At 45.6% G+C, this 72,089-nt stretch overlaps 1 protein-coding gene and 2 non-coding genes across 3 annotated transcripts; 2 read left to right on the top strand and 1 right to left on the bottom strand.

The window, feature by feature from the left end:
• The first annotated feature begins 7,768 nt into the window (after positions 1-7,768).
• LOC136530151 (small nucleolar RNA Z247) lies at positions 7,769-7,905 on the top strand. The gene has a single exon (XR_010777645.1). It is a non-coding gene; the product is annotated as a small nucleolar RNA Z247 (small nucleolar RNA).
• A 9,579-nt stretch (positions 7,906-17,484) lies between these two features.
• LOC136530152 (small nucleolar RNA Z247) lies at positions 17,485-17,621 on the top strand. Its single transcript, XR_010777646.1, has one exon. It is a non-coding gene; the product is annotated as a small nucleolar RNA Z247 (small nucleolar RNA).
• Positions 17,622-30,145: 12,524 nt separating this feature from the next.
• On the bottom strand, positions 30,146-39,436 carry LOC136526900 (cold-responsive protein kinase 1-like). The gene is made up of 7 exons (XM_066519472.1): positions 39,066-39,436; positions 32,180-32,323; positions 31,949-32,064; positions 31,656-31,866; positions 31,313-31,550; positions 30,851-31,001; positions 30,146-30,746 (listed from the first exon to the last, which is right to left on the bottom strand). The coding sequence occupies exons 2-7, from the start codon at positions 32,247-32,249 to the stop codon at positions 30,402-30,404; spliced, it is 1,131 nt and encodes a 376-aa protein (XP_066375569.1). The 5' UTR covers positions 32,250-32,323; positions 39,066-39,436; the 3' UTR covers positions 30,146-30,401.
• Positions 39,437-72,089: the final 32,653 nt, after the last annotated feature.

Below are 72,089 nucleotides of genomic sequence, written 5' to 3' on the forward strand. Positions count from 1 at the left end.
ACTTTTTGAGATCTACAACTTTTGTTTTGGGCGTTTCTCCATCCGAGGTCGTTTGAAAATTTCAAATTTTTAATTTTAGAAATCAAACGTAATTTTCGCTAGGTAGATGATTTCAAATGAAAATATTTGGATATCCAAACGATCTTCAGTTAAAAAGTTTAAACTACAAAGTTGTAGATCTCGTCGAGTACTACAACTTTGATATAAAGTTCGTCTTAATCGGACATCATATGAGAAACTTATGAAGTTTTCTTGCAACATATCACCGTCGGTTCAAGCCACGAACCGACAGTGATAGTATCCGTGCCGGTTCTTGGCTAAAACCGATAGTGATGACCCAATATCACTGTCGGTTCTTGGCTAAAACTGACAGTGGTATGAACCGACAGTGAAGACCCGAATATCAGTGTTTGTTGATCCTATTACTGTCGGTTTTAGCCAAAAACCGACAGTGATGGACTATCACTGTGCGGGTTTTTAAAATCCGGCAGTGATGAGACCGGCAGTGATGTCCAATTCTGTAGTAGTGTAGCAGTCCATGGCTGATGGCTTCGGCTCTATTCGGGTATGATTTATTGCTGCTGCGGCTGATATGTAGGGCTGATTTACTGTGAAAGAAAAACACTGTTTTATGACTAAAAAAGTAGAGCTGATTCTAGCTTATAAGCTCGAGCGAACGTAGCCTTCATCCAACCTTGGCATACCAAGAGAGGGGAATATTTCAGTGATGAGGTCTTTGGTAGCACTACACATACGTTTCATTTCTTTTGACATTGGTGGAAGTGGGTGGTGCAAGCATTGCACTAACCATTTCTATACTAATAGCAATAGTAATTTGTAGCAAAGTGCAGTTTGTGCCACCCCAGGATCCTAGATTACTTCCAAGTAAAAAGTAGGAATATAATACTTCATGACTCATAAATGTTTTATTTGCATGTACTCTTTGGCTTTGTATCATCTCAATGTATTGTTTTTTAGGTTTTAATAAAAGCTTTCTTTATAGAAATATATATATACACACATCTAAAATATTTCTCACACCTGCCTTTATGGTATATAATAAATAAGTAAAAAAATACACAGATAACCGTTGGGTAGTAGGAGGAGTAAGTGGTAGTGACAACAAAAGGAGAGAGCAGGCACGCCGTCCCCTTCTCCCCTCTATAAAATCCAGCTTCTCCCTCTTGCTTCTACCTCACTCTTCCACTGTTCTCCCCTACCTTAGCCGCCCACACGCCTTTAGCAGCTTCTCCAGGCCGCGCTCCTCTTCCTTCTTCTCTTGGTGCGTGCCCACCTCATGCACCTGATTCGTCTCTGCTGTCTCGGCCGTTTCCTGACGCTAGCTGATCGATCTCCATCATCGAGCTTGCTCCTATGGATTCTTCATCGTGGGACGCCATGGAGGCGACAAGACAGGTCTGGTCGATCGGCTCGTGTGTGCCTGGCTCCCTGTATGCCACACATGTAGCCCAACCCGTGGTGTGATTGGATGCTGTGGGTGGCGTGCAAGGAGCCAAGCATGCATAACATGCCATGATCACGCTCCTCTCTATCCTCTGATCTGTTGAATTTCTTTTCTGTTCGTTTTTTCGAGATGATGATCCACTTATTCCATGCTAGCTGTTGTATCTGTATGCTTCTCTTTGTGGCTGCTTGCGTTCGAATTGTTTTTGCAGGGGTAGAATTTAGGAGTAACTCGGAGAAGGCATGTGTGTTCCTCTTTCAAAGCTTGATCGATTGAGATCACAAAATTAATAGAGAGTTTACAGCTCGCCCATTTTTCATCCTAAAAACCATCTGCTTTCCTTTTGCTTACATGGTCTAGAGCCTCTTGCTGAATCTGTGTCTTAATTTGTTTGGTTTCCGTTGTATTCATAGAAAACCACCAGTTGCCTGCTAGATGTAGTCCATTTCATCACCGATCTGAGCTAGCTAGAGTTGTTCACCTTTTGTTTGTTTTGGTTTTTGTCTCAACAACCTCTTGTGGCCACGGGAATCTGTAGCGTGCAAGTCTTTTTGTAATTTAGTTCGCAGTTTTCGTCTGGACTAGTGTGCATCTGAAACGGACTTAGCTGTATTTCGTTTGCAAAACTGACACGTACTTCAAATTTCGGCTGCAAATGGCCAGGTGTAATGGCAGCAAGCTTCAGTTACTACTTTAGTAGTACCTGACGGTAGTAGTCTCTGTTTGACTGAGAAATTTGAAGACATGTAATTAAGCTAGGCCTTCGTCGGTTCACCTTTTTTTTTTGTCTTCAAGCGAGTGCATTTCCACAGTTCATAAGCATATAAGATTTTTTTTCTTGTTCTTATCATATGCTTTACAAATTAAAGTTTCTTTCTTCCGCAAAAGTATAGGCCATGTTTGGATTGAATGTATATGTGTGTACTGTGTCCTCTCCCAATTTCTGAATGGTAACACAAACACACAAACAATATGAACTGTAATGTATTGCAAGCTAGGGTATATATAACTCTGATCCGTTTGACAATCGGCCGTAGCTGTAAGGCCTTGTTTGGACCTCCATCGTTGAGGTGGGTTGGTGTGGAAAAGTTTAAATTTCACACCAACCCACCCCAACACACATGGATTGAGGTGAATATGTGCATCCAAAACAAGCCCTAAGTTGGGTCTCGATCTCTTTACAAGTAGTAGTAGTTATGTTGAGGCATAGAAATATATCTAAAGTTTCATATCACAAATAATGTATAGGATTTTCGATTTTATATCTGATACTAAGATATGATGCTACGTGGTTTCTCCTGTGATGACTCATGATTATATACTTTCATACAACCGACTAAAAACCGCTGGTCCTTTTCGTGTACCGATTAAGTTCTTTGAGTTTTGTCTTGCCCTCCATTAGAACATTACATATTTCTCTGTGCACGAAAAGTTTTGAGTCATATATACATATGCATGAGTACCAAGTATAGTACCATCAGATTCTATACATGCATTGAATGTACTACGCTCTAGACAATCTCTCTCTCTCTCTCTCTATATATATATATAACATGAAGCAAAGTTTGTCTGGCATACAGCCCTAACATGTATCCGTCCAATGGTACTCCCCAGTAGCGGAAGCTGTGAACATACAGCCCTAATTGTTTTGTCTCTCTTAGACGGTTCATGTCTCTGACGCATATTTTCGTCTAATGTGCTGTGTGACAGTAATATGACCTGCTTAATGCCCCTTTAGAACACAGGTGATTTGCATCCTGCGTTTTACCGATGAAATTGAACGGTTTGATGTCCTCTGAAATTTCTGCAATATGAATGTATGATTCGTGTGAAATTCATGTGTTGCAAAGAGTGCTTAAGTGTGTTAAATCTCCAATGGAACAAAAGCGTTTGCACTTTCCTGGAGGAGGGGGTGCTCTTGGAACTTAGAAAGTGCGTGCGTACTGTACATCTTGTGTTGTGCAAATATAATGTGCCTCTGGTACAAGCTGTTCAAAGCAGTGAAGCACGGATACGGAGTACGTCATGCAGCGGTATCATTATTGCAAAGTTCAGACAAAAACAAATCTCAGCTCTACTACCTGTGCACGGTTGGCAAAGTACGTACGTGCGCGTGCGCATCCATGATCACTCTCAAGCTAAACATCAATATAACCAAGAATCCCGAACGATTTACGTTTCCTTTTGGCTGGTTCTTGGAACTTAACCAAGATTCTCCGAGTGTTGCACGAAGTTATATAGGAGTATACTACGCAGATAGCAATGTTCCGTCCAAAAAAGATCTCGCTCCCGAGAAGTCCAACAATTTTGAGTTTGACCTTTGACAAAATATATACGGAAAGTACCACTTTTTCTGTTACAAATTGTAAGTCACTTTTGTTTTTCTATATATACATAGCTTTTACTACGTATGTAGACCTAGTGTATAGCTAGGTGCATAGAAAAAAAACTATGCATCTAAAAAAGTCTGAACTAACAATTTGGAACAGAGAGTTAATAAGTATTATGAAATTAATTATAGAATATATTTTTATAATAAACTTATTTAAAGATAGAAATACTATGCTCTTGGGCCAGTTCGATTGGTATTTATAGCCACTGTTGCTGCAGCCTGTGGATGTTCTTGCTGTGTGCTTTCTTTGCTTTTCCAGTACTTTCTCTATCTCAAATTATTAGACCTTTTGACATTTGTAGATCTATAGCTTTTACTATGTATGTCTAATATATATCTAGGTGTATATTAAAAGTTATGAATCTAGAAAAGCCCAAACATCTTAATTATAATTTGGAACGGAGGGAGTAAGTTACGAGTAGTGTCGGTGGCCGTAAATGCCAGCTGATTATGCCTAATTTATATGAACCTAGTTAAATTTAAAATTATTTGATTTATTGGGAAACGAGATTTTTATATTTTTGTTTTGCATAGAGGGACTAGTAGTACTACAAGTTGGGACCTGCAGGGAAGTGGCGGCTTCATCCTCTGAAAAAATATATATGCGTCTGTTGATCATGCATATATACATATTATCATATATACGGAGTAAGTATTATGATGACTGTGTAAATATAATGCGAATTAGTATGATCATATATATTCATATACAAGTATTCTCCCTATGCTTTATGCCTTTATAGACACAGGCGAGAAGGAGGCTGGAACCGGAATAAGGTAGCGCATGCCCTAGCTAGCTAGCCCGGTAGTCAGCTCCATGCTCTCTTTGGCGTCTCGGCGATGCTGGTGGCCGAGCCAGGCCAAACAGAAGGCTCTTGTCTCGCAGGGTTGTGGCAGTGCAGGCAGCTGGCAGTGCAGGCAGCTGGCCCTCTCCCGTCGTCGTCTATCCTTCCACCTGAGCTGAAAACGCATGTGGTGGTCCCCGTGCCCGTCCCAGTCGGCCAGTCCCAGGTCAAGTCGAGATGTGCTTGTTCTTTTCTCAGTTCAAGTTCTCACGCTTGGAGCGAGAGACTACTTCAGAGTGTGCATGTGGGGTGTGTGTGTGAGAGAGAGAGAGAGAGCGCATTGGCTGGCTATTTTGGCTGTGGCATCGTCCTCTCGCCCATCAGCTACTGGCCGGGCAGCCATGCATGCACTCGCACACAGGCACAGCGGCGAGGAGCGAGCGCATGCAGGCCATGGCCAGCAGCAGCAGCTTTCTCGCCTTCCAAGAGAAGGGCCTGCGAGATGTCCTCCAAAAGCCGTCGAAAAGGAAATTCCCTCGATCATCTCGTGCCTCCCCATCCTGTACCTGCTGCTGTGTCTGTCTCGCTGCAGCAGCTCCCAAAAAAGTCTCTGTCCTCTCTCTCGGTCTCTGATACCGTGATGCGTCCGTGTCTGTGTGTGTTAGTGTGTGCAGTGGTGTAGTACTAGGTGTCTGTTTACTTTCCAAAATTTTGTAAAATTTTTCAAGATTTTTCATCACATTGAATCTTTAAACGCATATATGAAGCATTAAATATAAATAAAAAATAAAACTAATTACACAGTTTAGACGAAATTCACAATACGAATCTTTTAAGCCTAATTAAACTATGATTGGACACTAATTATCAAAAACGACGAAAATGCTACAGTACCATTTTTCAAAAAAAAATCGTCTAAGCAAGGCCTAGAGCTGGAGCAGTAGGCCGATAGACACGCGCTCCAGTGTTATCGACGACGAGGATGACGGGCGAGCAGAGATGTCGTAGGATCCATATGGAGGCATGGACGATTGGCCGGGAGGAGGAAGCAAGAGGACCACCGAAGCAACAGCCGCCCCAGCCAGCGCACTGTTGTCTATGTCTATTCCGTTGCGCCCCTACCAGCAGCCCGCAGGGCGTACGACATACACATGCATCCAATATCCACGCACTGCTGCTGCTCATGCACGCCATGTACCGGTACGGTGCTACACCTCTCTTCAAGGCTCCAAAGCTGCATCTGCATGGTAGGCCGCGGCAGCATAATCCCTAGAAAATCGCTGCCGCCGATCATCATGCATGTGTTCCATAGAGCCTAGCCTACGACTCTCCCTGCCGCCACGTCGCTTTCGTGGAGGGCGCCTCGCCCACCGCCGGGCACCCACCTCCCCAGCCCCACACCCTCACCGTTGCCGGAGCGGGCTGCCGGAGCCCCGTGTAGCCGCAATCCTCTCCCCTCCAAGTCCGGATGCGGTCACGACATTGTGATGGCCATTGTAGGATGGTTCCGACACCTTGCCGTCAGATTCGATGTTTCCTTTGCTGGATTAGGCCGCCACTTGGTGCCGGATCAAAGGGCACCCAACAACCGGAGTTTCATGAGCTCTGGGAGTTCCCTCGGGGGATTTGGTCGTGTGGCGGCAGAGGATGTGCCACCGGCATGCCGAGGCTGGGACGCTGGGTATGCCAGGTTGGTTCTGGTCGTGCACGGGTGGCGACAGGGGGCGGACCTAGGATTCATCAAAGACTAGGACCATTACATTACACATCAGTGCTAATTATGCTTGGCTATAGAAAAAACGATGATTTTCCTATTGTAATTAAGGGCTAGGGCCATGGCCCTAGTGCCCCTAGTGCAGGTCCGGCACTGGGTGACAACACGGGTCCACAGTTGTTGGGCTCGATTGTTCAGCTCGGGCGTTGGCCAGGCTTACGCGTGTGGCATGGCAAGGACAATCATGGGTCGCTGAGGTGTGGCCGTGTTTGGAAGTTGCTGTGTATTTCGTGGTGAAGTCCATGGTTGCAACGTAGCGTCTTGCAGTGTGGCAGCGGAAGCGGTGTGGTGGCTAGGTTCTAGGTATGCTTGGGCGACTCATGGTGGACAGCGATGACAGCAAGTCTTGCCTAGAAATGGCTTGGTAGCGATGTCCTGTTGGAGGCGGCTCACTGCCGGTTGTGTGGTCATGGCGTCTGGTCCTGCTTGGCGATGACCGATATGGTGTGGCTATGGTAACCCTTTTGGTTTGTGGGGGTTGCCTTTGGATTGTTGGAAAGGTTTGGACGGAAGCTTTGCTCAACTCTTTCTATTAAGAATATCCAATAGGATCACATGACCGTAATATCTGGTTGATAGATAGTTGATTGATATCTCCTAATGATTGGTTGTGCGCTCAGGCTTGGATTGCGGGTGAAGGCAAGTATCACAACTTCGATTAGATATGATATGTATCTCCTAACTGATGTAATCTTGTGATGTAATCTAGAGTTATCAAAGTAGTTAGATTCTTCTTGTTGTACAAGTTATACCGCCACGCCAGGGGCTCTTCCTGGCTATATTAACACGAAGCCGTGAGCCTGAAAGGGCATCACGTTCCAACCATTTTCACATGGTAATCAGAGCTAGGTTAGTCCACAATATTCTCAATAGCTTTCTCTTCCGCGCTTCAACAATTGTTCTCTCTGATCGGTTGTCCTGTCACCGAGAAGCTGGGCAAAGGGAATTTTCCCCTATGGAGCGCCCGTGTGTTGTCTGCTCTTCGCGGTGCGCAGATAGCGCACTATCTCGAGTCCGACATTGTGGTGCTGGAGAAGCAGATCCCCAAGGCGATCGACAAGCTGACTGAGCTCATCCTCAACCTTGAGTATGAAACTTGGGTTGCGAAGGACCAGTAGATCGTTAACTATCTGCTCTCCAATATCTCCAAGGAGATCCAGGTGCAAGTCTCCAATTGCGCCACATCGGCCGAAATATGGAAAGTGATCTCAGAGATGACGGCTTCCCAGTCTCGGGGCCATATCATCAACACGCGCATGGCGTTGGCCACAGCGCAGAAGGGCTCATCTACAATCACCGACTACTTCAACAAGATGAAATTTCTTGCTGACGACATGGCGGCCGCCGGCAAACGTCTTGAAGATGAAGAGATCATCTCCTATGTACTAGCTGGACTTGACTTGGATTTTAATCCGATTGTCTCGGTTGTCGCGGCGCGCATGGAGTCGCTATCTTTGGGCAAGCTCTACACCCAGCTAGTGAGCTAGGAACAGTGGATGGATCTCCTGCACGGTGGATCCGGTTCATCTGCTAACACGGCTACACGTGGAGGCCGTGGTGGTTTCAACCATGGCGGTGGTGGCCGAGGACGCGGGCGCGGCCACAACCATGGCAACAACAACAACAGCGGGCGCCTCTGGCAGAACTACAACGGCGATAAACCCATCTGCCAGCTCTGCGGCAAGGAGGGCCACACCGGACTCCGCTGCTCAAGTGTTTTGACGCTTCCTTCACCAGCCCACCAGAGCAATCCCGATCTGCCTCCTCTGTGTCATATGGGATCGACACCAACTGGTACACCGACACTGGTGCTACCGACCACATCACGGGAGAGCTGGAGAAGCTCACCATGAGGGACAAGTACCATGGAAACGACAAGGTTCATGTTGCTAATGGCGCAGGTATGAGAATCAATCAAATTGGTCGAAGTTTTGTTCGTACCCCAAATCAAAATCTCGTCCTAAACAATGTTCTTTATGTTCCTGAAGCTAACAAAAGCCTTGCATCTGTTCATCGTCTTACATCCGATAACCATGATTTTATTGAATATCATCCCAACTATTTTTTTTATTAAGGACCAAGCGACGAAAAAACCATCCTTAGAGGGGAATGTGAAGGCGGCCTCTACCCGTTGAAGTCTAGGCCGTCATCGAATAAAGGGGCGTTTGGTGCTGTCAAGTCTCCTTTGTCCAGGTGGCATAGTTGTCTCGGCCACCCTTCTTTTGCAGTCGTTCAATAAGTCCTTAGCAAAAATAGTATTCCCTTTGTTGCCGATTTGAATAAAGAAACTATTTGCGATGCTTGCCAAAAGGGCAAAAGTCATCAGCTACCCTATCCTAGATCCACGAGTATCTCATTGAGTCCCTTAGAACTTGTGTTCTCTGATGTATGGGTTTTTGCGCCCACTTCTGTTGGCAAAAACAGTTATTACGTTAGCTTCATTGATGATTTCAGCAAGTTTACATGGATTTATTTGCTTCGTCATAAATCTGAAGTTTTTCAAAAATTTCATGAATTCCAAGCTATGGTTGAACGCCAATTTGATAGAAAAATTCTCGCTATGCAAACTGACTGGGGAGGGGAATATCAAAAGCTGAATGTCTTCTTTCAGCGTATTGGCATCTTGCATCATGTCTCATGCCCTTATGCACACTAACAAAATGGCTCCGTTGAACGCAAACATCGCCATATTGTTGAAGTAGGTCTCTCGCTTTTAGCCCATGCTTCTATGCCCTTAAAATTTTGGGATGAAGCTTTCATCACTGCCACCTATCTTATTAATCGCCTCCTTAGTAAAATTATTAATAACCAAACTCCTCTTGAACGCCCGTTTCATCAAACACCAGACTACTCCTCTCTTCGTACTTTTGGCTACGCATGCTGGCCGAATCTACGGCCTTATAACGCTCGCAAGTTGCAATTTCGCTCCAAACACTGTGTCTTCCTAGGATATAGTAACATACACAAGGGGTTCAAGTGTCTGGATGTCAATGAAGGGCGTGTCTATATTACCCGAGACGTGGTCTTCGATGAACACGTCTTCCCCTTCGCCGAACTCCACCTAAACGCCGGTGCTCGATTACGATATGAAATTCTCCTCCTTCCTCCAACTCTGACAAATCCTTCACATGATTTTGGGGACGACAATTCTTCAGATCATTTTGATAATGATTCCCTGCATACTAACCCTACGTCTAAGCGTGTAGCACATGAAAAAAATTCGACGTCAAACGAACTAAATCTGGCTAGAAACGGGCGTCATTTCATGCTCCCCGAGCAATTTCCCGTTTTGGCAGGAACAGGCGGCGATCCCTAGGTTGATTCACCTGCACCTTCCACTGCGGGAGCCAACATGATCGGTCTTGCCCGTTTTGGCAGAAACAGGCGGCGATCCCCAGGTTGATTCACCTGCACCTTCCACTGCGGGAGCCGACATGATCGGTCTTGGATCCAGCGACGTCAGCTCCTGCGCTCGTGATGAACGCGTCTGCTCCACCAGCATCCTCTCCGTGTGCGCCACCTGTCTCGAACTCGCCTCGCCTGGCTCCGTGGATGGGGGGACTGGATATTTCGACCGGTGGTGGAGAATCTCCCTTGGAACCCACTGGATCTTCGCTCGCCGGATCTTCTATGCCAGCCACAGATCAACCCACCAGATCTTCTACATCGCTTGCAGCACCGGCTCTCCAGCGACCCACCACACGTGTACAACAAGGTATACGCAAACCAAAAATTTACACTGATGGACCTATTCGATATGGTCAGTTAGCAGCCACCACTGAAGGTCCTATTGATTTGCAACATGCCTTAGTCGATAATAATTGGAAGCGTGCTATGGATGTTGAATTTGATGCATTGATCAGGAATAAAACTTGGCATCTAGTTCCACCTCAAAAAGGTAAAAATGTGATAGATTGCAAGTGGGTCTATAAAATCAAAAGAAGATCAGATGAGAAAATTGACAGATATAAGGCACACCTATAGCAAAGGGGTTGAAACAACGATATGGCATTGATTATGAGGATACTTTTAGTCCTGTTGTGAAAGCAGCCACAATTCATCTTGTGCTCTCTCTAGCTATGTCTAAGGATTGGTGTTTGAGGCAGCTCGATGTTCAGAACGCTTTCTTGCATGGTTTCCTTGAAGAAGAGGTATACATGAAACAGCCACCAGGTTATGAAGATAAGACCAAACCACATCACTTATGCAAACTTGATAGATCCCTGTATGGTTTAAAACAAGCACCACGGGCCTAGTATTCTAGGTTGTGTGGTAAACTTTAGAGTCTAGGCTTTGTTCCCTCCAAAGCTGACACATCATTATTCTTTTATCGGAAAGGAAATCATGTCATCTTTATGCTTGTATATGTTGATGACATAATTGTGGCCAGTTCATCACAGAAAGCAGTGGATGCTCTTCTCTGAGATTTAGAGAAGGACTTTGCAATCAAAGATCTTGGGAACCTTCACTATTTTCTTAGCATATAGGTTCAAAGAAAGAAAGGTGAATTGCTTTTGACACAGGAACGGTATGCTCCTGACATCCTCAAGAGAGTTAATATGCAGCTATGTAAACCCGTCAAAACACCCCTTAATACTACCAAAAAGCTTTCAGTCACTAGTGGCACTCGGTTAGGAGTGGAGGACTCAACCAGATATAGGAGCATTGTTGGAGCTCTCCAGTATCTCACCCTCACACGACCAGATCTGTCTTTTTCGATCAACAAAGTTTGTCAATTCCTTCACTCGCCGATGACCGTTCATTGGGAAGCCGTGAAGAGAATATTGAGATATGTACAAGGAACAATCGGCCTAGGGTTAAAAATTAGAAAATCTAACTCTATGCTTATAAGTGCTTTTTCAGATGTTGATTGGCCCGGTTGCCCTGATGACAGATGATCTACAGGCGGCTTTGCTGTATTCCTAGGTTGCAACCTTGTGTCATGGTGCGCAAGAAAATAGCCTACGGTTTCAAGATCAAGTACAGAAGCCGAATACAAGTCTTTGACCAACGCTACTGCAAAGGTAATGTGGGTACAAAAATTACTTGATGAGTTAGGTATTCCATATCGTTTGACAGCATGTTTATGGTGTGATAATCTTGGCGCAAAGTACCTATCGGCTAACCCTGTATTTCATGCACGCACCAAGCATATAGAGATCGATTTTCATTTTGTACGCGAACAAGTTGCAGCAAAGTGTCTAGACATCAGATTCATCAGCACTACGGATCAGATCGCCGATGGCTTCACTAAGCCTCTTCTAGAGAAGCAAATGGTCATGTTCAGAGACAATCTCAACCTCGTTGATAAGTTGTGATTGAGGGGGATGTTAAGAATATCCAATAGGATCACATGACTGCAATATCTGGTTGATTGATATCTCCTAAAGATTGGTTGTGCGCTCAGGCTTGGATTCCGGGTGAAGGCAAGTATCACGGCTTCGGTTAGATAGGATAGGTATCTCTTGATTGATGTAATCTAGAGTTACCAAAGTAGTTAGCTTCTTCTTGTTGTACAAGTTATACCGCCACGCCAGAGGCTCTTCCTGGCTATATTAACACGAAGTCATGAGCCTGAGAGGGCATCACGTTCCAACCATACTATCAATGTAAAAAACGGCAACATCATTGAAAACCTATTGCAATGGTCCGGCTAGCGATGGTGATGACTGCAGTTGTTGTGCCCTTCTTGGAGGCATCATAGTGGAGAATTTCCCTCTTCCTCCAAATTTGTGCTTGTTGCCTTGGTTGGCAATGCGACCTCTGAGAAACGCTCGAGGAGTGCCATGATGGCTACATCACATTGGTTGGCTTGATGACGGCAATGATGGGATGGCATGAATAGTGGGGACTACGTCTGCCCTAGATGTGGTGACCTAGGGTTCCGGCACCATCTAAGTTGGAGGTGGCCTATAAGCCAGCACCATGGTGTTTGGTGACTGTTGTGTGGTGGCTAGGCAATGGCATGGTGTTGCAGCTATCTATGTTGTGCAGCCTCCTAGAGTTAGCTGTCTATGTTGGATTTGAAGTGGGCCTAGTCCAACCTTAATGCTAGGTGTAATGAAGGATTGATCCTAGATGGGAAATTTTATGGGAATTGACTTGGCTTAAATGGTTGGTTATCATCCACACCACCTGTTGTGAGGTTGAAAATTAAAGGTGGAACACAAGCTAGACGCTCAGGTGTGCGCTGAGCCATACCAAGTCGTGACACGGGCTCAGGCTTGGTTGGCCAGGCCATGATATGAGTTGTGTGGCACCAGTGAAGATTTTACGGCTCCATATAGTAACCGATACCATGTTGAAAGAGGATATAGTCTCTCCGTGCCATTAGTGAAAGCGAATAAGGTGGGAGTGAGAGACAACGGACCAAGGGGACCAAGAAGAGGAATGAGAGTAAATAACAACGGACTGAGAGTGACAAAAGAAGATAAGAGTGAGGGAGGATGGACCAAACAAATTATCATACTTTAATATTAGATATAGATTGCATGTAGGCCTTCTATTATTACTTTGTACCTATGTCCACTCTAGAATACCATTTCTATTCAAAATTTAGCTTGCCTAATCTACCTATATATAGGCCTGGTTGACCATATCTTGTTAGCTCTAAGCTAGCGTGTGTGTGACTTTGTCCATTCCTCTGACTCCTCTAGATGTATATAGGACCACGGAGCACTCTAGCTGGAGTCTCTAGTGATCGATCACTCTAGACTTAGACTACACAAATACATGACCATGATGCTGCAGGTACGTACCCTTGTTACAAATACAATCCACGAGCACTAGTAGGTGAAGCCAGAAGTTCATGGCCTCTAAAACCTTAATACATTATGCACTGCAAATCTACAATTAGAGTCTGCTTTGAATGAAGTACGTATGAACGGACTAGCTGAGACTGATTTTTTTACTTTTTTTGCCCTTTTTCGAAAGTTTCTCTCAAATAGACCCCTGGCGGAAAGAATTCCAGAAATGGACCCTTGGCTCGGCGCCAGAGTGAGTGGCGCCGAGCTCGGCGCCACGGTGACTGGCGCCGAGCTCCTGGCCACGGGCAAACGGCCTGCAAGGGGCTCGGCGCCAGAGCGGATGGCGCCGAGCTCGGCGCCACTCACTCTGGCGCCGAGCTCGGCCTAAATATCTACCCGGCCGGCCTTCTTCCTCATCTAGTTGCCCTAGCCAGCCCCCGCCGCCGCCGCCGCGCCCACGCCCGCCCGCGCCCGTCTGCGCGCACCACGCCGCGGCACCCGCCCGCCCGCGCCCGCCGCGCCGCGTGCCCGCCTCGCCGCGCCGAGCGCCCGCCTCGCCGTGCCACGCGCCCGCTGCGGCCCGCGCCCCCCGCGCCGCGCGCGCGTGCCGCGAGGCCGCGCCGCGCGCGCCTGCCCGCGCCGCGTGCCGCGCCCGCCGCGCCGCTTCCAGTACTTTCTCTATCTCAAATTATTAGACCTTTTGACATTTGTAGATCTATAGCTTTTACTATGTATGTCTAATATATATCTAGGTGTATATTAAAAGTTATGAATCTAGAAAAGCCCAAACATCTTAATTATAATTTGGAACGGAGGGAGTAAGTTACGAGTAGTGTCGGTGGCCGTAAATGCCAGCTGATTATGCCTAATTTATATGAACCTAGTTAAATTTAAAATTATTTGATTTATTGGGAAACGAGATTTTTATATTTTTGTTTTGCATAGAGGGACTAGTAGTACTACAAGTTGGGACCTGCAGGGAAGTGGCGGCTTCATCCTCTGAAAAAATATATATGCGTCTGTTGATCATGCATATATACATATTATCATATATACGGAGTAAGTATTATGATGACTGTGTAAATATAATGCGAATTAGTATGATCATATATATTCATATACAAGTATTCTCCCTATGCTTTATGCCTTTATAGACACAGGCGAGAAGGAGGCTGGAACCGGAATAAGGTAGCGCATGCCCTAGCTAGCTAGCCCGGTAGTCAGCTCCATGCTCTCTTTGGCGTCTCGGCGATGCTGGTGGCCGAGCCAGGCCAAACAGAAGGCTCTTGTCTCGCAGGGTTGTGGCAGTGCAGGCAGCTGGCAGTGCAGGCAGCTGGCCCTCTCCCGTCGTCGTCTATCCTTCCACCTGAGCTGAAAACGCATGTGGTGGTCCCCGTGCCCGTCCCAGTCGGCCAGTCCCAGGTCAAGTCGAGATGTGCTTGTTCTTTTCTCAGTTCAAGTTCTCACGCTTGGAGCGAGAGACTACTTCAGAGTGTGCATGTGGGGTGTGTGTGTGAGAGAGAGAGAGAGAGCGCATTGGCTGGCTATTTTGGCTGTGGCATCGTCCTCTCGCCCATCAGCTACTGGCCGGGCAGCCATGCATGCACTCGCACACAGGCACAGCGGCGAGGAGCGAGCGCATGCAGGCCATGGCCAGCAGCAGCAGCTTTCTCGCCTTCCAAGAGAAGGGCCTGCGAGATGTCCTCCAAAAGCCGTCGAAAAGGAAATTCCCTCGATCATCTCGTGCCTCCCCATCCTGTACCTGCTGCTGTGTCTGTCTCGCTGCAGCAGCTCCCAAAAAAGTCTCTGTCCTCTCTCTCGGTCTCTGATACCGTGATGCGTCCGTGTCTGTGTGTGTTAGTGTGTGCAGTGGTGTAGTACTAGGTGTCTGTTTACTTTCCAAAATTTTGTAAAATTTTTCAAGATTTTTCATCACATTGAATCTTTAAACGCATATATGAAGCATTAAATATAAATAAAAAATAAAACTAATTACACAGTTTAGACGAAATTCACAATACGAATCTTTTAAGCCTAATTAAACTATGATTGGACACTAATTATCAAAAACGACGAAAATGCTACAGTACCATTTTTCAAAAAAAAATCGTCTAAGCAAGGCCTAGAGCTGGAGCAGTAGGCCGATAGACACGCGCTCCAGTGTTATCGACGACGAGGATGACGGGCGAGCAGAGATGTCGTAGGATCCATATGGAGGCATGGACGATTGGCCGGGAGGAGGAAGCAAGAGGACCACCGAAGCAACAGCCGCCCCAGCCAGCGCACTGTTGTCTATGTCTATTCCGTTGCGCCCCTACCAGCAGCCCGCAGGGCGTACGACATACACATGCATCCAATATCCACGCACTGCTGCTGCTCATGCACGCCATGTACCGGTACGGTGCTACACCTCTCTTCAAGGCTCCAAAGCTGCATCTGCATGGTAGGCCGCGGCAGCATAATCCCTAGAAAATCGCTGCCGCCGATCATCATGCATGTGTTCCATAGAGCCTAGCCTACGACTCTCCCTGCCGCCACGTCGCTTTCGTGGAGGGCGCCTCGCCCACCGCCGGGCACCCACCTCCCCAGCCCCACACCCTCACCGTTGCCGGAGCGGGCTGCCGGAGCCCCGTGTAGCCGCAATCCTCTCCCCTCCAAGTCCGGATGCGGTCACGACATTGTGATGGCCATTGTAGGATGGTTCCGACACCTTGCCGTCAGATTCGATGTTTCCTTTGCTGGATTAGGCCGCCACTTGGTGCCGGATCAAAGGGCACCCAACAACCGGAGTTTCATGAGCTCTGGGAGTTCCCTCGGGGGATTTGGTCGTGTGGCGGCAGAGGATGTGCCACCGGCATGCCGAGGCTGGGACGCTGGGTATGCCAGGTTGGTTCTGGTCGTGCACGGGTGGCGACAGGGGGCGGACCTAGGATTCATCAAAGACTAGGACCATTACATTACACATCAGTGCTAATTATGCTTGGCTATAGAAAAAACGATGATTTTCCTATTGTAATTAAGGGCTAGGGCCATGGCCCTAGTGCCCCTAGTGCAGGTCCGGCACTGGGTGACAACACGGGTCCACAGTTGTTGGGCTCGATTGTTCAGCTCGGGCGTTGGCCAGGCTTACGCGTGTGGCATGGCAAGGACAATCATGGGTCGCTGAGGTGTGGCCGTGTTTGGAAGTTGCTGTGTATTTCGTGGTGAAGTCCATGGTTGCAACGTAGCGTCTTGCAGTGTGGCAGCGGAAGCGGTGTGGTGGCTAGGTTCTAGGTATGCTTGGGCGACTCATGGTGGACAGCGATGACAGCAAGTCTTGCCTAGAAATGGCTTGGTAGCGATGTCCTGTTGGAGGCGGCTCACTGCCGGTTGTGTGGTCATGGCGTCTGGTCCTGCTTGGCGATGACCGATATGGTGTGGCTATGGTAACCCTTTTGGTTTGTGGGGGTTGCCTTTGGATTGTTGGAAAGGTTTGGACGGAAGCTTTGCTCAACTCTTTCTATTAAGAATATCCAATAGGATCACATGACCGTAATATCTGGTTGATAGATAGTTGATTGATATCTCCTAATGATTGGTTGTGCGCTCAGGCTTGGATTGCGGGTGAAGGCAAGTATCACAACTTCGATTAGATATGATATGTATCTCCTAACTGATGTAATCTTGTGATGTAATCTAGAGTTATCAAAGTAGTTAGATTCTTCTTGTTGTACAAGTTATACCGCCACGCCAGGGGCTCTTCCTGGCTATATTAACACGAAGCCGTGAGCCTGAAAGGGCATCACGTTCCAACCATTTTCACATGGTAATCAGAGCTAGGTTAGTCCACAATATTCTCAATAGCTTTCTCTTCCGCGCTTCAACAATTGTTCTCTCTGATCGGTTGTCCTGTCACCGAGAAGCTGGGCAAAGGGAATTTTCCCCTATGGAGCGCCCGTGTGTTGTCTGCTCTTCGCGGTGCGCAGATAGCGCACTATCTCGAGTCCGACATTGTGGTGCTGGAGAAGCAGATCCCCAAGGCGATCGACAAGCTGACTGAGCTCATCCTCAACCTTGAGTATGAAACTTGGGTTGCGAAGGACCAGTAGATCGTTAACTATCTGCTCTCCAATATCTCCAAGGAGATCCAGGTGCAAGTCTCCAATTGCGCCACATCGGCCGAAATATGGAAAGTGATCTCAGAGATGACGGCTTCCCAGTCTCGGGGCCATATCATCAACACGCGCATGGCGTTGGCCACAGCGCAGAAGGGCTCATCTACAATCACCGACTACTTCAACAAGATGAAATTTCTTGCTGACGACATGGCGGCCGCCGGCAAACGTCTTGAAGATGAAGAGATCATCTCCTATGTACTAGCTGGACTTGACTTGGATTTTAATCCGATTGTCTCGGTTGTCGCGGCGCGCATGGAGTCGCTATCTTTGGGCAAGCTCTACACCCAGCTAGTGAGCTAGGAACAGTGGATGGATCTCCTGCACGGTGGATCCGGTTCATCTGCTAACACGGCTACACGTGGAGGCCGTGGTGGTTTCAACCATGGCGGTGGTGGCCGAGGACGCGGGCGCGGCCACAACCATGGCAACAACAACAACAGCGGGCGCCTCTGGCAGAACTACAACGGCGATAAACCCATCTGCCAGCTCTGCGGCAAGGAGGGCCACACCGGACTCCGCTGCTCAAGTGTTTTGACGCTTCCTTCACCAGCCCACCAGAGCAATCCCGATCTGCCTCCTCTGTGTCATATGGGATCGACACCAACTGGTACACCGACACTGGTGCTACCGACCACATCACGGGAGAGCTGGAGAAGCTCACCATGAGGGACAAGTACCATGGAAACGACAAGGTTCATGTTGCTAATGGCGCAGGTATGAGAATCAATCAAATTGGTCGAAGTTTTGTTCGTACCCCAAATCAAAATCTCGTCCTAAACAATGTTCTTTATGTTCCTGAAGCTAACAAAAGCCTTGCATCTGTTCATCGTCTTACATCCGATAACCATGATTTTATTGAATATCATCCCAACTATTTTTTTTATTAAGGACCAAGCGACGAAAAAACCATCCTTAGAGGGGAATGTGAAGGCGGCCTCTACCCGTTGAAGTCTAGGCCGTCATCGAATAAAGGGGCGTTTGGTGCTGTCAAGTCTCCTTTGTCCAGGTGGCATAGTTGTCTCGGCCACCCTTCTTTTGCAGTCGTTCAATAAGTCCTTAGCAAAAATAGTATTCCCTTTGTTGCCGATTTGAATAAAGAAACTATTTGCGATGCTTGCCAAAAGGGCAAAAGTCATCAGCTACCCTATCCTAGATCCACGAGTATCTCATTGAGTCCCTTAGAACTTGTGTTCTCTGATGTATGGGTTTTTGCGCCCACTTCTGTTGGCAAAAACAGTTATTACGTTAGCTTCATTGATGATTTCAGCAAGTTTACATGGATTTATTTGCTTCGTCATAAATCTGAAGTTTTTCAAAAATTTCATGAATTCCAAGCTATGGTTGAACGCCAATTTGATAGAAAAATTCTCGCTATGCAAACTGACTGGGGAGGGGAATATCAAAAGCTGAATGTCTTCTTTCAGCGTATTGGCATCTTGCATCATGTCTCATGCCCTTATGCACACTAACAAAATGGCTCCGTTGAACGCAAACATCGCCATATTGTTGAAGTAGGTCTCTCGCTTTTAGCCCATGCTTCTATGCCCTTAAAATTTTGGGATGAAGCTTTCATCACTGCCACCTATCTTATTAATCGCCTCCTTAGTAAAATTATTAATAACCAAACTCCTCTTGAACGCCCGTTTCATCAAACACCAGACTACTCCTCTCTTCGTACTTTTGGCTACGCATGCTGGCCGAATCTACGGCCTTATAACGCTCGCAAGTTGCAATTTCGCTCCAAACACTGTGTCTTCCTAGGATATAGTAACATACACAAGGGGTTCAAGTGTCTGGATGTCAATGAAGGGCGTGTCTATATTACCCGAGACGTGGTCTTCGATGAACACGTCTTCCCCTTCGCCGAACTCCACCTAAACGCCGGTGCTCGATTACGATATGAAATTCTCCTCCTTCCTCCAACTCTGACAAATCCTTCACATGATTTTGGGGACGACAATTCTTCAGATCATTTTGATAATGATTCCCTGCATACTAACCCTACGTCTAAGCGTGTAGCACATGAAAAAAATTCGACGTCAAACGAACTAAATCTGGCTAGAAACGGGCGTCATTTCATGCTCCCCGAGCAATTTCCCGTTTTGGCAGGAACAGGCGGCGATCCCTAGGTTGATTCACCTGCACCTTCCACTGCGGGAGCCAACATGATCGGTCTTGCCCGTTTTGGCAGAAACAGGCGGCGATCCCCAGGTTGATTCACCTGCACCTTCCACTGCGGGAGCCGACATGATCGGTCTTGGATCCAGCGACGTCAGCTCCTGCGCTCGTGATGAACGCGTCTGCTCCACCAGCATCCTCTCCGTGTGCGCCACCTGTCTCGAACTCGCCTCGCCTGGCTCCGTGGATGGGGGGACTGGATATTTCGACCGGTGGTGGAGAATCTCCCTTGGAACCCACTGGATCTTCGCTCGCCGGATCTTCTATGCCAGCCACAGATCAACCCACCAGATCTTCTACATCGCTTGCAGCACCGGCTCTCCAGCGACCCACCACACGTGTACAACAAGGTATACGCAAACCAAAAATTTACACTGATGGACCTATTCGATATGGTCAGTTAGCAGCCACCACTGAAGGTCCTATTGATTTGCAACATGCCTTAGTCGATAATAATTGGAAGCGTGCTATGGATGTTGAATTTGATGCATTGATCAGGAATAAAACTTGGCATCTAGTTCCACCTCAAAAAGGTAAAAATGTGATAGATTGCAAGTGGGTCTATAAAATCAAAAGAAGATCAGATGAGAAAATTGACAGATATAAGGCACACCTATAGCAAAGGGGTTGAAACAACGATATGGCATTGATTATGAGGATACTTTTAGTCCTGTTGTGAAAGCAGCCACAATTCATCTTGTGCTCTCTCTAGCTATGTCTAAGGATTGGTGTTTGAGGCAGCTCGATGTTCAGAACGCTTTCTTGCATGGTTTCCTTGAAGAAGAGGTATACATGAAACAGCCACCAGGTTATGAAGATAAGACCAAACCACATCACTTATGCAAACTTGATAGATCCCTGTATGGTTTAAAACAAGCACCACGGGCCTAGTATTCTAGGTTGTGTGGTAAACTTTAGAGTCTAGGCTTTGTTCCCTCCAAAGCTGACACATCATTATTCTTTTATCGGAAAGGAAATCATGTCATCTTTATGCTTGTATATGTTGATGACATAATTGTGGCCAGTTCATCACAGAAAGCAGTGGATGCTCTTCTCTGAGATTTAGAGAAGGACTTTGCAATCAAAGATCTTGGGAACCTTCACTATTTTCTTAGCATATAGGTTCAAAGAAAGAAAGGTGAATTGCTTTTGACACAGGAACGGTATGCTCCTGACATCCTCAAGAGAGTTAATATGCAGCTATGTAAACCCGTCAAAACACCCCTTAATACTACCAAAAAGCTTTCAGTCACTAGTGGCACTCGGTTAGGAGTGGAGGACTCAACCAGATATAGGAGCATTGTTGGAGCTCTCCAGTATCTCACCCTCACACGACCAGATCTGTCTTTTTCGATCAACAAAGTTTGTCAATTCCTTCACTCGCCGATGACCGTTCATTGGGAAGCCGTGAAGAGAATATTGAGATATGTACAAGGAACAATCGGCCTAGGGTTAAAAATTAGAAAATCTAACTCTATGCTTATAAGTGCTTTTTCAGATGTTGATTGGCCCGGTTGCCCTGATGACAGATGATCTACAGGCGGCTTTGCTGTATTCCTAGGTTGCAACCTTGTGTCATGGTGCGCAAGAAAATAGCCTACGGTTTCAAGATCAAGTACAGAAGCCGAATACAAGTCTTTGACCAACGCTACTGCAAAGGTAATGTGGGTACAAAAATTACTTGATGAGTTAGGTATTCCATATCGTTTGACAGCATGTTTATGGTGTGATAATCTTGGCGCAAAGTACCTATCGGCTAACCCTGTATTTCATGCACGCACCAAGCATATAGAGATCGATTTTCATTTTGTACGCGAACAAGTTGCAGCAAAGTGTCTAGACATCAGATTCATCAGCACTACGGATCAGATCGCCGATGGCTTCACTAAGCCTCTTCTAGAGAAGCAAATGGTCATGTTCAGAGACAATCTCAACCTCGTTGATAAGTTGTGATTGAGGGGGATGTTAAGAATATCCAATAGGATCACATGACTGCAATATCTGGTTGATTGATATCTCCTAAAGATTGGTTGTGCGCTCAGGCTTGGATTCCGGGTGAAGGCAAGTATCACGGCTTCGGTTAGATAGGATAGGTATCTCTTGATTGATGTAATCTAGAGTTACCAAAGTAGTTAGCTTCTTCTTGTTGTACAAGTTATACCGCCACGCCAGAGGCTCTTCCTGGCTATATTAACACGAAGTCATGAGCCTGAGAGGGCATCACGTTCCAACCATACTATCAATGTAAAAAACGGCAACATCATTGAAAACCTATTGCAATGGTCCGGCTAGCGATGGTGATGACTGCAGTTGTTGTGCCCTTCTTGGAGGCATCATAGTGGAGAATTTCCCTCTTCCTCCAAATTTGTGCTTGTTGCCTTGGTTGGCAATGCGACCTCTGAGAAACGCTCGAGGAGTGCCATGATGGCTACATCACATTGGTTGGCTTGATGACGGCAATGATGGGATGGCATGAATAGTGGGGACTACGTCTGCCCTAGATGTGGTGACCTAGGGTTCCGGCACCATCTAAGTTGGAGGTGGCCTATAAGCCAGCACCATGGTGTTTGGTGACTGTTGTGTGGTGGCTAGGCAATGGCATGGTGTTGCAGCTATCTATGTTGTGCAGCCTCCTAGAGTTAGCTGTCTATGTTGGATTTGAAGTGGGCCTAGTCCAACCTTAATGCTAGGTGTAATGAAGGATTGATCCTAGATGGGAAATTTTATGGGAATTGACTTGGCTTAAATGGTTGGTTATCATCCACACCACCTGTTGTGAGGTTGAAAATTAAAGGTGGAACACAAGCTAGACGCTCAGGTGTGCGCTGAGCCATACCAAGTCGTGACACGGGCTCAGGCTTGGTTGGCCAGGCCATGATATGAGTTGTGTGGCACCAGTGAAGATTTTACGGCTCCATATAGTAACCGATACCATGTTGAAAGAGGATATAGTCTCTCCGTGCCATTAGTGAAAGCGAATAAGGTGGGAGTGAGAGACAACGGACCAAGGGGACCAAGAAGAGGAATGAGAGTAAATAACAACGGACTGAGAGTGACAAAAGAAGATAAGAGTGAGGGAGGATGGACCAAACAAATTATCATACTTTAATATTAGATATAGATTGCATGTAGGCCTTCTATTATTACTTTGTACCTATGTCCACTCTAGAATACCATTTCTATTCAAAATTTAGCTTGCCTAATCTACCTATATATAGGCCTGGTTGACCATATCTTGTTAGCTCTAAGCTAGCGTGTGTGTGACTTTGTCCATTCCTCTGACTCCTCTAGATGTATATAGGACCACGGAGCACTCTAGCTGGAGTCTCTAGTGATCGATCACTCTAGACTTAGACTACACAAATACATGACCATGATGCTGCAGGTACGTACCCTTGTTACAAATACAATCCACGAGCACTAGTAGGTGAAGCCAGAAGTTCATGGCCTCTAAAACCTTAATACATTATGCACTGCAAATCTACAATTAGAGTCTGCTTTGAATGAAGTACGTATGAACGGACTAGCTGAGACTGATTTTTTTACTTTTTTTGCCCTTTTTCGAAAGTTTCTCTCAAATAGACCCCTGGCGGAAAGAATTCCAGAAATGGACCCTTGGCTCGGCGCCAGAGTGAGTGGCGCCGAGCTCGGCGCCACGGTGACTGGCGCCGAGCTCCTGGCCACGGGCAAACGGCCTGCAAGGGGCTCGGCGCCAGAGCGGATGGCGCCGAGCTCGGCGCCACTCACTCTGGCGCCGAGCTCGGCCTAAATATCTACCCGGCCGGCCTTCTTCCTCATCTAGTTGCCCTAGCCAGCCCCCGCCGCCGCCGCCGCGCCCACGCCCGCCCGCGCCCGTCTGCGCGCACCACGCCGCGGCACCCGCCCGCCCGCGCCCGCCGCGCCGCGTGCCCGCCTCGCCGCGCCGAGCGCCCGCCTCGCCGTGCCACGCGCCCGCTGCGGCCCGCGCCCCCCGCGCCGCGCGCGCGTGCCGCGAGGCCGCGCCGCGCGCGCCTGCCCGCGCCGCGTGCCGCGCCCGCCGCGCCGCGCGCCCACCTGATATAGACCTCTCACATCATCGAATTATCACATCACTGATATAGACCTCTCAGCTGATATAGACCTCACTTTTCAGATACACGGACATCATCGAATTATCACATCACTGATATAGACCTCTCAGCTGCAAGGACAACATGCAAGGAAGCACAACTAAACTCTATCTCCACCATCCATCTTATGACTGTTTGATCCAAGGGCTGAGGTAAAGCGGCACACGGATCGCTGACATGGCACATTGACAGGCCTCCATTCCTCCTCTTGACCTATAAATAACCACTCACTTCCTCTCATTCACACAAATAATAAGGAAGAAGAACACTCCTCAGCATTTGCTTTCATTGTAGTACCAATATCTGGAGGGTCGTCCAGAGGGAGAGGAAAGGGGAAGAAAACTACCTGGGGGTGGGAGGGTCCTCTTGGTCCCGATTTCTTTGAGGAAGCTCTTTATGAGAGGTTCCCAGTTGAGAGCAAAAGTGATTTCACCAAAGAGGCACCACTGACAGGATACGATGAAAGGAAAGAAGAGTGGCCAAAATGCATGCATGGTGAGGACTACCTAGTGCAGATGTTCACCGAGGGAATAGATGGAGGTCGTCGTTTCTTCAAATGCCCGCGAGCATGGGTAATTTTTTTACTATTTGTTTCTTCAATATGTTTGTCTTGTATATCACTTACACGACATACTTTTTGTAGTCTTCCTTGACAGAAGAAAACTATGGGTTCAGTAGGTGGGTCGATCCTCGACCTATTTATCCGCATGCGGAGTACATCTACTACCTACAAGACCGTATCTTCGATCTAGAAAGGGAAGTTAGCAGCGGTTACAAGGACGACGAACAGGACGACAACAACAATGGTGCCGATTCACAGGAGGCACTCTGTAATGATCCATATTGCATCTACCCTAACCACAAGAAAAAGGGGTCTCCCCCATCACCCCCGCCACCACCACCACCAACAACGGGAGGCTACTATGGAGAAGGTGCAACACAATTTGCTATGTGGCCACACTACTAGGATGAGTTTATGTTTTTCTTGTGGAGAATCCTAGGTTTAATTATCTAAGGCATGTTAGGTTTAATTACCGAAGGCATGGTTTAATTACCTAAGGCATGTTAGGTTTAGTCAAAGAAAACTATGTACCCAGGTTCGGTACCTGTAGTCACATGCCATTTAATGTGTTTCGTGTGTTGATTTCTATAATATCGTATGTCGTTAACTGTTTTTTGCAGCACGTGTTCAAATAGAAATAAGTCTGTATCATTAAGCGGAATATTAAGACCATTGATAATGAAAACAACCACATAATGAAAAGTTAGATACTATGTCATATTACACAACATATTAATAGTATAACTAAGTGCTGACAGTAGACAAAGGGGCAAATGCACTTCCAAATCCTCAATCTGAAACGTACTGAGTAAGCAACTCATCATCCGAGTACCAGTCCTCTACTACAACCCTGTTGCTGCGGCTAGGCTCAACTGCGTTGCTCTCACCTGTCTGTCGTTTGTAGTAAGCGGCCTCCGCTTTGTCTGCGGCCGCTGCGGCCTGAGTGAAGAACGCGTCGTCATCCTCCTCTGCCTATAAGCCTGCCTCTGCTAGGGCGATGAGCTCGCTCAGTCTGCCAGTGTCGTCGTCAGCCTCCTGCGCCTGAATGCTCACCTCTGCTAGAGAGATGAGCTCGCTCAGTCTGCCTGTGTCGTCGTCAGCCTCCTGCGCCTGTATGCCCGCCTCTGCTAAAGCAATGAGCTCACTCAGTCTACCAGTGTCGTCCTCATCCTCGTCTCCATCATCACACAGCACAATCGATGATTGAACGGTGCGACCAGCTCGTGATCTATGGGCATCTAACTTCTTCTCCTCATATCTTGCACGAGCCACCTCTGCAGCATGTTCTCCGCCGCAACCAATTCCTTGATGTATAAAATGCAATCAGTTAGCAACTCGATAATATTACATTTAAAACCAGGCAACGAAAAAAGGTTTTCAAGCACTCACTGGCACATAATGTAGCAACATGCTCATCCAAGACCTGCATCTGTACTCTTGTCTCCTCCCTTGCCTCATTCCTTGCCCTCTCCTCCTCTAACGTCGTTCGCCTCTCCAATCCCCATTTGTTAAGCCCAACATCGACCGGGTTACAAATACCGCGCTGTCTAGCAAACTCACACATCTTTTCTTTGTGATGTTTAACGAATAGGTTGACGTAGTCAGGTCCATATCCCCTCTTCCGTGCAATTACTTGCCTCTTTTTCAGTTCATCCAAAAACTTAGCTTGACCATCATAACATTCCCAACTGCATTTCCTAGTACTTTGTTCAAAACAAATATTATATCATATATGTATTAGGAAAACAAACAAAATACGATTTCATGTTTACCAGAATTATAACAAACCTCATCATACTCAATCATATGGCCGCAATAATGACCTATTCCAAGCTCCGAAGGGACTAGGCCATAGTTGGATTTTACACCACATTCGCACATGACAGGAGGTGCTTTGTAGATTACACGTTCTTTCTTCTTTTCCTTAACCCTCCGCGGTTTTTCCGGCCATTGGTTCTTAGGACCATACAACCACTCCTTGAAACGACACTTCGCCATTGAATACACCTAAATAATGAGACATTAGTACATAAACACATATAGCTCAAGATTTTAACACATACACTTTGCACTTACTTCATGCTTGTTTGGACACACAAACTCCAACGTATTCTTAGGGCTTATCACAGCTCGATCTCCGCAATCGCACAGAGGAGGTTCCTCGAGTCGTCTAACGGTGGCTAGGTGCTTCTCCTTAGCCGTCATTGCCAGAGGGTTAGGAGGGGTGGAACCCACCGCTTAAAGTGCTCACGTGGATGTCTCCCTCTAAATCAATCGTCGAAAAAGAGGTACCTAGGATCAAACTTTTCTGCACCATCGATCCACTGAAAGAAAAAGCACCTCTCATGGTCCTACACAACGAGATTCCAATAATATATTAGTACCATACTTAAACAAATAAAGAAAAAGGATAGTACAAATAATTTCTTACATTAAACCGACTACATGTGTAGAAGCAACGCGCGGCTGTGTCTGGATGTTTCGATTGAAAAACATGGGCCGGGAAACCACAATCACAGTTAGGGACAGGAAGGTCAGGGGGAACAGGGGCATCTTTGCTAGACGCGTCGGGGTATAATTCGCGAGGACGACCCCGTTTTCGCCAAAACTCCGCCCGAAACATTTCTTGCATCTAACAAATAGGATGTAATTTAGCAAACATAAATAAAAACATCACAACAAAATATCAATGAGAACCATAACTACAATACAATCAATTTCGTTATAAGAACCAAAAGCAGTTAACATTATACCCTAAACCTAGGGTTTCTCATTTCATCCACAACAATAAACCCATAACATAACTACATACGGCTTGGTTTGCTAGCATTTTTCACGCCTTGAAATGAACCTACGGTTGTATAATACATATATTGAGGGATACAATGAAACCCTAAGTGATGACGATTCTTAGGTTCAAAAATCCGACTAATATGTACCGAATCTATACGAGAAAAACAAGAAGGTGAGCGAGTATACCTTGCTCTCGAAGATCTACGGATCAAATCAAGGTTTTCAAGGTCCAATATGTCGATTCGTGAGGTAGGATGAAGTGGCGAGAAAAAAACCCGAGGAGAAAGAAGAGGAAGAACGCTCAGGGAAGAAGGCTGGGCGGGGGTTAAATGCAGGTAGCTCGGCGCCGAGCTCGGCGCCAAGATCTACGGCGCCGAGCTCGGCGCCCTCAGCTCTGGCGCCGAGCCCCTTGCAGGCCGTTTGCCTGTGGCCAGGAGCTCGGCGCCAGTCACCGTGGCGCCGAGCTCGGCGCCACTCACTCTGGCGCCGAGCCAAGGGTCCATTTCTGGAATTCTTTCCGCCAGGGGTCTATTTGAGAGAAACTTTCGAAAAAAGGGCCAAAAAGTAAAAAATTCGGTAGCTGAGACCACCGTTCTGGCATTCATAATACATTATTAAAAATTATGGGGCTATTTGGTTGTTGCCTCCCAAGCAGAGAAATAGCCAGACAAGCATCTGGCCCTAGGGTGATGAAATCCAACTCATGAGAGTGGTTGTTTGGTCCAGGCAACTCCTCAGTCTTCTAACTAAACAGTCCCTACACCTCTAGAATAATAGTGCATATATTTGAAAATTATATATTACTTAATTGTTTTTAAATGAAATGGGCAAGGACCTGCTGATTATATTGATAAAGATGAAAACTCAAAAGGGACAAACAATAGCACCAGAAGGTTTTACAATAAAAAAAAAACAACAGCTGTAAATGACAGAGACAACTCAACCAGCAACAACCCATCGCTCGCAACATGAGCAAACAGTAACACAAAACACCTCTACACACACACACACACATACGCAACACAGTATCATTATCGCCAACCAACCAACAATGCAAATGGGTGTAATCATCAGCTCACCCGTGATTCCTGCCATTTGTTCCTATAGAAATGCATATATATGGCTGCCCCTTTCATAGACGACCCAAGAAATCAAACCCTGATCTCAGCTATCATTCTTGCATGCAGGTGGCTACCATTAAAAAACACTTGAGGGAACAATCTGTGTGAGCGTTTCCTGACAACGCCAAGGACAAAGAACAGGACTTTATCTATCTCTATATATTTATATAATAAAGATATATAGTAATAAAATCACACGTCAAGAACTAGTCAACAGTACTTATTAGCCCGGGCTTATCAACCAACAATAATATTTTTCTCTCACAATAAAGCAGCGTCACAGCCCTCCAACCACTTACACACATAAAAGTTGAGCATCGATCGCTTGGACCAATGCGGCGCATCATGCATGTACATTCTTCTTTCTAGGCACTGTACACTTTACTGTTTCATGCAAAGGAGAAAGTGATGAGACCTCCTGATACGAAACAAGCGTATGCCCGGTGCTACCGGACAACCACTAGAATCATTGCATGCCTAGGTGCTTTATTCGGCTCTCATACGTAGTAAGGGGCACCCAAAAAAAAAGGGCAGTACCGCAGTAGTAGTACATGCACTAGTACTATACCTCCGCGTCACGTAGACATAGTGTCACATAGAGTGTATAAATCTAGGATCCCGCGGAGTCAAAGATTTTTTATACATATTAAAAAATATTAATGTTCCTGATACGTAATAAGTATCATTAGATTAATCATATGATATATTTTCGTAATAAATCTAAATGGAGATCTAAATGTAGACAATATATCTTCTACAAACTTAGTCAAACTTAAAAAATTTGTACTCCTCGTAAACAAGATTTACATTATTTTTGGAAATATAAAACAAACACATCTAGTAAAGATGCTCTCTTCATTAAAAAATATAATTCTTACTTATCGAGAAATCAAACATTTTTAAATTTGATTAGATATTTTAAAAATATTAATACATTTAGAATGATCATTAGTTTAAACATGGAATGTATTCCATATAATATATATTGGCCCTATTCTGCTGTACTACTTCAACAGTACTTTTCAGACAAACAGTGTTTTTTCTCTCACAACAAATCAGCATAAGCATCAATACAAGCTAAATTTCAGCTAAACGAATAGGGCCATTTATTTGGAGTTACAAAAAGTAATAATTTCTTTTATAAACTTAGCCCTATCCAAGCCTAGAGTTTGCATGCTTTTGGAAACGGAGGCATAGTACTTTTCCGTATTATGCCAGCGCTCACTTTTCTGCAGTTGAGCCCCAGGGCAGGGCAAGGTCACACTCACTCATGCTTTCATGCGGCAGACAGGCCCAGCTAGCACACCAACCAGCCAGGCCAGCCGATGCAATGCACGCATGGGGCCCCCGCCCGCCTGCGTTGTGCGCCTGTGCCTGTGCCTGTGAGCTACATGGACCGATCATGGCGGCACACCAATCGCTCTTCCAAGAAGAAGGCATCTCCGGCTCCACGTACGGCGTGTAGGCCGGGCGGGCGCTGGCCGGGCATAGTGGCGGTGATGGCGAGTGCTGAGGCAGGTGAGGACACTGCGCTGCTGGCTGGTGGCTGCCGGCTGCCGCCTGCCGCCAGCGCGCCCTGTGGCCGTGGCCAGCCCAGCCACGCAGCTCGCAGCGCCGGCCCTGCATGATGATGCTACGCCCCTGCCTGCCCCGATCCAAGGCCTGCGCCTGGCGCGCGTGTCGGCCGCCGGCGAGACACCAGCAGCCGGCCAGCCGGCCTCTGCGCGCTGACCTAACTTCACTGCACCTCTCCATCATCCACCGGGGCCTGCACCTGCACGCTTGTGCCGTTGCGCGGGAGCAGGGCCAAACTCTGATCACAAGACACACAGAACCTCCGGGCAAGTACACAGCACTAGCACTACAGAACTCAACGTGTTCAGAACGCTCTTAAGCCTCGTTGCGCATGAACAAGTTACAAGTAGTCAAGTAGAGCTCCTCCAGGATGCTAGCTGCGCATGACTGACTGCATCTGCAGTTTATATGTATATGTACAGAAACTGCAAAAAAAAAAAAAAAGAGAAGAGACTATACAGATACTGACAGTGTTTTTAGAAGATACATTGTTATCAACAACCAAAACAAGAAGATTTTCCTCTTCTTTTTTTCAATAACTTCACAGGTTGCTTTCCAGTTCTGGAACTCAGACTGACTCACCAGTTGGTTCATGCTCTATAATTCTAACCCAACGAGGGAATGGACATCTATATACGCACACAGATCATATAAGACCACCAAAAAGAATTCTCTTCGGCCTATGCTACATACACTTTCCGGTCCTCTAGCTACACGATCGCAACCTCTGCTCATCAGCGATCATCAGTCGCGCTCCGATATCTCGGTGACGGTGATGGAGGTGCGCGTTGTCTCCTCAGATGACAGCTGGGATGACCGCGCCATGATGGAGGTCAGCAATGTCGACGACGTGGCCCTGCTCCTCATCTTCAGGTCTCCAAAATCCCTGATCACGTCGGGCTTGCTGATCACCTCCGTGCCCAGGTCGGCCTCGCCTTTCAGCATGGCGACCACCGTAGACATCCCTGGCCGCCGTTTCATGTCTTGGGTGCAGAGGAGCCCAACCTTCAGAAACCTGCAGGCTTCATTGACGTCGAGGTCATCGCCGATGATCTTCTCCAGATCCCCCCGGTCGTAATATCTCCATGTCTGCAAAAATATAGAAGCGATTTGTTCAGAAATGCAGTTTGAAGCAACCACTTTCATGGCAAGTGTTTTGTGTCTTGTCTGTACTAGTAGAATCCCGTATATACCTTCTCAAGGAGAATCTGGTCATCGTAGGGCAATTTCGTATCAGTGTTGCATCTTCCACTCACAATTTCGATAAGCAGAACGCCAAAGCTGTAGACATCTGCCTTCCGCGTAACTTGTCCTCGAATTGCATATTCAGGAGCCAAGTAACCTCTGCGAGCAAAACTACAGTGTTAGGTACCACACAAACCATGTCTGAGTGACCAAATACTAGTTTGGTTTCATTCTTTCCACTGCACTCCCTGATTAGATATTTAGATCAACAGAACCTCTTTAAGTAACTGTCACTGGACAATTGTAGCTGCCAATGCCTCTCACAACTAAGTTTAAAGGAAAATCACAAAAAACCCCCTAAGTTTAAAGGATCATCAGACCTACAATTGGAGTATGTGGATGGAGAACACAAAGTAGTAAAAGAAACATCCATCACAGTAGAGGAAACAACAATAGTAACTTTCACTTACAGGGTCCCTGCGACTCTTGTGCTAACATGTGATACATCCGGAGGTAGAAGCTTTGCCAGACCAAAATCAGATATTTTTGGTGTGAGATCCTTATCGAGAAGTATATTGCTTGCCTTGATGTCGCGGTGAACAATGTGGGGGCGGACACTGTCATGGAGGAAAGCTAATCCTTGGGCAACACCAATGCAGATATTTACCCGAGTTCTCCAGTTGAACTGGATGTTGCTATGTCCCGAACCTATAGAACGGCAAGCACGGGAATGTTACAGGATGTAAACATTTTACCTTGCTAAAAGGATATTACTCCAGAAAACAATATTCAGAATTCAGTAAAGAGAACTACCTAGAAGGATATGTGCAAGACTATTATTTTCAAGATAATTGTAGACAAGGATCCTGTGGTTCCCTTCTACACAGCACCCATAGAGTTTGACAAGGTTCTCATGTGCTACATCAGAGATTGCAAGAAGCTCATTAAGAAACTCCTTTGCACCTTGTCTAGAATGTAAAGACAGAACCTTTACGGCAATAGCTGTTCCATCCTTGAGTGTTCCCTGAAGTGGTAAGTTAGAAAGGTTTTAAACACCAGTAATGCATTCTGGTCCTTTATCAAATTGGAAGTAGTTATGCTACTACCTTGTAGACAGGTCCATAACCCCCCTCACCAATCTTATTGCTTTGGTCAAAATTTGATGTGGCTCTAACCAGTTCCCTGTAGCTGTATCTTGTTATATTCTCAGAACCAGTGAAATCTGCAGAAATAAGTTAGTGTCATGAAGGAAGGCAGATTCATTAAAAGTAGAGAACAAGTATACTAATTTTGAAATGGTGATCTTTTTACATAACTGTAGGCATAAGAGATCTTACAATCGTTAGATGGATTGTCTTGTTGCTGTGCCCCCCTTTTCCTCTTGAAAAAGTGAGCAAAACAGCTCATTCCTGATGTGTTTCAAACTACCGGTGCCCACCGTCGTGCAGTGTATCATTTAACTGAGATGGCAGTTCAGTATCCTGAAACATGAGGGCATGAACAGAGGCTCTGCTTATGCAAGAAGTAGCAGTATAAACAATACACTAGGCAACTTGCAACAATAAAAAATGAGCAAAATCTGCGCTTAGCAAAAATGGAAACCTAAGGAAAAAGCCAGAAACTGAATGCTACTAATCACTAGAAAGTGTATATCCTTTTCTAAAAAAAAAAAACTTGAAAATGTATATGGGCAAAAATTACTTTCCCACAATTGCAGTAGCAGGAAAGGATATCTATGTATACAGTACTGTATGTCTGTAATAACGAAAACTTATCAGAACCCGCTAAAACAGTACTGATGTGATATGTGCATTCCAGTTAGAAAACAAAAGATATTTTCTTTGTTTGTTTTGGCATTCCAGTTGAGGGGGGAAGGGGGCAGAATAGTAATCTATAGAACAACAGGAGTGTCCAAGCATGTTAAAATCTCAAAATAGAGTTCTCAGAATAAATCTAACCAAAGAGCCAAAGAGGAGGATCTAAAGATGAGTCCGTTACGCTCCCCCGCTCCTCCGCCCCCGCCCCCACCCCCGCCCCCGTACGCCGCCCCCCAACCCAGATCCGCCGCCGCCGGCTGCGCCCCCCTATCGCCGTGCGCCTCCACGCGCTCCCCACCCCGCGGTCGTCCTCCTCATCCCACTCGCAAGCCTGGCGGTGGCCCCCTGCCACAGATCGAGACCGTCCCCCACCGCTTCCCACCCCGTGCGTCACCTCCCCGCCGCCCAATCCCCGAATCGACCGCCGTGGGGCCGTGTTTCCGGCTCCGCGCGCCCGCTGCTGCGCCCGCTGCCGCTCATGGCGCGGCCCATGTTGCCATCTCGGTCGCCGTGGAGCCGGAGCTCCGCCTCGACGCAACCAGTGCTACTCCCGCTGCTGCTGCCGCCGGGGCCGTCAAGTCAGGAGGCACGTCGGGCAAGCGCGTCAAGTTCGCCTCCCCCCTCTGCAACCTCCCGGTGAGAAGCTACTACTCCAACGCCGCTGCGCCAACTAAATCGTGCCTTAGATCCGCTGCAGTGAGGTGTGCCGCTGGCGCTCGCTCCGCCGGGCATTCAACTCCCCACCTCCAGTCCGCAGCACCCGGCTATAATGGAGATTTCCCTTCCCGAGGGGGATGGCTCAGGGCTGTCACCGGGGTGCGGCAGCTGGCCGATGGGGCATTCATTCACGCGCGCGCCTCGCGTCAGAAGATGAAGATGGATGGTCAATGGTGCGCCCGAGACGCTGGTGGCGTCTCCCGGAGTTCAACTCCCTCAACCACCCAGGTCAAATCGCCGCGCCACCACCACAGCGATGAACTGCAGCGGCGCATGAGAGGTAAATGCTTCCGTTGTCTCTCCCCTGGCCACGCCGCGGCGGGCTGCAGGGACCCGGTGCGGTGTTTCTCTTGTGGCCGCTGGGGGCATAAAAGCTTTGTGTGCAAAAGCAGACCTTCTTCTCCCAGGCAGCAAGCTCCCACGCCAAAGACTGCTCCACCACCTCTCGACGAAACCAACTTCCCTCCTCTGGGTACGGCAGCGATGGCCAGTCCAGGGGACCCCGCTGTCCGTCCTCTGGACACCTACGCTGTGGCCTTCTCCGTCGACAACATGGACCAAGAGCTCGACCGTCTCTCCATGCATGGCATGGTGGCCTGGCTGGGGGGGGGGGGAACCGGCAGGTGGTGGAGCCGAACGTCATCAAGAGGGCCATCTGCCACCATTTTCCGGTTTGTCCGGAGGATGTCACCGTCGTCAGGCACGCCCCTGAAGACTTCTTCATCGACTTCAAGCACCGCCACCACCGCGACAAGGCTGTGGCACAGGGGACCTTCCCCTGTCACAACCTCGACATCCACACAAGGCCGTGGCAGCTGGTCACGCACGGGGATATCTGCGACCTCAAGTACCGTGTTCGCCTGTGCCTGGAGGGCATTCCCCTTCATGCCTGGAACGAGAGCATCGCCAAGATGGAAGGCTTTCAAGATCTTGTCCATTTGAGGGCGGAAGACAAGAACTCCAATCTAAACCGGCGCCTCATGGGGGCATTTAGAGCGACGATCAACCATTTGAGGCTCAAAGAAATCAAGCTAAATGGACATCGCTTCACTTGGAGCAATCAACAGGACAACCCGACGCTCACTAGAATTGACAGACTACTATGTACCCCCGAGTGGGAGCTGTTCTTCCCCGCGTGTTTCTTACACTCCCTCTCATCGCTCATGTCGGACCATACCCCACTGCTACTCCAGGGAGAGCTTGACCACCAACAGAGCACGTCCTTCCGCTTCGAAAATTACTAGACTAAGATGGAAGGCTTTCAAGATCTTGTCCATAACACTTGGAATAGGCCGGTCGCCTCTGCTCTTCCTATGAAACGCTTGCATATCAAAATGGCGCGGGTGGCAAAAGCGATCAAGCGTTGGAAGAAAGACAAGATAGGGGACACGAGGATGCAGCTCGCCATAGTGAAAGAAGTATTGTTACAATTAGAGGAGGCCCAAGAGCATAGGTTGCTCACTGCCATGGAGCTTCACCTATGTTGCCGCCTCAGAACCCGTAGCACTGGGCTCGCAGCCATTGAAAAATCAAGAATCAGACAGAGATCGAGACTAACATACATCCGGTGTGGAGATGCTAACACAAAATTTTTCCACAGTAGAGCCAATGCACGACGGAGAAAGAATTACATACATTGTCTACATACGGATGGGGGGATCGCGGTGGCTCATCAAGTGAAAGAAAATGTGATACAAGATTATTTTAGAAACCACATTAGCTCCGCGGCTCCGAGAGCTTCCACAATCAATTGGCAAGCCCTTGGCTACAACCAACATGATCTCTCCGATCTGGAGGCGCCTTTCTCCCAGGACGAGATAAAAAACACTATATATTCCATGCCTTCCGACAAAGCGCCAGGACCAGAATGGCTTCACGGGTGCCTTCTTCAAAGCTTGTTGGGAAATCATTAAAGATGATGTTATGGCAGCCATGAACAGCCTATTCACATTGAATGCCTAGGGCTTCGAATGGCTAAACTCGGCTTCCATTATCCTTATACCCAAAAAAGCAGATGCAACAAGAGTTACTGACTTTAGACCCATCAGCCTAGTCCATGCCTTTGCCAAGATCTTCTCTAAAGTGTTAGCTAACAGACTTGCTCCTCGACTGAACTACCTCGTCTTCAACTGCCAGAGCGCATTTATAAAAAAGAGAAGCATCCATGATAATTTTCTTTACGTCCAGGGCGCGGTAAAAAGACTACACAAGCAGAAGATACCGGCTTTGTTCATGAAATTAGACATCCACAAGGCTTTTGATACAGTACATTGGGGGTACTTGCTTGAGGTTCTGCAGGCTTTGGGCTTCGGACAGCGTTGGCGTGAATGGGTCTCTATCCTCCTACGTACATCCACCTCGACACCCTTGCTAAATGGGCGGCAGGGAGCCACTTTTAGCCATGCCAGAGGCGTCCGCCAGGGAGATCCGCTTTCACCCATGCTATTCATCCTAGCTATGGACCCGCTTCAACGGTTACTTGACCGAGCAACCCAACATGGGATACTCACCCCCTTACCAATCACGGCGGCAAAATGGAGAACCTCGATGTATGCAGATGATGCGGCCATTTTCATCAGCCCCACAAAAGACGATGTAGAAGCCGTCAAAATCGTCCTGCAGACGTTTGGCACATTCTCAGGACTCCATATTAATCTACAAAAGAGCTCAGTGCATCTGATTGGTTGTGCAAACATCGACCTAGACCAAGTCCTGTCACCTTTCACCGGTACTAGAGGGGGCTTCCCGTGCATATATTTGGGGCTGCAACTCCACATCAGATCACTGCAAAAGATCCATGTGCAACCTCTCATAGACCGTATTGGGCACAAGCTACCCAAATGGAAAGAAAGATGGCTAAACAGAGCAGGACGCCTCACTCTTGTTACCTTTGTCCTCTCCTCCATGCCAACCTACCACCTGACAGTGTTTCCTCTGGCTGCTTGGGCTAAGAAAAAGATCGACAAAATCAGGAGGTCTTTCTTGTGGAAGGGGGAGGAGAATGCTAATGGCGGTCACTGCCTAGTTAATTGGCAAACAGTTACCAGACCTAAAGACCTGGGCGGCTTAGGCGTCCCTGACCTTGAGAGATTTGGGCGAGCCCTCCGGTTGCGATGGCTTTGGCAAGAATGGGTGGACGACTCCAAGTCTTGGAGCGGCTCGGAGCTTCCATGTTCTGATGATGATCGTCTTCTCTTCAACTCCTCAATCATTATATCTTTGGGGGACGGTGCAAAGACTAAGTTTTGGCACCACAGTTGGCTGAATGGATAAGCTCCTAGGTACCTAGCCCCGAACTTGTTCCACCTAGTCTCAAGGACAAACCGAACGATGCAACAAGAGCTCCAGAACAACAATTAGATGCATAAGCTACGAAGAAAAATCACCTCGGCTATCCACATAGAGGAGTTTGTGTCTCTTTGGATACGAATACAGGACGTGCACCTACAACAGGGCGTCCAGAACACCATCTCCTAGCGTTGGACCAAGGATGGGAATTACTCCACCCGCTCGGCCTACAGAATCCAATTCAGAGGTTCGCTTGTCCCCTTCCGTATGGAGTTGATTTGGAAAGCGCGTGTGGAGAACAGATGCAAGATCTTCGCCTGGATCTTACTGCAAGATAAAATTCTAACGGCACAAAACCTATAAAAGAGAGGGTGGCCACACCAACAACAATGTGTGCGGTGCAACGGTTCCTTAGAGACAAACCTACACCTATGCCTTTGTTGCCCTTTCGCTAAGGCGGTTTGGGATCAAATCCTCTCGTGGAAAAACTTCACTCAACTGCAGCAACAGCCCCAGGTTGACCCCACCCATATCAGGTCATGGTGGGATGATGCGGCAACGAAAGTGCCAAAATCTGAGCGTAGGCGGCTTAACGGGGTGGTAATCTACACCTTTTGGAATATATGAAAAGACAGAAATAGAAGAATTTTCGACAACAAGATACAAACAGCGACGCAAGTAGCCGCAAGGATAAAGGAAGACATAGAGCAAAGAAAGAGAGCACTCGATTATGTTTAGCTTACATGCTTATGAGGGGGGGGGGGGGGTAATCATAATCTCGTTTGTCCTTGCTTGTACATAAACTTTCTTTTCCTATCTTAATTGAAAGGCAGAGCTTCTGCCATTGCGTTCAAAAAAAAAAAGAGCCAAAGAGATGCTGTTGCAAAAAGAATTTCTCTTGAGTTCCATAAGGTTACATAAATTATATCCACGCACACTATTTTTCTATGCTATACAAATATCATAATCCCACCTACTAGCGCCCTGTTCGCTTGGCTTATAAGCCGTACTTTTTCAGCCAACGAACAATATTTTTCTCTCACAACAAATCAGCCAACAATATTTTCAGCCATGGCTTATCTGCCAAGCAAACGGGGCAAAGATTCCTAAGTTCGGTTGACCATATAGGGTTTTTTTTTTGGCCAAGGAGTGGACATTATTCAAAGTACACTTGAAGTATGAACAGGAGCAGGAAAACCACTGATACGCAAAGCAGCGGTTCACCCATATCCTACTGTCGATTCACAAAAGGAACTCGCACATCGGCAAAGGCTAGATCACTGAACCTTATTGATGACCATTGATTGGAGACGTTGGTATTTCACTTGTAGTACCAATTCAAAGCAGTGGTTTCATCACCCGTATCCTATCATTAGATAGCACCGATTCGGGTGGCAATAATTCAAAGAACCCTTTTTTTTACGAGGAGTTGACCACATAATTTAAATGCACTTCAAGTATGAACAGAACAGGAGCAGGAAAACCACTGATGCACAAAGCAGTGGTTTCATCACCCGTATCCTATGTTCATTCACAAAACAAACTAGCACCGGCGCACCGCAGCACAGGCTACATCATTCAACCTAATTGATGACCATGGATCGAGACGTTGGTATTTCGCTTTTAGTATCAATTCAGGTGGCAACAATAATACGATCAAACACGGTAGGCTAGGCCCACTACAGCCTTTGTCTAATTCAAAATATCTCCTATAATAGTTAGATAGGCATCAACATCAGACTCCTTTCCTAACACACCAAACATACTTTGGAGAAAAAAGGAGAAAAAAATACTCCATACACAGTCCATTCTTTTAATAAACAGCGAAGAAGACAACCCACCAAAAAAAAAAAAATGCTTCATCAGTAGATAAAAGACGTATGTGTGCAGCCTGTACGTCAGTGCTTATCTAACTGATTGTTGTGAGTAATAATAAATAATACTCCGTGCAGCAGCACAGCAACGGATTACGGCCCATGGTACAGAATAATGACGAATAGAACTACTACTAGTACTAGATATGCGCTGGCATCCAATCCAATTCATTACTGCGAGCAACTAATGCATGATTGGCTCCAATCTGCACATTTGTACTGTGCATAGAATCCCGCCATGGCGTGACGATTTATCAGAAGCTGACAATTATGTGTTACTGACAACCAGAGTTGGGATCAGAAATAAAATCTCTTTGCTAGGCTTTCTGTCCAGAATATATCAGGTAATCTAGTGATTGATCCTGAGTTAGGCGGCGTTGTTCGATCAGAGACACAACCAGCGTTTGAATCGCCCACTAACCCGTGCCCAAACAAGGATTCACGCAACCGCTCGACAAGACAAGATAACGCAACAAGGAAACAAAAGGCGAGACGCGAGAGGAACCCAACGAGACGGCGAGACTCACCTGAAGCGCGGCGAGAGGCGAATTCCAACCGCCAACGGACAACTGAACTTGCTCAAGCTTGGTGATCCTGACAGGGCAGCCCGGGCGGTTCCAGTCCCGCCGTGGCACAAAACCGCCGAAATAGCGCGTCGCGGCAGGTAGCCCCGGTTCGCCGGAGGCTCTAGGCTTCGGTGCCACCGCCCGGACTCAGGCGGAGAGGGAGGGGATCGAGTTAAAGGTAGCAGCTTTTTTTTCTTGGGCTTGGAAGTTTCTCCGGCTTCTGCAATGCTGGACGGATGGGAGAGAGGAGGAGAGGACAGGGAAGGCATGTACTCGTATATACTACTACTACGAGCGTGGCGGCCGCGGGCGCAGTCAAGCCGTTGACTCGGCGAGCGGGCGGGCGGGCGGGCGAGCAGATCGGCCGGGGGCCGGGACGCGGGCTCGGGGACCGGATCGGTGGGTCTCGGCGGCCGGGCCGCGTTACTGCGGGGGCCACCGCGGAATGCCCTCCGGTTTGGTGAGCTGGAGCTCGACTCGGCTGAGACGAGTTGAGATTGACCTCACCATCACCAAGGAGACGAGTTGTCCCTCTCGTTAAAAAAAAAACCGACAATGATATATGTAGGGCGCTGTGACTTCACCTCCGGACGTGGCTCACGCTCCTCCACTCGCTCGCGTGATTCCCCATCCAGAGTTTAGACCTCGGCTTATCCTCATCCACTACGTCGCTCAGCCTGCTCCATGTTGTACGCCCCGCCACCCCCGCACGAGCCCCCCCCCCCCCCCCCCCCGAGCCGTGCGCCCCCGCTCGCGGTAGCAACAAGCCGCTCGTCGCCGCCGCCCCCGCCTGGGCCGCTCGTCGACGCACCCTCTCGAGCTGCTCGCCGGTGCCACCCCCGCCCGAGCTGCTTCTTTCCCCGACCCCCGGCGTCCTCCTCCCCCACCCCAGCGGCGCCCCTCCCCCCCACACCGACGTTCTCCTCCACAAGGAGCTCCTGGCTCTCTTCTCTCCCTCTCATGTTGCAATTGTATCTTTCAATTATTTAAGAGGCTTTAGTGGTATGTTGCGGTTGAATCATATGGTTGTTGCAAAAGTAGATCGGGGATGTTGCAAGTGTTTCAAATGATTGTTGCAAGCACTTTGTTTAAAATATTTCACCTGTTTCTAGACGATGTTGCAATCGTTTCTGATGTGGATGGTTTATATGCTTCACACAAAATGTTGCAATAATGCGTTTCAAATGTTTCAATTACTTCAGTCTTATGTTGCAGCAGTTGTTTCATGTTGTTTGCAAGTGCTTTTAATCGATCGTTGTTTCATATGCTTCACAGCAATGTTGCAGTAATATGTTCCAAATGTTTCAGCCCCTTCAACCTAATGTTGCGGCAGTTGTTCTGTGTTGTTGCAAGTGTTTTATTTGAGTTGTTTATGTTGTTCGGTCTGGGAGGGGCAAGCCGGGCGAATGGGGGCGTGTGGCTCGCAGGGGGCCTAGCGGACGGAGGTGCTGGGGGTCGGCGAATGCGGGTGCTACGGCTAGGGGCGCTGGGACGCGCTCGTCATGCATGGGGCGGACACGGCAGGCTATGGGGCACGCTTGGGACTAGGCTGGGGGTGCGCGGGTCGGGGTCGGGAAGCTGTTGTAGAACCGTCCGAAATAACATACCTCCGGAGACGCTCGTCTTCCACCAGACACTAAGCACCCTGAAGGCAAGCTATATCGGACGGTTCCGTCGAGCACACCCTAAAGGAGAACTTGAACAATCCATGTTTTTCCTCCAGGATCTAATGATGAGAACGAGTTTACAATACTTAGTCTATTTCATACAACAAGAGTTCTCAGAAATACATTATTACAATACGAAGTTCAGAGTGCGGAATTTAAACAGCGGAATTAAAATAAACATCGATAAAATATAAGGATCATCTGTGCCCACCAGAAGAATCCTCCACACAACAACTACTCCTCAAGCTGCACCTGCAATAGGGGTAAATAAACCCTGAGTACACAATATACTCGCAAGACTTACCCGACTAGTAGGAATAATTTCCCGACTCCAAACGATATGATAAGCTTTATGGTTTGCTGAATTTCCTTTTTACAAAAGCATTACTAGTAGTGAATCCTTATGTATGTATTTTATTAGCAGTCATGATTAGTTCATCAGCTAACCATTCTATGTAAGCACATATTCTACTTTCAAGCAAGACTTGAGCAATCAGATCTATTTCACCATCTTTTATCTTCCAGTTCTTACTATGGTGCTAGATCATAGATAAGTCGTACAATATTAAATGGTGATTCACGAACCATTATAGCCCAACTGGGTACCTCAAAACAGACGCCCCGCTTGTACCCAAGGCATAAGCAGGACCAACCTACCACTCTCCTGTCAAGGGGTTCAGGTCCCCGTCCAAACTTGGCATCTAAGCCCCCACACCTGAGTCCCAAACTCGATGTGGTGCTTAGGCCCCCACCATCTGAAAGGTCCTAATGGCTAGAGGGAGGTGAATAGCCTATTAAAAAGTTCTACAACAACACTTAATAAATTGGTTAGACAATTATAAGGCGAAGCAAGTGTTGCGCTAGCCTACTAAAAAGCAAGCCACCTACCACAATTCTAGTTTATATAGTTTCTATCCACACAATAGCTATGACACTACACTAAGTTAGTGTGCTCTCAAAAGCTAACTAAAGAGCCACACTAACCAAACTAACAAGCTCTCACAACTAGCTACACTAAAGAACTTGACAACTAGTTTGCGGTAAAGTAAAGAGAGTGAGCAAGAAGGTTATACCGCTGTGTTGAGGAAGGAGCCAATCAATCACCAGAATGAATAACAATGAAGACCAATCAGCTCAGAATCAAATAATGACACAATGATTTTTTATCGAGGTTCACTTGCTTGCCGGCAAGCTAGTCCTCGTTGTGGTAATTCACTCACTTGGAGGTTCACACGCTAATTGGCATCACACACCAAACCCTCAATAGGTTGCCGCACAACCAACATAAGATGAGGATCACACAAGCCAAAAGCAATCCACTAGAGTACCTTTTGGCTCTCCATCGAGGAAAGGTCAAGAACCCCTCACAATCATCACGATCGAAGCCGAAGGCAATCACCAACCACCGCTCGACAATCCTCGCTGTTCTAAGACGTCTAGGTGGCAGCAACCACCAAGAGTAACAAGCGAATCCCATAGCAAAACACGAACACCAAGTGCCTCTAGATGCAAACACTCAAGCAATGCACTTGGATTCTCTCTCAATCTCACAAAGATGATGAATCAATGATGGAGATAAGTGGAAGGACTTTGGCTAAGCTCATAAGGTTGCTATGTCAATGCAAATGGCCAAGAGAGTGAGCTAGAGCCGGCCATAGGGCTTAAATAGAAGCCCCCATGAAATAGAGCCACTGTACCCCTTCACTAGGCACAACACGGGGTGACCGGACGCTCTGATCATATCGACCAGACGTAGGACTCTAGTGTCCGGTCGTGCGATGCACGCCACGTGTCCTCTCTCTTCAAATACTGAGCGCCCGATCCCAACGGTCAAGTGATGACCGGACGCGCTGCTGTGAAGTGACCGGACGCTAGACCTCAGCGCCCGATCGTTTCCAGTAAGCATCTAGAAATAATTTTTCATGACCGGTCATGCTCGACCGGACACACCCATCGTCCGATCACACGACGTCCCCTCTATGCACTGCCACGTCAGTGGGACCAGACGTAGCCCTCCAACGTCCGGTCACTAAGTGACCCAACATCCGGTTAGAGACCAACGCCAGCGTCTTTGCTGCTTCTACTGATAGGACGCGCTGGTCTTATCAAGACCAGCGTCCGGTCACTTACAGTGACTTCTGTCTTTTCTGTATAGGGCGCTGGTGGCACCGTCGGACTATCCGCACTCTATGGGTGAACACTCTGCCGGTGAAGTTCCGAACCCTTGCTCAAATATGCCAACCACCAAGTGTATCACCTTGTGCACATGTGTTAGCATATTTTTACAAACATTTTCAAGGGTGTTAGCACTCCACTAGATCCTAAATGCATATGCAATGAGTTAGAGCATCTAGTGGCACTTTGATAACCGCATTTCGATATGAGTTTCACCTCTCTTAATAGTACAGCTATCGAACCTAAATATGATCACACTCTCTAAGTGTCTTGATCACCAAAACAAAATAGCTCCTACTATTTATACCTTTTTCTTGAGCTTTTTGTTTTTCTCTTTCTTCTTTTCAAGTCTAAGCGCTTGATGATCACCATGGCATCACCATCATCATGATCTTCATAATTGCTTCATCACTTGGAGTAGTGCCACCTTCCCGCTCCCATAAGTAAGTATTTACTCAGGATAATAAGTCTGTGACCTGACTAGAATCCAATGCAACGGTCGGTCCTTAACTGACACGGACAGGAAAAACAGTGTAACTAAGCTATGCCCCGTTGGCCGTGGGATACAACCTCTTACACCCACCAATACACGCGCTATATCTATGCCCAGTCTCCATTTCTTTTCACCATTTTATCATGAGGGTGATAATAATAATCACCTATTGTGAGTAATGGTAAGTTACTAACGCTACCAATAGCCTAGGCATAGCAGTTACTCGATCTATGCTAGTAGGATTCATAGGTAGGTTATCTATGCATGTAGTTTCAATATAAATCATGTAACGTAAATGCACATCATATATATATATATATTCAGTGATCATTCAAAATAAGGGTTGTGCACCGAGGCTTGCCTTGGGTAGACGCAGTGTCAGCTCAGTCAGTCAGTGGCGGCTTCAGGACCGAATCCTACACGAGGATCTCCTCCTAATACTCCTTGATCACCTCCTTAAACTCGTCATCTTCGATGGTCGCATTCTCCGCCAATTCATTCTCTATATGCATGCGATGATGATGCAACACTTAGCATTTCGACAACAACAACTCTTAAAATAAGAATACACATGGTAAACTACTAAGCTAGCTCTAATGACTAAGATACTAAGCTAACTATCATCTTCATCAAGTAAAGTGTTGGGTTCAACTAACAAACACATAGCTTTACAATTGAAGGATATATCTCTATTTCTACTAATGATTTATTGTATATTTAAAACAAAGAGCATTTAACTACCCTTATGTTAAATCTATTCTAAAACTACAAAAATTACAGTGAGCACATAATAATATCATGAAGCTACTGTAAAAATTTTAAAGCTAAAGCTATCACTATTTTGCCACAAAAATTCCTACAATATTTAACCTAATAATATTAAGCACTCTCAAATGATTTAATAGCTCCTGGTATCGACAAGTATATATATAAACAAAATACACTAACAGATAGAGCACAATTTTAGGAACTTAACAAAATTGGTTTCATAATTTTTGGATGCAAACATTATTTTATATTAATTACCAAAGTTCAGCTCAGAATTAAAATGAAAAGCTATTTCTATTCTCCATGAAAAAAGCTAAACTGATTTTGGCCCAACGCGGCCCACGCGGTGCAACGCGTGTGCGGCCCACGTGAGGCCGACCTGTAGCGCGAGGCAGCCCACGACGGGGAGATCCCATGCGCGCTGGCACATTAGAAAAAATGCCATCACGTTATCAGAAAATAGCACGGACACTACATATACTATTTCTATAGTCAGTGACTTTGCAACAAAACCCTCGGATCTTCTTCTCTTTACAATGGCAAGGCCCTCGACCATCCCCGCGCGTGCCGGCGCAGCAAGCGGTGGCACTGACGCTTACGCCGGCCACATGGGACCCACGCTGACGTATCTACGAGGCCTACGCTCACCTAGGGTTCGACAAGAGATGATGGGCGGTGGTTGCATGAGCCGGGACGCTATAGAAGGACCTCACCACAACGGCGGGGACCCTATGGCAATGGCGATGGTGTTCTGGTGAGCCACACAACAAGGCGGTAGGGGTACGGGTGACCAACGACAACTCACCAGTGACCTTACCAAGAAGCCGGCTCGGCCAGAGACGACCCGAGCGAGGCTGGCCACGTCGTGCTGCGAGGTGAACGACGGACCACAAAGGCACAGTCACGTTAGTGGTGAGGAGGCAGCACTAGGGCTACGACTAGCGTGCGCAGATGAAGAGGGAGCCAAGGCAGCTAGTGGTGCAGAGGAATTGATGCTAGGTGAAGTGGTGGAGGCAGGCCATGACGCGGGCGGAGAGGGGCCTTAACGGCATGGCGGTGGGCAAAGCTCCAAAATTGGAGCTCGGTGTGACGTGAGTCAAGGCAGGGTGGGTCGGCTGGAGAGGGGCATGAAGGCGCTGGCGAGCATGAGGAATTGATGAGAGGTGCTCGCTCTCTGGCTTCACCGTGACGCAACGACGGTGGCAGAAAACAGAGGAGAAAGAGGGAAGGAGAGAGATGGCGCGATAGGTGGGCTCGGCTCGTCCATGCCTTAGCAGGATGTGAGCGGAGGGACTGGGAGGCCCACTCGCCAGCGCTAACCGACGGCGTGCACGACCGGCATGGCCCGTGCGGCTGTAGTGCCATAAATGGCATGGCGACGGTGGCTCACCCATGTACCCGTGGCAGAGGCGACACACAGGACCGGCAACAGCGCAAAGAGTGCAGGACCGGCGCTGACGCAACAATGATGCGACGGCAGCAAGCGTCGTGACATGAGTAGTGTGGCTGTGGCAGCAGCGCAGCGGCCAGCAGCACCCAAGACGGTAGTGTGAGGTAGAGTAGCAGGGCGCAGGGCTAGCGCTCGCTATGGCCGGCCTCGGCCAAGTCCTAGGCGGTGCGACGGCAGCGGTAGTAGTGCGGCACGGTGGTAGGATGGCCAGGTGTAGGTGGCGGCGGGCGCAGGGCATGATGGTAGGATGGCCAGGTGCAGGTGCACGGGCTCGCGGCGTGCCCACTGCAGCCAGGCTGCGGTAGCAGCAATCGGCCAGCGTGGCCACGTGCATGCATGTGCACACCGCCCAGCACACCGACGCTGCGACGTCAGGGCTGGACGGCCTAGTGACCGCGTCCAACATGAGAAGACGGCCCGAGTTATTATGCATGGATTTTAAAGTGTTCGAGACAGTCTAAACCAGTGATCCAATCCCAAACCACTTTTCCTATACCTTAGTGGGTATATTAGGCTACTAAAACAACGCCATAATACTACCATACTTCTTAACCCCATTTCTCTACAAAAATTGCTAAACATAGCAGTGTCTAACTGTTGGCAGACTTGAAATCTCTAAGTTTTGTTAGGCTGATTGATTTCCATTTATGATTTCTAAGCTAGTGAAAATATTAGCTAGTAATATCATTTTTTGACCGTAAGTATTTCATTGTCATCTATAAAGTTTGTAGTTCAACTTTATATTAAGTATCACAACATGTCTATAACATTTTGCTTAATAAAATTAGTTTAAACCCTAAGTGATATAACATGACTATCGAACAACTTTCGTTTCGCCATTTCTGTTGATCGTTTCGAGTTACAGAAATTGATCTACACACTTTATTACATGCATTAACACATAACATGATGCTCATGATATGTTTTAGTAAATAATTTATGGTGTAACACCGAGGGTGGTTACAAATCTACCCTCCTTAAACAAAATCTTGTCCCTAAGATTTTTTTCATATGCCTAGTGTGGGAAAAAGAGAGAAGAAATAAATGCTGATTTAAAACAATTACCACTCGATAAACAAGAAAGAAGGTGGGATAATGCTTCAAGATATAGCCTTTTCTTGCTCCCACGTTGCTTCCGTCCTTCGACTGATTCCCTACCACTAAACTTTATAAAACTTCATCACATGTGTTTCTAGTCACTCTTCTTTTCATCTAGATCTTGAACAGGATGCTCAATATAAGACCAAGTCGGGTTGGAGAGTGAGTCCTTCATTTCCACCGCTTCATCTGGGACCCCGCAAACATTTCTTTACCTGGGAAATATGGAAGATATGCAATGCTGATAAATATCCAGGAGTTGGATACGGTAGGCAAGCAGAACCACACCGGTCTAAAGATCTTGTAAGTCCAACATAGCAAGTAGGCTAGCTTTCCACGGAGACCAAATCGATGCACCACCTCTCATGGGTGATACCTTCAATTACACATGGTCACCAACTTTCAAATTGCAGGGCCTTCTTTCGCTTGTCGCATAAGTTTCTGACGGCTTTGAGTTGCCCTTCAAATGGCTCTGAATAATGCTAACTTGCTCTCGAGTCTCTTTGATAAAATAGGTCCAAAATAACCCATGGTCTCCCACTTCCACCCAGTTAAGTGGGTGTTCTACATTTCTTGCCCATACAGGGCCTCAAAATGTGCCATACGAATGCTTTCTTGATAGCTATGTTGTAAGAAAACTCAGCTGAGTCAAGCATTCATCCCACTTTTTAGGAAAGAAATGGCACAAACCCTAACATATCCTTAAGTACCTGATTGAGTCTTTCTGTCTGACCATCAGTTTATGGATGACAAGCTGAACTTCTGAGGGGAGACTAGTACCAAGACATTTCTAAAGTTGCTCCTAGAAACAAGAGACAAAGACTGACCCTCTATCAGAGACGATATTAAGAGGAACTCCATGCAGGGTCACAATCCGATCAAAAATATAACTTGGCATACTTTTTAGCTGAATACCTTGTATCTACCGGAAGACAATGAGTGGGATTTAGTGCGACGGTCCACAATGACCAAAATAGAGTCATAAGCTCGTAAACGTGCGGGGGTAAACCCACAACAAAAGTCTATGGAATATCCCTCCAATTTCAAACAGGGATAGGCAAGGGCTACAAAAAATCCCGATGTATGCATATGGTCAACCTTAACTCTCCACAAGTGTCGCATTCCAATCAGCTTGTGTACTTGGTGATATCTTGCTTCATATTTGACCATCAATACAAGTGGCATAAATCATGTACATCTTGGTACTTCTCGGGTGAATGGATAACTTGGAATATGAGCTTCATCCAAATCTTTCTCCTAAGCTCATCACTTGAGGGAACAACAATCTATTCTTGAACCTCACTACACCTTGGTCATCAACACTAAAATGAGGACCACACCCTTCGGCAATTAACTTATTGATACTTAGAATTTCCAAAACATCGCCTTTTGCTCTATAATAATTTGCTCAAGTAAATCCAAGACTAGAGCAATATGAGCTAGCACCTCAGCATGGTTGTGGGACAAAGGTGCTTCTTCAACTTGATACGACTTCTGGCTCAAAGCATCAGCTACCACATTAGCTTTTCTAGGATGGTAATGAACCTCCAAATTATAATCCTTGATTAGCTCCAACCATCTCCATTGCCTCATGTTCAGCTCGGACTGAGTGAAAATATATTTGAGGCTCTTATGATCCATATAAATATGCACTTTATTTCCAACAAATAATCCTCCAAATTTTTAGAGCGTGCACCACAACAGCCAACTCTAAATCATGGGTGAAAATTCACCTCGTGCTTTTTAGCTACATGAAGCATAAGCTATCATATCCATCCATACATAAGCACGCATCCCAATCTAGCCCTTGAGGCATCACAATACACATCAAATGACCTATCAACATCTGGTTGGGAAAGAACAGGAGTAGATGTAGAAACTTCTTCAGGGCTTGAAAAGCTTCTTCACAAGCCAGGCTCCACACAAACTTGGCATCTTTCTGGAGCAATTTGGTCATTAGCTGGGCTATTTTGGAGAAGTCAGGAATGAAGCACCGATAATAACCAGCAAGACTAAGGAACTAACGGATCTGATGCACTGACTTTGGAGACTTCCAATTTAATATATCTTGCACCTTACTTGGATATATAGAGATACCTTCAGGTGTCAGCACATGTCCTAAAAACTACACTCGATCTAACCAAAACTCACACTTGCTGAATTTGGCATACAACTTGTGTTCCCTTAATTGAGTCAGTTCTATCCGAAGATGTTGTACATGCTCTTCATTGTTCTTGGAGTATATCAAAATATCATCAATGAACACCACTACAAACTTGTCCAACTCTAACATGAAGACTAAATTCATGAGATACATGAAGAATGCAGGAGCATTGTGAGACCAAAAGACATGACTAGGTATTCATACAGACCATATCTAGTAGAGAAGGCTATCTTTGGTATATCTTGTGGCTGGATCTTAATTTGATGATAACCCAAACGAGATCAATCTTAGAAAACAACTTTGCACTAGCCAACTGATCGAACAAAGTATCAATATGAGGTAAAGGATACTTGTTCTTAATGGTTTCCGTATTGAGAGGGTGGTAATTCATACACATCCGCAGAGTACCGTCCTTCTTCTTCACAAAAATAGCTGGGCAACCCCATGGTGAAGAACTAGGACGGATAAAGCCCTTCTCCAATAATTCCTTCTCCAATACTTCTTCATTTCTGCTAGTTCTTTAGGAGCCATGCGGTAGGGACACCGTGAAATAGGAGCAGTGCTAGGTTCTAACTCAATGGAAAACTCCACATCCCTATCCGGTGGCAACCTGTAGATCTCCAGGGAAGACATCCAAAACTCACAAACCATAGGAATAGAGGCAAGATCAGGAGAAGCTTCAACATGAGCAGCAACTGGTAAGGCTGGATGTAGGGTATAAGGAGAGACATTCTATCCTCGGAAGAAGGAAGCCATAACTCAACAACTCTCTGTTTAAGGTTCAAGACTACCCCATAAACTCGCAACCAGTTCATGCCTAGAATTGCATCTATGCCTTGCCCAGGCAACACCATAAACTAGAGGTGGTAAGTGTGAGTGCCTAGCACTAATCTAACTATGTCCGTTCGAGTATTAATGCACAACTACACACCTAGAGTACTAATTCTATAGGCAATAGGAATAGCCATAAGAGATATATTATGTCTCTTGCAAACCCCATGCTCATGAATGAATGTGATGCACCAGAATCAAACAACACATAGGCTGAGTGGAAATCAATGGTAAACATACCAGTCATCACAAGTTTATTCTACAAGATCTCCTCAGCCTTAGTGAAGTTGACTTGTTTAGAGCGGCTTATGGGCACCTTCTTCTTGATAATCGTCCTCTTGATCAAACGGAGTTGGCTGAAGGCTGGGAAGACTACGTAGGCTGGTTCTATGGACACTCCCAAGCATAGTGGCCTTCCTTGCCACACTTGAAACAAGCACCAGGCTTGTTCCAAACAAGGAACTTGTTGTCCCTGAGGCTACTATTGTTGCACCTGCAGAGTAGGTGCATGGTACTGAGTGGGAGGTGCCTGGTAGGTCTGCTAAGGCTGATGGAATGGCTGCCCAACCAAAGACTGATAGGGCACTCGCCTGACAACCTATACCTTCTGAGCCTAGAGGTGACTAGAAGACCCAGTAATCACCTGCTTGTGCTTCCACTCAGCCTAAGAGTCATGCTGAAGTCCCTCCATGGCAATAGCAACATTCATCACAGCACCAAAAGTCTGTAGTTCCCTGTGTATCTCCTTCTGCGACTACAAGAGAGGCCACGATAGAAACAATCCCTCTTCTTCTCATCAGTATCGATGGATCCTAGCATATATGCCAGATGGTTGAACTTATTCACATACTCCGTCATAGACATGCTCCATGCTTTAGGTCTAGGAACTCCGTGAACTTCCTGTTCACACCAGCAGGAAAGTAGTACTCACAGAAAGCAGTGGTAAACTCCTACCAAGTCACACGGTGGTCCACCGGCTGCATGGCATTGAACATATCCCACCATGCACTGGTAGAACCCAATAGCAGCTGCACTGCAAAGCGCACCTTCTATTCTTCAGTCATAGTGAGCTGCTGAAACTTCTGCTCTAGAATACAAAGTCAATGCTTCGCATCCAGAGGCTTAGCCATTGGCGTGAACATGGGCGGTGCATCTTCAGAAAATCCTAGTAAGAATAGGGCCCCTCGGGACCACGGGCACCACCCCCGTTCCCGCCATTACCTCTGGCCCCCACGGGCAAAGCCACCAATCACCTGGGCTAGCATCTCCAAGGCATGGGTTGACTCGCGCCGAGCAGCCAGCATCTCCACCATCATCTCCTCATGGGTCATCGGAGGTGGTGGTGGCTGAGGAGGAGGATCCAAAGTGGGGCCTTGTGGCTATCCCCATTGGTGGCTGCTAATGTCCTCACCACGACCGTTATCCCCCTGGTCTGCCCCAGCGCTAGTACTCCCTCGATCAGACCTTAGGTTTATCTATAACAGATAAGAACCAACCATTAGGGACAACCCTCTAGATTAGGAACAAGGGACTTAGAGAAATGATAAGACTTCTATTAAATCATCTTTTTTAGGTTATCCTATCCATTTACTAATCCAAATTATAGTGTGGGGGAAGTTTAGTTTAAACAAATTATCTTTTCATGATGCATGCATCGGCCTACCCGTTCACTCAAGCCGGAATATAGCGGCATTCGCAAAAAATTTCGGCACATCGTACACTCACTTTCTGCTTACTAAGTGTCGACACAGAATTTTGTCCTGTGCTAAGGACACATGCAGCAAGCCAGAAGGGTCCGCTCGATGGAGTAGATTCACCTAGCTTTAGCGCAGGGGTGGTCGATCCTGCGTAATCCTCCCGAGGCGTGCCAGTCAATTTGACCCTACAATTGATAAGGAGAGAAAGTTCATCAGTAATTAAGGGCGGAACTTGTCGGTGTTACCAGACAGTCCCGAATGTACGGCTGTGAGAGCCGATATGAAAGGAAATCGGCTAAATAGCCAATTCTAGTATATTCATGAGAATAAGTCAATTAGAGCTCATGGGGTCGTGTGAAAAGAATCGGTTATCATTCAGGATAAACATCATTTAAACGAATATTAATCAATGGCAATAAGATATCAATGATGAACGGTCCATGCTGAGCCAATGATTACGAGTAACCAAACTCCTTTTTATATAAAGAAACAATTCAACATCACTTAATCATTTAATAAAGATAAATCTAATGAACATGTTAGATGTCATCTATCGCCATGACCAATGGGGCATGAGGCAGAATCATGCAGGCCATAGAAACAACAATAGACTCGACAACCCTAACTCATTACTAATATCAGTGGGGCATAAGGCAGAATCATGCAGGCCATAATACAATAACAAGATCATGGGGCTAACACATCTTTCAACTTATCTCTACATCAACGATCTTGTGATGTGAACTGTTCATGAAAAGCGTTCGATATCGGCTAAATAGCCGATTCAGGCATAGCGCACAGTTAAGGTCATGTCTTCTCAGGAACGGGTCTATCAACCAACGATCCCCACTCCATGGTGCCAACAGTGGGCTGAGAGGCAAAATCCCATGAGCCGTGATGACAGGCCATGAAATAGTTCTTGCTAACCGATAGATCTACTCAAGATCGAACATGCCTTAACCGCATGCTATGCACGATTAAGATTGATGCAAAATAGCCGATAAAAACATAACTCATCGCTTAAGATATAGATTAGATCAGTTCTAGATTAGCAAATAATGAGTTAAACAAGATATAAGGCCGATCCAGATCAATCTCAATCGGGCAGAGTGATATTGTTGTAATTAAATAAACAATGAAAGCAATAAGCAATATCGGTAACTTAATAAATCTACCAAAGACTGCCACTCTAAAATAGAGCCGATAACTTGACCTTGATCTAATTTAAGTAGTGGGGTGTGAGGTAGAATCACATAGGGCATACTTGAATTAGGCAAGAGTCGATAACTAGCTTATACAGAGCCACAGTGGGGGTCGACCGGATCGATGCAGCCATACGAACAAAGGTATAAACCATGACGGTACTTACAACAAGCAGTGGAGGTTGACCAGATCGATGCAGCCGTACTTGCCGAAGAACTCACCGAGATCTACTCTACTCCTACTCCTTAGGGGTGGCCGGAGCCAAAAAAAATAATTGACTTGTATTTGATTTATTGATTCTTACAATAGCCAGGGTTTGGTATTTATACCCAAAGCCTAAATATGAATCCTACTTGAGCATGATTTGTTACAAACTTCGGCATAAAATGAAAACATTCCTAATTTAAGATAACTTGGACTCAAATCTTTCCCTTTTTTGTAGAGTCCAACACGTTTTCTTCCTAGCGTCGAGCGTAGCCTCTGTTGTTATCTGCTGACGCTGTCCGAAGAAAGCCGATTCCTAGATTTTGCATCTAAATCAGCTGTTTTTGATCCGCCCACAACTGATCCCTTGATGATATGATCCTAGGAGCTTCTGGGTCCCTGTGACTCTCCTTCCAAATTTTGGTGTAAACACATGCCCCCCAATTTTAGGACAAAAGAAATTTTGTTCCAAAATTACCATGTCCGTGCTCCCGATAGGCCCGTAGTCATGGGTAAGGAATCTTGATCTGGGGTCTACTATTCATTGCCGTCCATATCAACCCATGAACCCATGCTTCAAAACTTTTTTAGAGCATTGTTGCTTCATGGGCATTTGGATTCATCCTTCCAAGCCGGCTATAAAAATGGCTATCCGACCCTTGTGAGAGCAAACTCAACAATTTAGCCATGTTTCGCTTTTATCTGCCTCCTCAAGTGTCCCTGATCCCGCTGGATCCTCCATGGTTTATCCCTTTGCTATGCAGATCTTGAGCGGTTAGGAGAATTCTTGTGCATAGGGTGATTGTGTCGCTCATTCTAGCGCCTTGTCGAGTAAGAGAATCAGCTACTGCGGCTAGAAGAAGTCTTGTGATATCACCTATGTCTTCTCACCATGCTTGCAGAGCTGTTCTAGTGTTTGCAAGGGCTAAAATGCGTGGACACCTTTCCCTTGTCCGTTCCGCTAAACGCCCATCGGGAAAGCTACCGGCTTCTTCCCCATAGTTTCCTGATTTACCGAGAAATCAGCCGATCACATGCTGGGCGAGCGGTTTTCCCTCTTCTTGGGTACAATGGGCCAATGTCAATTCATGTCATGATGACCTTCGGCCTTACAGGGTTCAGGCTCCCTTCAATCCAAAGAAGTCTTGATAGGTTGATCTCTGGTCAATCTTTGAATCTATTTCTGATATTTCGCAATTTTGGGGAAGCAATGGGTCTGAGTCTACTATCTCTTCGTTATCTATCCCCTAAATTCCTGGGGGTGCTGTTCTGCTTCCGTCTCTGATTTCCATTCCACAACTTCGGCGAGAGCTATCTTCTCACCTTCCTGGGCTATATATATACGGGCCATGATTATAGATCTAACAACATCCCGCTTTGCCTCAAATCTTTGGTATCCCTTAGTACAGCTCCTGCTTTTCCATAGGTTCGAGATCATGGAAAACATTAAGAGATCTACTGAGGGGGCCCTTGATGGATCTGCATCATCACGTTAGCGCACCCATCGTCAAGAAAGTGCATCTTGCAACGCTTCCATAGTTCCAAAGCAGACGGCCGACTCTGCCCAGCCCCTGGGGTCATCCTTGGCACCGATTTGTCACTGGCTCCTGAGAGATAACGACGACCTAATCACCTCCATTGGTTGGACTGGTGAGAAACTTGCTGGCTGCTTCTCTATTGTGGAATCGGCTCTGGCCATAATTCAGGACCGATCACCTCCTGAGGCCAACCTGGTGCGGGAGAGGCTTGCCAAGGCTGAAGTCAGAATTTCTAGTGAGATATTTACCATGAGTTTCTGTTTCTCCCTCACTTCGCCTCTAGGATTCTTGATCATTCCTTTCTTGAATCTCTTAGATTTAATTGCTTAGTTGGAGAGTCTCCGGTCAACTGCAGATCATGCGGCGAGATCCATCAATGCTAGGGCACCGCTCTGATGATTCGCTTGCATGACATTTCGAATCATGTTAGGGAGGTTGCCCTCCACGGCATTCGTCATGGTGCAGCTACAGCATTGGCTGCTGCCTAAGTCCGTTCGTCATGGTGCAACTTCAACATTGGATGCAGCGTATCATGGGGAACATGAGTGCTTGGTTGAGGATTTTATGAATGTAGCCAATTCTATATCTTTCAATACTCTGGCTGATGATATAGTAAGCAAAGTATTCTCTGGCCCGTAGCTTGTAATAGGCGATGTTTAGCAAATAACTTCCCCATCTTGAGTGATTTTCTTTTGCTTCGTGATTTGTATACATCGCTCTGTCTGTGTTTGCCTCACTTCTATAGGCGATACATTGTATCAGCTCTTACCCCCTTGGGTCTATTTTTGTGCTAGAGGCGATACCTTTCCGACATCGGCTATTAAAAGTCATCGACCGAATCAAATCTCTTGTTAAGTATTGATCCAAACGCTACGATAATATTTCTTCAAATATTTCTCATTGATTGCTCGGCCAAATTCTTCCTTTCCTTTTAGTGTTTCCAAAATGTAAGCATTACCAGGCGCACAACGTTTGATTCGATAAGGTCCTTCCCAGTTGGGCGACCATTTGCTGAATTTATTATCCTTTGACCCGATCGGCAATTTCACTTTCCAGACCAAGTCTCCTTTAGAGAATTGCTTAACCTTAACCTTTTTATTGTAATATTCTGCAACCCTCAACTTATTGGCTTCGATGTTTTCGAGAGCACGCATGCGAAGGCAACTCAAGTCCTCCAAGTTGTCTATCATGAGATTCTTGTATACTTCTGTCGACAAATCATTCTGTAGTGACGCACCTTGATCTCGTCCGAACTTCCCAAGGAAGAATTGCATTATGGCCATACACAAGTTCGTAGGGTGATGCTTTAATTAACCCATGGCAGGCCATCCTATATGCCCACAATGCCTCACTTAGCGTCAAATGCCACTTCCTTAGCTGTTCCTCAATCTTCTTCTTGATCAACTTGATCATAATCTAGTTGGATACCTCTGTCTGGCCATTAGCCTGAGCATAGTAAGGAGAGGAATTTAGTAGCTTGATACCCATATTGGTAGCAAAGTCTCCGAATTCTTCCAATGTGAATATTGTCCCTTGATCGGTAGTTATAGTTTAAGGGATCCCAAAATGATATACAATGTGTTTCTTGACAAAATTGATCATGTCCTTTGAGGTTACCATCTTCAAGGGAATTGCCTCAACCCATTTGGTGAAGTAATCCGTTGCTACCAATATAAATTTATGCCCTTTGCTCAAAGGCAGAAAAATCTGGCCAATCAGATCAACTCCCCAACCTCGAAACGGTCATGGCTTAATTATTGGATTCATGGCCGATGTAGGCGATCTCTAGACATTGCCAAAGCGTTGACAATCCTGACATCCCTTGTAATATTCAAAACAATCTTCTAGCAATATTGGCCAAAAATATCTGGCTCTATGGATAATCCATTTCATCTTATAAGCCGATTGATGAGCTCCACATATCCCTTCATGCACTTCTCCCATCAATACCTTAGCTTCTTCTTGGTTTAAGCATTTGAGCAACACTCCGTCGACTGTTTTATAATATAACTGCTCATCCAACAAAACATATTTAGTCGACTTATACCTTAGCTTCCTAGTAACTTTCTAAGATGGATCCCTAAGGTAATTGGCTACTTCAACTCTCCAATCATCAATTGATGCTTCACTACTCAATATTTCCCAAAATACTCGATACCCTGATGCACTTTGAACCAGACGGTTAGCTTCTTGGTTTTGCGCTCTTGGGATATGTTGAAAAGAGACATGAAGAAACCCCTTGATTAACTTTTGGTAGCCATCATAGTATTCTTTCAAAGTCTCTTCTTTGCACTCATACAGGTCGATCAACTGATTAATAATTAACTGTGAATCTCCAAATACCTCAATTGCTTCGGCCTTTACTTCATGGAGAAGTTGAAGTCCTTTGAGAATAGCCTCATACTCCGCTTGAATGTTAGTAACCATTGGTTCAGTTGGGAAAGCAAACTCAAAGCTTGTCCCCCGAAGTGAAATGATAACAATACCAATGCCACCACCCTGCTTGCATGATGATCCATCAAAGAACAGTGCCTAGGGCATCAGCTCTGCATAACTAATGCTTGGCTTGTGATGCTAAGTGATAAAATCGGTCATTACCTGTCCTTTGACTGCTTTAGCCGATTCGTACTTCAAGTCGAATTCCGATAATGCAAGAATCCACTTTCCCATTTTTCCATTTAGTATTGGCATTGATAGCATATGCTTAACCACATCAGCCTTGGAAACAACCGTGCACTCGATCGATAATAAGTAGTGTCGTAATTTAGTGCAAGAGAAATATAAACATAAGCATAACCTTTCGGTGGGAGAATATCTTGTTTCTGGATCTAGTAGCCTCCTACTTAGATAGAAAACAACCATCTCTTTTCCTTTGAATTCTTGCATCAAGGCTGCTCCAATTGTCTTATCGTCAGCCAATATGTACAACTTAAATGGCTTACCTTGCTGAGGAGGGACCCGCATGGGTGGACACTTCATATATTCTTTTATTTCTTCAAACGCCTTCTGTTGTATGTCACCCCACGTGAATTTTTTATTACTTTTCAATCTCAGCACGGGAGAAAACGGCAGGATCATTCCCGACAAATTTGAAATGAATCTTCTGATGAAATTAATCTTTCCCAGCAGAGACTGTAACTCTATTTTGGTGGTTGGGGGAACCGCTTCGTCAATTGCCTTTACACTTTTCTGACCAACTTCGATTCCTCTTTCATGAACCATGAATCCCAAAAATTGTCCGACTGATACTCCAAAAACACACTTGTTAGGATTCATCTTCAAACCATGCTTCCTCATGCATTTCAAGGTTTCTCACAAGTCAGCTAGGTGTTCTTTGTATCCCTTGGATTTTACCATCACATCATTGATGTAAATCTCAACAATCCTACCGATTAACTTATGGAAAATGTAATTCATTGCCCTTTGATAAGTTGCACCGGCATTCTTCAAATCAAAGGTCATTACGACCCATTCAAATAGACCGATTGCGCTGGGGCACCTGAAAGCAGTCTTTGCTATGTCTTCCTCAGCCATGAAAATTTGGTTATATCCTGCATTACCGTCCATGAAGCTAATGACCTTGTGTCTGGCTGCTGCATCCACTAACATATCAGCTATCGGCATTGGACAACCGTCCATAGGTGTGGCTCTGTTTAGATCCCTGAAATCAATGCAAACCCTCAATTTCACATTCTTCTTATATACAGGGACAACATTCGATATCCACTCCACATATCGACACGGTCTGATAAATTTTGCTTTTAGCAACCTTTCAGTCTCCTTTTTGATATCATCAAGCATGTTTGGGTTGAATCTCTTTGGAGCTTGTTTAAATGGCCCATGTCCAGGTTTGATTGGCAACCGATGTTCGACAATTGATCGATCCAAACTAGGCATCTCATAGTATTCCCAAGCAAAGCAATCTTTGAATTCCTTTAATAAATCAATCAATTCTCATTTATACTCAGGATCCAACTTAGCACTTACGTATGTCGGCCTAGGTCTATCTCTAGGACCAATATCTATCTCTTCTAATTCATTGGCCAACGTGAAGCCCTGTCCTAGTTTGCTATTTGTGCCATCTATTAGATTATCCAAATTCTCAAAGCCGACTGCTTGGATCGGCTGTTGGCTTTCACCACTGACTCTGAATTCTGATGGCAACAGAAAATCCATTTGGATATTAGCCGATGGTTGCTTTCTATCAGCTATTTGCTTGGTACGCCACACTTGAGTTTTACCGAGTGCCTGAGCCTGTTCCATCTCACTGTTCCTTAGGCGCTGCACCCTCCTCTTTTGGCTTCTCATCAAATCTCCTAGGCACCACTGGCCTTCCTACCACGTGTATCTTGTTTCAGTGCCTTCCTCTTCATGATCAGCCTAGTCCTATTCAATGACTCTTTTTCTCAACCGATCATGAACTCTTTCATTTTTTAAGCGTCGATCCATATTGTTATGATGATATGCATCTTGAGCATGGATAGACCGGCGATTGGTTCGAGATTGCCTACACTCCTGATATTGATTGCTACATTCTAGGCAGTCATGTCTGGTAGGCAACTTCAAACCTTCATTCCAGCAATGCCTAAAGAAGGGACAATTCCAATGTAATTCAGCTTTTTCCCTTTCATACCTCTCTTCTTCTAATTGATGCTGATATGCTTGATCTTTTAACCAACATTGATAATCATTTTCCTTCTACCACTACCATTTATTCACTAGAATCAGAGATGTGACCTGTGGCTTTGATGTCTCCGCTTTCGACGTCTTCCTCTGCTCATATCGGCTCTTTTGTTCGGCACGACGTCATCTAATCTCTCTGTACTCATCAGCTGATATTTGCATTTCAGCATCGACTGTCCTAGCTTCTCTTGATTTGGTCGATGTTAGGACCTTGGTTTTTCCTTTGAATAGCCCAGCATCAACCATGTTCTGATCTCCTAGAAAAGGATTATCATCGACTTTCATCTTGCGAGGTGTATCGAATTTGAGCCTCCCTTGCTGAATAGCTCTCTGTATATGCTGCCTGAAGATTCTGCATTCATTAGTGGAATGAGAAGTAGCGTTATGGAATTTGTAGAACTTCTTGTTCTTCAACTGATTAGGGGGCAACATGACATGACCATCGGGCAACTTCATCTGCCCCTTCTCAAGCAAGAAATCGAAGAGCTTGTCCGATTTGGTAACATCAAAGTCATAACTCTCCTCAACTCCTCTTCCCCAAGGCTTTGGGACCATCACTGTCTTCTTGCCCCAATTCCATTCAGCTGTAGCAACCTCTTCTTCATCTTCATAGCCATCATCAACTGAATATGGATCACAAGCTTCGGCCGCTGAGGTACTCTTCTGGAATCGAATATCTCTACGTATGCTCTAGAATTGGCTATTAAGTGCTACCACTCATTGAGCCAATTGACCAAAGTTGTCAAATTCCTATCCCAGCATTTTCTCTTTCCACATCGACAGCATTCCTTAGACGGCTAAAGCAGCTAGTTGATCATCGGCCAAGCTCAACAAGAAACATAGATTCTTAGTCTCTTGGAATCTCTAAAGAAATTCAGTGCCCGATTCATTAGTCCTCTGTCTCATGGTTATCAAATCAGTTATTTTCTTCTCTCCAGTCCCAGTGTAAAAATATGTATAAAACTTCTTCTCTAGGTCATCCCAATTGGCAATGGAGTTGACTGGTAGTGATGAGAACCAAGTGAAGGCTGGCCCTGACAGGGACAAGGAGAAGAAACGAACTCGATGGGCATCCTCAACTGACGCTTCACCCAATTGTGTAAGATACCGACTGACATGTTTGAATGGTGACTAGAGGGGGGGGGGTGAATAGTCTTTTCTAAAACTTAATCGCGTTGTCTAATTGAAACAAGTGCGGAATTATAACTATCAGTCTAGCCAAGACTACACCCCTCTATCTATATTCACTAGCACCTTTCAAAGATACTAATTAAGCAACAAAAATGCCGGGCTAGCTAGAGCTCTCCTAACCAATTCTAGAAGCAAGGTCACATAAACCTATGCTATTAGTACTTTAAGCGACAAGGGAGCTCCTACACATGCTAGTAAGATAAAGCACAAAGCCACCTAAGCTCACTAGCAATGCTCAATAATAAGGCAACCAATGCCAAATTAGAGAGCACAATTACTTAGCTACACAAACTAAGCAATGTGACTAACAAGGTTACTCAAACCAAATTAGTCATGCAAGGGAGCTACTTCTATGCTACACAAGCAAAAAGGTAAATAGCAAGCTACACAAGCTAACTAATTACAAGAGCAACTACACAAGCACAATGTATATTAAAAGTAATCACAAGCTTGTGTAACGGGGATGCAAACCAATGGGAAGAATAAGGTTGACACGATAATTTTTCTCCCGAGGTTCACGTGTTTGCCAACACGCTAGTGCCCGTTGTATCGATCGCTCACTTGGTGGTTCGGTGGCTAATTGGCATCACCCGCCAAGCCCACATGTCAGGCGCCGCAAGAACCTACCCCGAAGGTGAGGGTAGCTCAATGACACGCTTTACTAAAGTTGCTCTTCGCAGCTCCCGTGGGGCGAGCACAATGCCCCTCACAAACTCTTCTCTAGAGCACCGCACAAGCTTCTTGCGGGCTTTGACGAAGACCACCACCAAGCCATCTAGGAGGTGGCAACCTCCAAGAGTAACAAGCACCACCAGCTTACAACTCGATCACCTAGTGCCACTCGATGCAACCTCACGATGCAATCGCGCTAGAATCGCTCGCTCACACAATCGAATGATCACTATCAAGTATATGCGAGATGGAGGGCTCATAAGCACTCTCAAGCATGGACACAAAGTCCCCCAAGGTGCTCAGCTCCAGCTATGGCTGAAGGCCACTTCTATCTATAGCCCTAAGGGCTAAACTAGCCGTTACCCCTTCACTGGGCAAAAATCAGGCCCACCGGACGCTCCGGTCGTGTTAACCGGACGCTGGACCTTAGCGTCCGGTCTCCTAATGATAGCCACATGTCACCTGCGTTCAATGGCATTCTTCTGATCTCAATGGTCATCTTTAGACCGGACGCAGGAGCTTCAACCGACCGGACTTAGCAACCCTAGCATCCAGTCATTTCCAGTAAGGTACCAGACATGACCGGACACGTCCGGTCGGTTGCGATCGGACGCAGCACCAGCGTTCGATCACCTCTAGCAACACTGCTCTACCTATGTCATCACACGTTGCCTTGACCGGACACACACAGCTAGCGTCCGGTCACTTCCAGCGCCAGCGTCCAGTCAATGATCGATGCCTGCATGCTGTCTGCCACCACTGTCCGGACGTAGGACCCTAGCGTCCAGTCACCCCGTGACCAGCGTCCAATGCACGCTGTGAGACCCTATCTTTTCTGTATAGGGCGCCAGTGGCATTATCGGACTGTCTACACTCTACGGGCGGACACTCCACCGGTGGAGTTCCGAACCCTTCTCACCTCTGTTCCATCGCCGAGTTGATCCACATCAACTCCAATTTCATCTCCTTTGTAAATGTGCCAACACCACCAAGTATACACCACCATGTGTATGTGTGTTAGCATTTTCACAATCATTTTTCAAAGGATTAGCCACTCAACTTTCCATGCCACTCAATCCTAGCGACGATGCAAAGTTAGATCACTCGAGTGGCACTAGATGACCGATATGCAAACAAGTTTGCCCCTCTTGATAGTACGGCCATCTATCCTAAACCCGGTCATCAACTTCTCTACACACCTATGACCGGTGAAATGAAATGCCCTAGGTTATATCTTTGCCTTGCGCATTCCATTCCATCTCCTCCAATGTTGATGCAACACATGCACCAACATGATCAACAATGATATGATCCACTTCATATCATCATGTGATCATATTGGTTCATCGATCTTGACATCACTTTGCTTTTTCACCGTTGCCTTTGTCCATCGGTGCCAAGTCTTGCTCAAGCTTCACCGCCACATGGTCCATCGCTCCAAAGCCTCTGACTTGCCCTTCACGCTTGCAACCGGTCCATCAAGCCAAGTCTTGTCTTGATCTTCTCCACCTTTGATCACATGACTCAATGTCATGTCTCTTGTGCAATGAGCTCCTTCATCATCACATGTGTGAGCTTTGCAACATCTCCAAGCCATTTTCACCTTCATGGCATATGTTGCTCACACACATGTACCTATGGACTAATTACCTGTGTATCTCACATAAACACAATTAGTCCACCTAGGTTGTCACTCAATTACCAAAACCACACAAGGACCTTTCAATCTCCTCCTTTTTGGTAATTGATGACAACTCTACAAAGATATAAAAACTAAGCTCTTTTGGATTCATGTTGCTTGCCCAAGCAATTTTACCATGTGAAAATGATTTTGGACAAGTACCACAAACCCAAGATGGTAGTATTAGCTCCCCCTATATATGTGCTAGAGTGTTTGATTTGAAGGTCGCACATATGCATAGATTAAAATTGTGGGAGAGTAATTACTACCAAATGATGCTAAGGTGTATAGAATAAACCTTTGAAGCGTGTACCAATCGGAGTTGCACCTTTAAGTTCATCCTTAGCACCATGGTTAGCTAGATATCACTTGAAAATAAAAGCACTAGATACCTTATGAGATCAACATTAAAAGCAAGGTACTAGTATTACTTAAAAAGCATACCAAGTGTCTAGCTATCATCCTATGCATGCTAGTTATCAAATCATCATTCAAGTTCTATAACTAGTATACACCACATAAGCATTCATATTGAATTTGAAAGCTTTATGCAATGCAAGCAAGCACATGAATATGCACATATCAAATGCAATCAATTAGAGTTCATGAGCTTGCTCCCCCTACTTGTGTGCTTCTCTTGTCCAAGAATTTCAATGTTGCTCCCTCTTTGTCCATGTTCATGTCCAACCTCCTAAGCTTTCATAACTTATCTCTCCCCTTACACAATTTATCTCTCCCCCCTATAAAGGCTTTCATATCTTTGTACAATCTCTCCCCCTTTGCCATCAATTTCCATAAAAGGTGAGCTTCTCATTGATGCAAAGGTATACAGTTGGGGTAGATGGTTGAGGCTTGTATCTTGCATTTTTGATGGACATCACTTGATTGTTGGGATGACACCACTTGTAGATACCACTTGTAACTTGTATCACTTGTATCTTGTGTAGGGCTTCTTGAGATACCACACATAGAATCTTTGATTTTGATATCAATTTGCAGTACAACTCCCCCTATGTGATAGCATGGGTCATCCATTTGATACACTTGAGCTCTTGTAGTTGAGGGATGCATTCTTCATTTGATGATCACTTAAAGTTAAGGATCACTTGTGGAACCATCGTCTTGCATGATTGATATCATATATGGATGTAATACCACTTGTATGAAGTAGATACCACTTGAAAGAATCTTCTAGTATGGAACAACTTGTTTGATTTATCAATAAAGACCATTTCTTGAACATTTGCTATCTTCATGAGTACCACTTATAGGATATCACTTGTGAGTTGATCTAGACATCACTTATGAAATCTTGATGAAATACTTGAGTCTAGATACCACTTGAAACATACAAACTAGATATCTATTTACATTGTTGTCTTGTGCTTGTACTATTATCACTATCATGATCTTCTATGATTGACTTAAATTAAATTGATTTGCTTAAGCTTTCAAGTCCGGTTTGAACCAATGACAAGCTTCTTCACACCTCTTGCAAGGGTTATCTTGCCAATGTTGTACTTGTCACTTGTTTGCAATCCAAATTAGATCAAGTACTTGGGATCACTAGCTCATGAACAAATTCATATACTAACCACTAGATCAAGTAATCATTCAAACAATAGTGGTAGGCTATGAATTTAAACATTTCATTTGTTATGCATGATCCTATGAAGTATGTACTATATGCACTAACCGCATACTAGTAAGGGATGAAATAATCATGCACATTACAATGATACCTTTGCTATGTTGGAGTAGAGGATAGTCACATAGATTCCAATTTATTACTCCAATAGCAATGTGAAATCCAATTATAAGCTTGGTGAAGACCAATAGATATCATGTTGAATTCTATTCTTTACCCATATGAAATGAAACCACTTATGATCAAGTGCACTTTCTTGTTGTGGTTGACTTGCTTTATCTTTTGATCTTTACTTGCATGAGAGCATCAATGTGAGAATACCACTTGAAATATCATGACTAGCTCTCTTTTGGGTGTTGCTTGCTTTTGTTGATCAACCCTTTTGATTGCTTCAACTAAGCATCTCAAATGTTCCTCGGATCACCACTTTCATGTTAGCCTTCCAAGTACCATACTTGGTTCACCTACACATAGGCGGTAAGCCCCTACACTAGGGAGAAGTGACATCTCTCCAAGAACCATTCTTGATACTCACTTGAAATGACTTGATAGATTGATCCTAGTGATGGACTTAACTTGATGAGTAACCTTGATTCCTTTTTTAAGTCCTTTTCTTTCTTCTTGTTTAAGTTCTTTTCTTTCTTACCAAATGATTTCCAATAGTCACTAGAACTTAACCTTTAATTTCATCTTGAGTTTGATCTTGATCTTTCAATTTGAGTACCGAATGTGTGCAAAGTACACTCCACAATCAAATAGCCTTGTACTCATATCTTGTCATGCTTCTAGATCATCTTAAAACCAAACTTAGGTACCTCAAACACTTGTAAACATGTTTCCAACTTGAGGACCTTTCAATCAAAGTGACTCTAGATCAATCCAACATTTATCACTTTTCTGACAGATTTTGTATCCTTCAAAGAAATAACCATATCTACCAAAGTACAAATCCAAATACCATGAAATTTGGTGGAGATGTTCTTTACTAAGTTATCTAGCAGCTGTAAAAATTTGAACTTCATTTGACTTCTAGATTGCTGCCATATATCAATTCTTCCACTACTGCTATATGCTGAAAACTGCTGCACTATAGCTGATAAGATCCACTCCAAAACCAAAGCATTTCTTATCCAATTCTCATGAAAATTGTACAGCATATTATACCATAAGTCTAGAGCATGTACACCAATTTTTATGCCAATCCAATAAGTTTTGATCACTCAAACATGGCTAAGATCACAGCTAGCTCAGATTTTGCAATATATGACAGATTTCAACAATTGAGCTATACTTCATCAAATGTGAATCAAACTTGAAACTAACTTGTTTGAATACTTCCGTAAGACATATATCCATTTAAATCACTTACTAAATGTCATCTTATGAACTTATCCAACACAAATCAATCCAAACTTGATTACTAAGCAATTATCCATTCAATCATCTTATAGCAAGCAACTTTGCATATTTATCCAATTCAATCAACTCATATGCACTCAAATAAAATGATCAACAAGAGATATACCTTGGTTAGCTCATGATCATCCAACTAGCAAGCTTCAACTCAATTATTTGCAAGTCATCAAATATACCTAATGAATCACCAACAACTTGAATTGACACTTGTATGTTGATAGCACTTGGACTTCACTCAATTTTCTCTTGGTATTGGGTTAGGATGTGCACTAAGCTTCATAACTCGATTCAACATATGACAAACAATGTGAGATCAATTGAATCAAGTCTCCAATGCCGATGGTATCTACAAACAATCATCCACTTTTTGATGGTACCCAAACTAGTTTGGGTCCTCTCAAGTTAGGAGCAACATACTTAGGCAATGCCTTAGTATGAATAGCGGGATGTTTTGCAATTACAACCAATGAGGTACCATTGCCATCCTTCCTAAGCATAGAATCATCATCAATTGAAGTAGACTTAGGAGTGTTACCTAGGGGACATGAATGTGCCATGTATCCCCTTTCCCGGCATGAGTAGCACTTTCTCTTTGCTTGAACCTTCTCTTCTTTGTTCATGTGGTGCTTCTCATTGCCTTGCCTCTCATGGATTGCTTGAGCCTTCTTCTCAAGCTTGGTAGGACACTTAGAGGCAAAGTGTCCCATACTTCCACATTTGAAGCACTTGATGTGAGCATAATCTTTTTTCTCATCTTCATTCTTGATCATCATCTTGGCATCTTGAGTTTGCATTGGATGCCTTGCCTTTCCACCCCTTCTTGTTTTCTTCTTCTTTATCATTAAGTGACCACCATCTTCATGGTTGATCTTGATTTGCTCTTGGGGTGTCTTCTCTTGCTCAATTTGTGGCTTTGGTTGAGGCTTCACTTATTGCTTCACCAATTGCTTGGTTGGGCACATTGAGGTAAGATGACGCCAAGTGCGGCACTTGAAGCACTTCACATGCCTTAGCCTCTCTTCTTCTTTCTTCAACTTGAGCTTTTCTTCATTGGGGCAACCATTTGCAAGATGTCCCACTTCATGGCACTTGAAGCACATGAAATGAGAGAGCTTCTCTTGTTCTTGCTTGTTCATCTCTCTTTCATATCTTCTCTTGCCCCATCTTTTGCCCTTGATCTTGCTCTTGTTGAAGCTAATGCCACTTGTGTCATTGTGGCTTTTTTATGATTGACTTTGCTAGTCTTGAAGCCGACTCCACTCTTGTCACCAAAGTTTCTTTGAGTCTTCAACATATGCTCAAAGGTGACTTGAGAGTTGTAGCACCTCTCTAACTTGTTGCTCAATTTCTTCACTTGTTCATTAAGCTCATTGTTTTCCTTCAAAAGGTTAGTCTCACAAGACATAGAAGTAGAACAAGCATTTATATGTGAAGAGCATGGCATATCTAATAAATCATCACAAGAGGTGGATACATGCTTCTTGCCTACATCACAAGGGTTAGCAACATTTTGCAATTTATCATTTGATCCATGTGATGAGCTCTCATTATTTTTTAGTTTCTTTGTAAACACTTTAATGAGAGAAGCATGTTGTTCTAATAATTCATCATGAGATGCAAGTAGTGTCTCATGATTCAATTTTAGCTCATCAAGTGGAGATTTATAAGCATCAAGTAATTTTTTATGTTCTTCACAAGAGTTCTTTAGAAATGAGTTTTCATTTTCTAATTTCAATGTTTTAGCTTTCTCATTTTCTAAAGACATGGTCATGCTAGCAAGTCTAATAACAAGCTTATCATATGAATCAACATGATCAACCACATTATCATTTGATACCTTGGTGTCACCTTGTGACATGAAGCAATGTGGTGATGTAGGAGAGCTTGTAGTAGCAATGTCATCCGGGCATGATCCATCATCATAATCATCAAGTGTGCATAGGGTAGCATCATCATTTGCAACACTTGTGGCATCATCATCAACCTTGTCAAGTGAACTTGTAGTAGATCAATCATCATCATCACTTGACCATGAGGTGGAGCAATCTTCCACAATCACCAAATTATGGTTATGCTCAACACACTCATGCGCCTCCTTCTTAGGTTCATCCTCTTTCTTGAATTTATCATCATCCCATGTGGAGGAATCACCGAAGGTTTCCTTGATGGACTCCCATATCTCACGAGCGGTTCCCTTGATGTTTACTTGTTTCATCAAATCAAAGCTTAAAGCATCCATAGAAAACAACAAGGATGTGCATCAAATTCATAGAGAACTCTTTGAGATTTGGTGAGATTTCTATGGTCCAAGACATGGGTGAGACCACTTGTGACAACCCACCAAAATTTAGGTCCCTTTGCACGAAAATGATCAAGCATGTGATTTTTCTAAAGTATAAAGTTTGTGCCATCAAAAATGTGTGCCTCACAAACATCTAGCAAATTAGACGCCATCCTCTCTGGTCGGTGAAGACCACAAATGAGAGACTAGGCTCTGATACCAATTGAAAGGGTCGAGATGGCGACTAGAGGGGGGGTGAATAGTCTTTTCTAAAACTTAATCGCATTAGCTAACCGAAACAAGTGCAGAATTATAACTATCGGTCTAGCCAAGACTACACCCCTCTATCTATATTCACTAGCACCTTTCAAAGATACTAATTAAGCAACAAAGGTGCTAGGCTAGCTAGAGCTCTCCTAACCAATTCTAGAAGCAAGGTCACACAAACCTATGCCATTAGTACTTTAAGCGACAAGGGAGCTCCTACACATGCTAGTAAGCTAAAGCACAAAGCCACTTAAGCTCACTAGCAATGCTCAATAACAAGGCAACCAATGCCAAATTAGAGAGCGCAATTACTTAGCTACACAAACTAAGCAATGTGACTAACAAGGTTACTCAAACCAAATTAGTCACGCAAGGGAGCTACTTCTATGCTACACAAGCAAGAAGGTAAATAGCAAGCTACACAAGCTAACTAATTACAAGAGCAACTACACAAGCACAATGTATATTAAAAGTAATCACAAGCTTATATAACGGGGATGCAAACTAATGGGAAGAACAAGGTTGACACGATAATTTTTTCCCCGAGGTTCACGTGTTTGCCAACACGCTAGTCCCCGTTGTGTCGACCGCTCACTTGGTGGTTCAGCGGCTAATTGGTATCACCCGCCATGCCCACATGTCGAGCGCCACAAGAACCTACCCCAAAGGTGAGGGTAGCTCAATGACACGCTTTACTAAAGTTGCTCTTCGTGGCTCCCGTGGGGTGAGCACAATGCCCCTCACAAACTCTTCTCCGGAGCGCCGCACAAGCTTCTTGCGGGCTTCGATGGAGACCACCACCAAGCCGTCTAGGAGGTGGCAACCTCCAAGAATAACAAGCACCACCGGCTTGCAACTCGATCACCTAGTGCCACTCGATGCAACCTCACGATGCAATCGCGCTAGAATCGCTCGCTCACACAATCGAATGATCACTATCAAGTATGTGTGAGATGGAGGGCTCCTAAGCACTCTCAAGCATGGACACAAAGTCCCCCAAGGTGCTTAGCTCTAGCCATGGCCGAAGGCCACTTCTATTTATAGCCCCAAGGGCTAAACTAGCCGTTACCCCTTCACTGGGCAAAAATCGGGCCGACTGGACGCTCCGGTCGTGTTGACCGGACGCTGGACCTCAGCGTCCGGTCGCCCGATGATAGCCACATGTCACCTACGTTCAATGGCATTCTTCTGATCTCAACGGTCATCTTTAGACTGGATGCAGCAGTTTCAACTGATCGGACTCAGCAACCCCAATGTCCGGTCATTTCCAGTAAGGTACTAGACTTGATCGGACGTGTCCGGTCGTTCGTGATCGGACGTAGCACCAGTGTTCGGTCACCTCCAACAACACTGCTCTACCTGCATCATCACACATCACCTTGACCGGACGCACACAGCCAGCGTCCGGCCACTTCCAGCGCCAGCATCCGGTCGATGACCGACGCCTGCACGCTGTCTGTCACCACTGACCAGACGCAGGACCCCAGCGTCCGGTCACCCCGTGACCAGTGTCCGGTGCACTTTGTGAGACCATGTCTTTTCTATATAGGGCGCTGATGGCATCATCGGACTGTCCGCACTCTATGGGTGGACACTCCGCCGGTGGAGTTCTGAACCCTTCTCTCCTCCGTTCCATCACCGAGTTGATCCACATCAACTCCAACTTCATCTCCTTTGTAAATGTGCCAACACCACCAAGTGTACACCACCATGTGTATGTGTGTTAGCATTTTCACAATCATTTTTCAAAGGATTAGCCACTCAACTTGCCACGCCACTCAATCCTAGCGACGATACAAAGTGAGATCACTCGAGTGGCACTAGATGACCGATATGCAAACAAGTTTGCCCCTCTTGATAGTACGGCCATCTATCCTAAACCCGGTCATCAACTTCTCTACACACCTATGACCGGTGAAATGAAATGCCCTAGGTTATACCTTTGCCTTACGCATTCCATTCCATCTCATCCAATGTTGATGCAACACATGCACCAACATGATCAACAATGATATGATCCACTTCATATCATCACATGATCATATTGGTTCATCGATCTTGACATCACTTTGCTTTTTCACTGTTGCCTTCATCCATCGGCGCCAAGTCTTGCTCAAGCTTCACCGCCACGTGGTCCATCGCTCCAAAGCCTCCGACTTGCCCTTCACGCTTGCAACCGGTCCATCAAGCCAAGTCTTGTCTTGATCTTCTCCACCTTTGATCACATGACTCAATATCATGTCTCATGTGCAATGAGCTCCTTCATCATCACATGTGTGAGCTTTGCAACATCTCCAAGCCATTTTCACCTTCATGGCATATGTTGCTCACACACATGTACCTATGGACTAATTACCTGTGTATCTTACATAAACACAATTAGTCCACCTAGGTTGTCACTCAATTACCAAAACCACACAAGGACCTTTCAATGTTCTATTATGCTTGTACCGTCTTGACTAGTGAACTTGGCGAATTCTGGGAGCCTATAATTTGTAGGAAGGGCGACCAAATCATACCATTCTGGATATGGGCGTTTGTACGAAAAAAAGTCATTCCTTTTGGCTTTAGACCGAACTGATTCTTCATTATCTCGATCACCTTGAGTAGCTACTCGTTAGCTTGTAGATTTGGATTTCTCGATACTTGCTGACCCATCTGTGGATTGAAATCCCACGTGCCTTGATATCCTGGATTTGGTATCATGTGGAGGGTGTTATAATTCGTGCCATAATGATAGCCTTATGGAATCTCAATCTGTTGGGTCCTTTGCTGGCTTGCTACTTGAAGTCTCTGATTATAGACATAAGGATCTATATCTCTACAGATCCTCTAAATGGATGGTGCTATCTTCTAAGCCGACGACGGTATGTGGCCTGATGTGCTAAAATTGATCATCTGGTTTTGACTTTGCCCTACCGGCTGCTGCACATGCTGTACTGATGGTCTAGGATTGTACTGTATCTGATTTGTAGCAGTACCCGAAATTTGTTTAGATGAACCTTGAAGTGTCTGGACGTCACCATTACCAGCTGGTGCTGCTTCTTGATGGCTGGTACCAACTTGATTAGTCCCTTGAGTCGACGGATCTGGAATATTATAACAAGTCGATCCATCCTGACCAACTGAAATTCCATGAATCACCTCTTTCATGGCATTGTGAAATGCATCAACGAAAGCTTCACTGTGGCTTGATATGGCATCACGAACATACTTGACTATGGCTTCCATAAAGAAACGCCTTTCTTTAGCTTCGAGTATATCTGTCTGTCTGTGTAGTAGAACTCTTGGTAGTGGAAATTTCTGAATAATTGTGCTTTCACGTGTTTTGGTGTAGGACAACAAACACTTCTTCAGAAATTCTTCTGTGGCTTTGTTGATGGTATCCTTATCTTCATCAGGTAGGTCTTCATAATGTACCATAAGGATGTTGTTGTTGTTATGAACCGCCATGATGATTGTGGAGTCCCACCAGGCGTGCCAGAAACATGTGTCGACACAGAATTTCGTCCCATGCCGAGGACACACGCAACAAGCCGGAAGGGTCCGCTCGATGGAGCAGATCCGCCTAGCTTCAGCACAGGGGTAGTCGATCCTGCGCAATTCTCCCGAGGCGTGCCAGTCAATTTGACCCCGCAATTGACAAGGAGAGAAAGTTCATCAGTAGTTAAGGGTGGAACTTACCGGTGTTACCAGACAGTCCCGAATGTATGGCTATGAGAGCTAATATGAAAGGAAATTAGCTAAATAGCCGATTCTAGTATATTCATGAGAATAAGTCAATTAGAGCTCATGGGGTCGTGTGAAGAGAATCGGTTATCATTCAGGATAAACATCATTTAAACGAATATTAATCAA

This window comes from Miscanthus floridulus, chromosome 19 (assembly GCF_019320115.1).
Source record: "Miscanthus floridulus cultivar M001 chromosome 19, ASM1932011v1, whole genome shotgun sequence".
Taxonomy (NCBI): Eukaryota; Viridiplantae; Streptophyta; class Magnoliopsida; order Poales; family Poaceae; genus Miscanthus; species Miscanthus floridulus.

Coding starts and splice junctions, on each gene's coding strand:
- LOC136526900 (XM_066519472.1), bottom strand. CDS start 32,249: ATGAGCTGTTTTGCTCACTTTTTCAAGAGGAAAAGGGGGGCACAGCAA. Junction 32,065..32,179: donor AGACAATCCATCTAACGATT/GTAAGATCTCTT, acceptor TTATTTCTGCAG/ATTTCACTGGTTCTGAGAAT. Junction 31,867..31,948: donor GTTATGGACCTGTCTACAAG/GTAGTAGCATAA, acceptor TTACCACTTCAG/GGAACACTCAAGGATGGAAC.